Genomic DNA, 72,089 nt, shown 5'->3' with positions numbered 1-72,089 from the left:
AAGCGAGAATAAACAAGATATATCATGTGAGAGGCATGAGCATATATGTCATCAACCCAAGAAAGCGAGTAATGGAACATGGGTGATGCAACCAGCAAGTAATCATAGTGATCAAGTCAAGCAAGCTAGTAGTGCGAAGATGCAACGTACTAGAAGGAATCATGGCAAGCATGTCATGTGTGCAAATAGTGGGCATATATACTGCACATGACATTTCACAAGCATAAAGGCAAGATATGAGCAAAATAGCATCAATAGCATGGGGCACATGATAAACATGGCAATACCAACAAGGATCTCCACCAAACATGCAAATACACATAGGAGTATCATAATGGTGCATCATGGTTAAATGCAAGCAAGGGTCACAATTGCATGGCAAAGGCATAGAAGTAAGCATAGCATGCAAAGTGAACACGGTAAAATGAGCATAAGGTGACAAATGGTAAATAGCCCATAGCCGTGTGAGAGCCAAGTAGAAGAGATGCGCATAGTCGTTGCGCGAAGGGAATGGTGGGAAGGACAATCCACGGGATCCCAAGTCATCTTTGCTCTCAAGAGCTTGTTTCGTCAACTCATGGGATTGTGAGGTTGACGAGTGTTCATAAGTACCTACACAAAACAAAGACAAAGGGAAAATTGTGTGTGCGTGGTAGATGTAGACATCATCCATCATGATGCATACGTGCTTGTGTCGGTTAGCACAAAATAGCCAATGCTCAAATAAATGAGATGCGTGATATAGAAACATGTCATCCATCATGATAGGTTTGGTGTTATGTATAGCATAATGGAGACTCAAAGGATGTAATGCATCATGGGAAATATGTAGAGAATTGTTATTCATGTAATGCATATGGTGCACGCAATTATGGGAATCATGCAAAGTATGGAATGCATCAAAATCTCCTAATATGTATGAGGAAACTATGGGGGTCTCCTCATGAGCATTAGTGGAAACATCCCATGGAGAGTATTTACAACATCCAAAACAATGCATATTTGGAACAATGTGATCATGGCATGGTATAGTAGATGAATTGCGCAAATCATGTAAAGGAAGCATAGCAATATCATCACATGAAAAACAAAAGCCAATGACCATCATCTCGTCATCTATGCCATAAGTGCAAATGGGATTTATCTTAATGGGGCATGCATAGTTACTATGTTGAGATTGAAATGAAGCAATATGGGAGATCTCACTCATAGCATATGACAAGTTCAATGGATTGTCAAACATGAAGTGACCAATAGTATTTTCACAAGATATCCTATGGAGCATGGCATCACAACTAGGCAAATCAACATGCTCATCATCATATTCATCATAAATTGGTAAGTCATGACATGAAGAAGTCGCACTAGCATGAAGCATGGTAATAGGTGGATCAACATTATGCAAGCAATCATTGGGAAAATAGTCCACTGGGACAAGAGAAGCACTATCACCTATGTTACCTTTGGAGCGTAGCTCATGTGTTGTAGGTGACGTTGCAACTTGATGGTACCATGTGGGGGGTTCATCATCGTCCACAATGGCCATCTTCATCTCCAATGGATGTATGGACTTGTCGATGATAGGCATGTCGTCATGTACGAGACCTAGCACCAAAGAAGAAAACACACTCGGAGTAGAGGTTAAGTCATTAGAAATCATAGTGGCCTCACATGCCCTATCAACTACCTCACTCACTAAGTGTTGTGGCTCACTCACTCCCGGTATGATGCTCTCACTCATATGGTTGGTGGAGTCACTCAAATGGCTGTCAACCTCACATAGGATGTGTGGCACGCTCTCAAGTGTGGGGCTAGTGGTGGTCACACTCATCCTCTCATAGGAAATGCTCTCCTCACATGGAAATTGGGTCATCTCATGATATGTGGGTGTCGGAGAGATGTTGGTGCAAATGTCTCCATGCTCAACTCCTATCGCCGCCTTGGTTGAAGGGATAGTCCCATGCTCAACCTTCTTGTCGCCGTCTTGTTGTTGGAGGCCCATATGATGTGGCACCTCGTAGCTCGTCTCCATGACCGAAGGGAATTTCCCATGCTTGGCCATCTTCCTTGAGGGGCTTCCGAAGGTGGAAGTGTCGCCCTCGCACGTAGGTGGTCGCCTTGTTATTGAAGATGTTGATGTAGGCGAATTCATGGGAAGTAGGCGAAGATGTCGTACGTCCGAAGGCGAAGATGCCTTCATAGCACTTGGCGAAGATGCCGAAGTGGTTGTTGTAGTCGTAGCTCCATCTTGGTGGTGCTCGTCTCGTGGTCTTCTCTTATGCTCATGAAGCTTGGACTTGGCGTGAAGTAGTGCTTGTTGGGACTTGTGCATTTGCGCTTGTTGAGCATCTTCATGTTGATGGTGTCGTTGTCGTGCTTGAGCTCGTAGTAGATGTCGTTCGTCGTCGTCGTGCACATGTTGCTTGGAGGTGTCTTGCCCTTCATGACGATGTTGGCGATGGTCGCCATGGAGATGTCGACGTGGACGACTTGTGCTTGCATCTTGTTTGCGCTCCGAAGATGATCGACTTGCTCGCCGCCGCCTTGAGGATGATGAAGGGGAAGAAGACTTGTAGTTGGCCACCATGTTGCGTAGTTGATCCTTTAGCTCGCCCAACTTGGTGTCGATGTAGTCCCTTTTCCTTGCTTCGGAGTGGTGTATGTCGATGGCAAGGTTGTCGAGGCGCTCTCGCAAGGTAGATTGTGTTCCTTGCATTTATCGTTGTAGATCGAAGATGGACGCTTTGGTGATGTAGTTGTTCGCGCCGTCGTTGTTGTCGAAGACCGGAGATGAAATGCCTTGCCTATCCATCACAAGACTCGAGCAAATATGAGTGGGAGAAAGAGAAGAACTTATACCAAATGTACCTTGACCGATGTTGAAAATGGATCAATGATCACTCAATGTGTAACAAGGAAATAGCACAATTGGTACCAATTCTTGTCGGTTTCTCACACCTACACAAGTAAGGCTTATAGTGGAGCTCGGTGAGGATACTGGCACAAAAATTTGATGCAAAATGTTAGCAAGAGTCAATAATGTTGAAAAAGATTCACAAATTTGCAAGTGAAACAAGTAGACCAATAGCAAAGAATGGCACACGGAAACACACACACGGATAGATAAATGGGGTCGTGCAACCAAGGAATGAGCACAAAATGTGGAGTCCACGGAAAACGCTCGTGTTGCACAACTCAAGAGAGACGCTAGCATGATTTCTCAATAGGCGGATACGACACTTGTGCACAACCTATAAGATGCAAAGATATATCAACTTTCTATCCCAAGTATGCTATGTATGTATGGTTCCCGGTGTTTGATCCAAGATGATCGGATATGACAATCTTATATGCAATGTGGTATGATGCTATGGCACTTGCTTACAAGCTTCTTTGCTCTCTCTCATTTGCTTAAAAGCTTTATTGTTTTTTTATATGTATGTATGGCCACTTTGCAAAATGCACAAACCAAGATAGCAATAGTGTGTATGCGGGAACAAACTTGTGACACAAGAGATGATATGATACCAATATGGTATGGTATGTATGCAATGTATGGTGTAGATCACTAATGTGCACAAGTACCGTTGCCGGCAATACTCAAATGGCTAGTCTCGATGGGCAAGTGACGCAAAATAGGCTAGGGGTTATCAATGCAATGTGCAAGGGAATATACAATGGAAGGATACCACGATACCAAGATGATATGGAGGTTACCGTCCGAGGCAATGATGAGTGGCGGTGTTCTTGATGTAGATACCAAGATGATGGAGACTCGTCCCTAAGTAGCCGAAACACCTTAGGAAACGGAAAAACCACAACTCAAAATCTCAAGGACAAAAGTCAAACGGTGGTAGCGGGGTGTGGAGGTGGTTGCGGAAGCTCAATGGGATTGCGAAAAATGCAATAATGTGTTTTGAGACGCAATGCGGAAGTGGAGGGTAAGGTGGTATACTATACACGGTGTCGGAATTGGAAGCACGGTCCCTAAGTAGCCGAAACACCTTAGGAGAGGCAACTCACAACACAAACAAAATTGGGTTAGGTTGTTGTCGGAAGTGTATGGTGGGTAAGCCTATGCGGTAGTGGTGGTGGTGGTTGATGAAGAAGCAACCGTCCCTAAGTAGCCGAAACACCTTAGGAGACTCAAATCACAACTCAAACAACCTCAAATGCAATGGGGATCAAAATTGGTTAGGTTGCGGAAGTCGGTGGTGGTTATGCGGATGTTGTGGTGGAAGCCCTAGGCAAAGATGCCAAAATGCCAAAAATTTGATGGAGTCAAATGGTGATGGGACCTATCTAGAGGGATAGAGGATGTCAATAGCTACTCAACGAGCTAAAGGACGCGAAAATCGGACTCCGGATGTGAAAGTTATAGACGAAACGGTGAAACACGGGAGGCTGATATCCCAGGGGTCGGACATCCGGGGTCGGGGCCGGATATCCGGGACCTGATGTCCAGAAACTTGCGCGATTTTGCCCTCCAGGAACCGGATGTCCGGCTTGGGGCCCGGATGTCCGGCCCGATGGCCTAGATGTCCGGCCTGAGGCCCGGATGTCCGGGCCGACGATTCCAGATCGGGATTTGGACTTCGAAACTCGATTTGGGGCGGAAATGGATGATTTCGGGGGCAAAATTTGATGGATTTTGTGGATGGAAAGGGGGAAAAGATGGGGGAAAGCTAGATCCACTTGAAACCAAGCAAATCCACAGATCAAAAACAACAAACATCATCAAACTAACAAATCACAAAAAAAATTTGGGGGCTATTTTTTGGTGGGGATTTTCGAATTTGGGACAAAATCAACAAAAATAGGCTAGAAAACACAACGGGGAGGCTCCAAATTCGTGATAAACCTAAGCTTTGATCCAATATGATGTAGGGTGGAACCCTAGGTGGCCGATCTTTCACGAAAGGAGCAGATCCCTACGTAGAACGCGATGAACACGAGGGGAAAACGAGGGGAAACACAAAAGGGAACACGAGAGAATCACTCAACCAACAAGAATCGATCACACATGCGCTAGATCGATGAACACAAAGGTGAGATACAAGATCCAAATCCAACAAAGGACGATACGAAGGGTAACCGGTTCTTCTGCGTGAGGAGGTCTTGATGGGGGTCTTCTCCGTGAGGAGGTCTTGAATCCAAGGTGGATCGTCTCCATAGAGGGGCCACGGTCTCTCTCGTGGAATAGATCCAATATGGATGAGCAAAGCTCTATCTCTAAATGAGCTAATCCTTTGCTAACCCTAGAAAGATGGAGGAGAAGGAGTATATATAGTCTAGGGGGTCGAAGGGGTACACGGGCTTCGGCCCTTTACTGTGCGCAGACAGACGGAGCCGGATGTTAGTGCGACGGGCCGGATGTCCGGGGCTTCAGGAGGGGCCGGATATCCGGGCTGGGGGCCGGATGTCCGGGCTGGCGGTGCAAACTTCTGTAGTCTCTGGATAGGCGGGGTCGGATGTCCGGGCTGGGGGGCCGGATGTCCGGCGGCTCAGGAAGAGCCGGATGTCCGGGCCTCTGGCCGGATGTCCGGGCCGATGTGGTTCAGCTTCGGGTGCCTTTTGTGATGGGCGCCAGATGTCCGGGCTGGTGCCGGATGTCCGGGCTTGCGGGAGGGGCCGGATGTCCGGGCCGGGGCCGGATGTCCGGGTCCTGTAGCCTTTCTCCGGTTCCTCTCGTCGTGCTCCTTCATCCTTGTACTTGGGGACTTGTCCATCATTCCGAGCATCTCCGAGAGGGTCTCCTTGGTACCTAGGCATGTGTAGTGTCCTTGCATTAGGTAGCAACCATGTCTCACATGAATGGAAATGAGAAGCATTTAGGAGCGGGTTCACCTTAGGTCCAATGGCGTAGGCTCGAGTGTACGTGGGGATGATCGTAGGATGCTCCGCATCAGTTTCCCTGCAACACACGTAAGGAAGATCTTGATCAGGTTAACTGAGAGTTGCCATACTATCAGTAGAATATGTATTGAGTACATCCAAATTCGATTGGTGTCACATGCATAACAATACAAAATTGTACCCATAGCAAATGAAAATCAAATTGTAGAACTGAACCAAACAGTTAAATGGACAGTAGACCAAATGACCAAAATAGTTAACTGAGCACGACCTTGCAGAATAGAAACATGTACTAGAAGATAAGACAGTTAACAAAACAAAGAATGCTTGAGAACAGTACTATGAAATGTAGCAATTGTTGGACCAAAGGTATAACTGAACATTACATTTCAGAGGACCAAACTGTTAACTGAACATCAGATTGCATATTAACATTACAGAGGACAAATCACTAGAAGGCACTAGCGGTGGCCTCGAGAAAACAACACGAACTGTATTTTAAAGTAGACAACCGCTTGGCGGTGTCGACAGTGGCCACGAAGACGAGGTGCTCCTCTAAGATCTGGGAGTCGACACGCATGGCAGCCATAGGGACCTCGTGCACGCGTGCGGCCGCATGCTACTGAGCTCCATGTTATACTACGTGCAAAATGGCTATGGGCGGCACTTAATTGGAGGAGGGGGGCAGTGATTTTGGTGGAAGGTGTCGCGTCGTCGGTCGGGGCATGTGGGACGGGAAAGGAGGAGGATGGTGTGAGTGGAGTGTGGATTACCTTACCATATCGACGAGGTCGCGCAGCAAGAAGAAGGGTCGCCAGCGAGGAGGCTGAGCTGCCAGTAAGCAGCAGTGAAGGTTTGAACTTGGAAATCAAGGAGGAACAGTGGAAATGTGGCTTTTGGTGGGAGGGAGGGGCGGGGAGATAGATATCTCGGCGGTGGCAAAAAAATCGCTCGGTGCCGCGAGAAACTAGCGCGCAAGTGTGATTCAAGCGGTGGCAGTGGACTGTAGACGACGAAGCTTCCTGCACAAGCCAGACAAGACGGTGCGCCAAGATATATTATATCGCATCCCACACGATTCTTTCTAGTAAACTGTTTGTGGTATACCTGATTTTTACATTACGTTTTGAAAGACAAAATGGTGTTACGGAGGTAAAGGATGGTGTTTGAATTGCTAGAACATTTACGTACAGTGAATATGCAACTAGTACATGAGTTTCATGTTTAAATTCAGAATTATTTTGGGTTCGTTTGGCATTTTTATGCATTAATTGAGTTTCTGGGCATTTAATGTGCATAATTCAAATTTGAACTACACGCACATGCTCCAACGCACCAAAGTTTGTTGAAAAATCACACGCGTGTCTTTGGGTGAATTTATAGGTCCCATGCAAGAAGTGGGAATGAAATTCAAACATGTGGGCGTCATGGCTCGGCCGGAAAGATTGAGAAACTTGGTTTTTTAAATTCCTGTAAATCCAATACACGCCTAGAAATCATGAAACTTGGCATGGTGTCATGACATGGCACCAACATGCTGCAGTAATTTTTTTGGCCGAATTGGGACAAGCTTTGGTGTAAGCTTCTTGCAAACCGGAGCTTCCCTCAAGAAGGCTCGTGATTCCGAGTGGGAACTTGTCACCTCTGTGTGCGAAACGACTTACGTACACTGCCTTCTCCCGGCTTAATTTTTTTACACAGGCAGTTTAGACCGAATAGAAGTATCGTGCTAAATTTTAGAATTATTCCGGGTTCGTTTGGCATTTTTATACATTTATTGAGTTTCTGCACATTTAATGTGCATAATTCAAATTTGAACAACAGGCACATGCTCCAGAGCACCAATGTTGGTTGAAAAATCACATGTGTGTCCTTGGGTGAATTTCTAGGTCCCATTGAAGAGATGGGAATGAAATTCAAACATCGGTCGTGCCTCCGCCGGAAAGATTGAGAAACTTGGTTTTTTAATTCCTGTAAATCCAAAACAGGCCTGAAAATCATGAAACTTGGCATGTTGTCATGACATGGCACCAACATGCTGTGGTAATTTTTTTGGCCGAATTGGGACAAGCTTTGGTGTAAGCTTCTTGCAAACCAGAGCTTCCCTCAAGAAGGCTCGTGGTTCCGAGAGGGAACTTGTCACCTCCGTGTGCGAAACGACATACGTACACTGCCTTCTCCCGGTTTAATTTTTTACACAGGCAGATTAGACCAAATAGAAGTATCATGCAAATTTTGGGAGTTATTCTGGGTTCGTTTGGCCTTTTTTATACATTAATTGAGTTTCTGGGCATTTAATGTGCATAATTCAAATTTGAACTACAAGCACATGCTCCAGTGCACCAAAGTTGGTTGAATAATCACATGTGTGTCCTTGGGTGAATTTCTAGGTCGCATGCACGAAATGGGAATGAAATTCAAACATCCGGGCGTCGTGGCTCACCCGGAAAGATTGAGAAACTTGGTTTTTTAACTACTGTAAATCCAAAAACATGCCTGCAATCATGAAACTTGGCATGTTGTCATGACATGGCACGAACATGCTGTTGTAATTTTTTTGACGGAATTGGCACAATCATGAAACGACATACGTACACTGCCTTCTCCCGGCTTAATTTCTTTACACATGTAGATTAGACCAAATAGAAGTGTCGTGCTAATTTTTGGAGTTATTTCGGGTTCGTTTGGCCTTTTTTGTACATTAATTGTGTTTCTAGGAAATTAATGTGCATAATTCAAATTTGAACTACAAGCACATGCTCCAGTGCACCAAAGTTGGTTGAAAATCACATGTGTGTCCTTGGGTGAATTTCTACATCCCATGCAAGAAATGGGAATGAAATTCAAACATGTGGGCGTCGTGGCTCGACCGGAAAGATTGAGAAACTTGGTTTTTACATTCCTGTAAATACAAAACACGCTTGAAAATCATGAAACTTGGCATGGTGCCATGACATGGTACCAACATGCCGCGGTAATTTTTTTGGCCGAATTGGGACAAGCTTTGGTGTAAGCTTCTTGCAAACCGGAGCTGCCCTCAAGAAAGCTCGTGGTTCCGAGAGGAAATTGTCACCTCTGTGTGCGAAACGATATACGTACACTGCCTTCTCCCGGCTTAATTTTCTTACACAGGCAGATTAGAGCAAATAGAAGTATCGTGCTAAATTTTGGAATTATTCCGGGTTCGTTTGGCCTTTTTGTACATTAATTGAGTTTCTGCGCATTTAATGTGCATAATTCAAATTTGAACTACAAGCACATGCTCCAGTGCACCAAAGTTGGTTGAAAAATCACATGTGTGTCCTTGGGTGAGTTTCTATGTCCCATGCAAGAAATGGGAATGAAATTCAAACATGTGGGCGTCGTGGCTCAGCCGGAAAGATTGAGAAACTTGGTTTTTTAATTCCTGTAAATGCAAAACACGCTTGAAAATCATGAAACTTGGCATGGTCCATGACATGGCACCAACATGCTGCGGTAATTTTTTTGGGCGAATTGGGACAAGCTTTGGTGTAAGCTTCTTGCAAACCGGAGCTTCCCTCAAGAAGGCTCGTGGTTCCGAGAAGGAACTTGTCACCTCCGTGTGCGAAACGACATACGTACACTGCCTTCTCCCGGCTTAATTTTTTACACAGGCAGATTAGACCAAATAGAAGTACCGTACTAATTTTTGGAGTTATCCCGGGTTCGTTTGGCCTTTTTTATACATTAATTGAGTTTCTGGGCATTTAATGTGCATAATTCAAATTAGAACAACAAGCACATGCTCCAGTGCACCAAATTGGTTGAAAAATCACATGTGTGTCCTTGGGTGAATTTCTAGGTCCCATGCAAGAAATGAGAATGAAATTCAAACATCCGGGCGTCGTGGCTTGGCCAGAAAGATTGAGAAACTTGGTTTTTTAACTCCTGTAAATCCAAAAGACGCCTGAAAATCATGAAACTTGGCATGTTGTCATGACATGGCACCAACATGATGTGGTAAATTTTTTGGCCGAATTGGGACAAGCTTTGGTGTAAGCTTCTTGCAAACCAGAGCTTCCCTCAAGAAGGCTCATGGTTCCCGGAGGGAACTTGTCACCTCCGTGTGCGAAACGACATACGTACACTGCCTTCTCCCGGCTTAATTTTTTTACACATGCAGATTAGACCAAATAGAAGTATGGTGCTAATTTATGGAGTTATTCCGGGTTTGTTTGGCCTTTTTTGTACATTAATTGAGTTCCTGGGCATTTAATGTGGATAAATCAAATTTGAACTACCAGCACATGCTCCAGTGCACCAAAGTTGGTTTAAAAATCACATGTGTGTCCTTGGGTGAATTTCTACGTCCCATGCAAGAAATGGGAATGAAATTCAAACATGTGGGCGTTGTGGCTCGGCCGGAAAGATTGAGAAACTTGGTTTTTTAATTCCTTTAAATGCAAAACACGCTTGAAAATCATGAAATTGGCATGGTCCATGACATGGCGCCAACATGCTGGGTAATTTTTTTGGCCAAATTGGGACAAGCTTTGGTGTAAGCTTCTTGCAAACCGGAGCTTCCCTCAAGAAGGCTCGTGGTTCCGAGAGGGAACTTGTCACCTCCGTGTGCGAAACGACATACGTACACTGCCTTCTCCCGGCTTAATATTTTTACACTGGCAGATTAGACCAAATAGAAGTTTCGTGCTAAATTTTGGAATTATTTCGGGTTCGTTTGGCTTTTTTATACATTAATTGAGTTTTTGTGCATTTAATGTGCAATTAAAATTCGAACTACAAGCACATGCACCAGTGCACCAAAGTTGGTTGAAAAATCACATGTGTGTCCTCGGGTGAATTTCTAGGTCCCATGCAAGAAATGGGAATGAAATTCAAACATGTGGGCGTCGTGGCTCGGCCGAAAAGATTGAGGAACTTGTTTTTTGAACTCCTGTAAATGCAAAACACGCCTGAAAATCATGAAATTGGCATGGTGCCATGACATGGCACCAACATGCTGCGGTAATTTTTTTGGCCGAATTGGGACAAGCTTTGGTGTAAGCTTCTTGCAAACCGGAGATTCCCTCAAGAAGGCTCGTGGTTCCGACAGGGAACGTGTCAGCTCCGTGTGCGAAACAACATACGTACACTGCCTTCTCCCGGCTTAGTTTTTTTACACATGCAGATTAGACCAAATAGAAGTATCGTGTTAATTTTTGGAGTTATTCCGGGTTCATTTGGCCTTTTTTATACATTAATTGTGTTTCTGGGCATTTAATGTGCATAATTCAAATTTGAACTACAAGCACATGCTCCAGTGCACCAAAGTTGGTTGAAAAATCACATGTGTGTCCTTGGGTGAGTTTCTATGTCCCATGCAAGAAATGGGAATGAAATTCAAACATGTGGGCGTCGTGGCTCAGCCGGAAAGATTGAGAAACTTGGTTTTTTAATTCCTGTAAATGCAAAACACGCTTGAAAATCATGAAACTTGGCATGGTCCATGACATGGCACCAACATGCTGCGGTAATTTTTTTGGCGAATTGGGACAAGCTTTGGTGTAAGCTTCTTGCAAACCGGAGCTTCCCTCAAGAAGGCTCATGGTTCCTGGAGGGAACTTGTCTCCTCCGTGTGCGAAACGACATACGTACACTGCCTTCTCCCGGCTTAATTTTTTTACACTGGCAGATTTGACCAAATAGAAGTATCGTGCTAAATTTTGGAATTATTCCGGGTTCGTTTGGCCTTTTTTATACATTAATTGAGTTTCTGTGCATTTAATGTGCAATTCAAATTTGAACTACAAGCACATGCACCAGTGCACCAAAGTTGGTTGAAAAATCACATGTGTGTCCTTGGGTGAATTTTTAGGTCTCATGCAAGAAATGGGAATGAAATTCAAACATTTGGGCGTCGTGGCTACGCCGGAAAGATTGAGAAACTTTGTTTTTTAACTCCTATAAATCCAAAACAGGCCCGAAAATCATGAAACTTGGCATGTTGTCATGACATGGCACCAACATGCTGTGGTAAAGTTTTTGGCCGAATTGGGACAAGCTTTGGTGTGAGCTTCTTGCAAACTAGAGCTTCCCTCAAGAAGGCTCGTGGTTCCGAGAGGGAACTTGTCAGCTCCGTGTGCGAAACAACATACGTACACTGTCTTCTCCCGGCTTCATTTTTGACACAGGAAGATTAGACCAAATATAAGTAGCGTGCTAATTTTTGGAGTTATTCCGGGTTCGTTTGGCCTTTTTTATACATTAATTGAGTTTATGGGCATTTAATGTGGATAATTAAAATTTGAACTACAAGCACATGCTCCAGTGCACCAAAGTTGGTTGAAAAATCACATGTGTGTCCTTGGGTGAATTTCTAGGTCCCATGCAAGAAATGGGAATGAAATTCAAACATCCGGGCGTCGTAGCTTGGCCAGAAAGATTGAGAAATTTGGTTTTTTAACTCCTGTAAATCCAAAACACGCCTGAAAATCATGAAACTTGGCATGTTGTCATGACATGGCACCAACATGATGTGGTAAATTTTTTGGCCGAATTGGGACAAGCTTAGGTGTAAGCTTCTTGCAAACCAGAGCCTCCCTCAAGAAGGCTCATGGTTCCGGCAGGGAACTTGTCACCTCCGTGTGCGAAATGACATACGTACACTGCCTTCTCCTAGCTTAATTTTTTTACACATGCAGATTAGACCAAATAGAAGTATCGTGCCAATTTTTGGAGTTATTCCGGGTTTGTTTGGCCTTTTTGTAAATTAATTGAGTTTCTAGGCATTTAATGTGCATAAATCAAATTTGAACTAGAAGCACATGCTCAAGTGCGCCAAAGTTAGTTGAAAAATCACATGTGTGTCCTTGGGTGAATTTCTACGTCCCATGCAAGAAATGGGAATGAAATTCAAGCATGTGGGCGTCGTGGCTCGGCCGGAAAGATTGAGAAACTTGGTTCTTTAATACCTGTAAATGCAAAACACGCTTCAAAATCATGAAACTTGGCATGGTCCATGACATGGCACCAACATGCTGCGGTAATTTTTTTGGCCGAATTGGGACAAGCTTTGGTGTAAGCATCTTGCATACCGGAGCTTCCCTCAAGAAGGCTCGTGGTTCCGAGAGGGAACTTGACACTTCCGTGTCCGAAACGACATACGTACACTGCCTTCTCCCGGCTTAATATTTTTACACTGGAAGATTAGACCAAATAGAAGTATCGTGCTAAATTTTGGAATTATTCCGGGTTCGTTTGGCTTTTTTTATACATTAATTGAGTTTCTGTGCATTTAATGTGCAATTAAAATTTGAACTACAAGCACATGCACCAGTGCACCAAAGTTGGTTGAAAAATCACATGTGTGTCCTCGGGTGAATTTCTAGGTCCCATGCAAGAAATGGGAATGAAATTCAAACATGTGGGCGTCGTGGCTCGGCCGAAAAGATTGAGAAACTTGTTTTTTTAACTCCTGTAAATCCAAAACACGCCTGAAAATCATGAAATTGGCATGGTGCCATGACATGGCACCAACATGCTGCGGTAATTTTTTTGGCCGAATTGGGACAAGCTTTGGTGTAAGCTTCTTGCAAACCGGAGGTTCCCTCAAGAAGGCTCGTGGTTCCGACAGGGAACTTGTCAGCTCCGTGTGCGAAACAACATACGTACAGTGCCTTCTCCCGGCTTAATTTTTTTTGCACATGCAGATTAGACCAAATAGAAGTATCGTGTTAATTTTTGGAGTTATTCCGGGTTCATTTGGCCTTTTTTATACATTAATTGAGTTTCTGGGCATTTAATGTGCATAATTCAAATTTGAACTACAAGCACATGCACCACTGCACCAACGTTGGTTCAAAAATCACATGTGTGTCCTTAGGTGAATTTCTATGTCCCATGCAAGAAATGGGAATGAAATTCAAACATGTGGGCGTCGTGGCTCGGCCAGAAAGATTGAGAAACTTGGTTTTTTAATTCCTGTAAATGCAAAACACGCTTGAAAATCATGAAACTTGGCATGGTCCATGACATGGCACCAACATGCTGCGGTAATTTTTTTGGGCGAATTGGGACAAGCTTTGGTGTAAGCTTCTTGAAAACCGGAGCTTCCCTCAAGAAGGCTCGTGGTTCCGAGAGGGAACTTGTCACCTCCGTGTGCGAAACGACATACGTACACTGCCTTCTCCCGGCTTAATTTTTTTACACTGGCAGATTTGACCAAATAGAAGTATCGTGCTAAATTTTGGAATTATTCCGGGTTCGTTTGGCCTTTTTTATACATTAATTGAGTTTCTGTGCATTTAATGTGCAATTCAAATTTGAACTACAAGCACATGCACCAGTGCACCAAAGTTGGTTGAAAAATCACATGTGTGTCCTTGGGTGAATTTTTAGGTCTCATGCAAGAAATGGGAATGAAATTCAAACATTTGGGCGTCGTGGCTACGCCGGAAAGATTGAGAAACTTGGTTTTTTAACTCCTATAAATCCAAAACAGGCCTGAAAATTATGAAACTTGGCATGTTGTCATGACATGGCACCAACATGCTGTGGTAAAGTTTTTGGCCGAATTGGGACAAGCTTTGGTGTGAGCTTCTTGCAAACTAGAGCTTCCCTCAAGAAGGCTCGTGGTTCCGAGAGGGAACTTGTCAGCTCCGTGTGCGAAACAACATACGTACACTGTCTTCTCCCGGCTTAATTTTTGACACAGGAAGATTAGACCAAATAGAAGTAGCGTGCTAATTTTTGGAGTTATTCCGGGAACGTTTGGCCTTTTTTATACATTAATTGAGTTTATGGGCATTTAATGTGCATAATTAAAATTTGAACTACAAGCACATGCTCCAGTGCACCAAAGTTGTTTGAAAAATCACATGTGTGTCCTTGGCTGAATTTCTAGGTCCCATGCAAGAAATGGGAATGAAATTCAAACATCCGGGCGTCGTGGCTTGGCCAGAAAGATTGAGAAATTTGGTTTTTTAACTCCTGTAAATCCAAAACACGCCTGAAAATCATGAAACTTGGCATGTTGTCATGACATGGCACCAACATGATGTGGTAAATTTTTTGGCCGAATTGGGACAAGCTTTGGTGTAAATTTCTTGCAAACCAGAGCCTCCCTCAAGAAGGCTCATGGTTCCGGCAGGGAACTTGTCACCTCCGTGTGCGAAATGACATACGTACACTGCCTTCTCCCAGCTTAATTTTTTTACACATGCAGATTAGACCAAATAGAAGTATCGTGCCAATTTTTGGAGTTATTCCGGGTTTGTTTGGCCTTTTTGTACATTAATTGAGTTTCTAGGCATTTAATGTGCATAAATCAAATTTGAACTAGAATCACATGCTCAAGTGCGCCAAAGTTAGTTGAAAAATCACATGTGTGTCCTTGGGTGAATTTCTACGTCCCATGCAAGAAATGGGAATGAAATTCAAACATGTGGGCGTCGTGGCTCGGCCGGAAAGATTGAGAAACTTGGTTTTTTAATACCTGTAAATGCAAAACACGCTTGAAAATCATGAAACTTGGCATGGTCCATGACATGGCACCAACATGCTGCGGTAATTTTTTTGGCCGAATTGGGACAAGCTTTGGTGTAAGCATCTTGCATACCGGAGCTTCCCTCAAGAAGGCTCGTGGTTCCGAGAGGGAACTTGACACCTCCGTGTCCGAAACGACATACGTACACTGCCTTCTCCCGGCTTAATATTTTTACACTGGAAGATTAGACCAAATAGAAGTATCGTGCTAAATTTTGGAATTATTCCGGGTTCATTTGGCTTTTTTTATACATTAATTGAGTTTCTGTGCATTTAATGTGCAATTAAAATTTGAACTACAAGCACATGCACCAGTGCACCAAAGTTGGTTGAAAAATCACATGTGTGTCCTCGGGTGAATTTCTAGGTCCCATGCAAGAAATGGGAATGAAATTCAAACATGTGGGCGTCGTGGCTCGGCCGAAAAGATTGAGAAACTTGTTTTTTTAACTCCTGTAAATCCAAAACACGCTTGAAAATCATGAAACTTGGCATGGTCCATGACGTGGCACCAACATGCTGCGGTAATTTGGCCGAATTGGGACAAGCTTTGGTGTAAGCTTCTTGCAAACCGGAGGTTCCCTCAAGAAGGCTCGTGGTTCCGAGAGGGAACTTGTCACCTCCGTGTGCGAAACAACATACGTACAGTGCCTTCTCCCGGCTTAATTTTTTTACACTGGCAGATTTGACCAAATAGAAGTATCGTGCTAAATTTTGGAATTATTCCGGGTTCGTTTGGCCTTTTTTACACATTAATTGAGTTTCTGTGCATTTAATGTGCAATTCAAATTTGAACTACAAGCACATGCACCAGTGCACCAAAGTTGGTTGAAAAATCACATGTGTGTCCTTGGGTGAATTTTTACGTCCCATGCAAGAAATGGGAATGAAATTCAAACATTTGGGCGTCGTGGCTACGCCGGAAAGATTGAGAAACTTGGTTTTTTAACTCCTATAAATCCAAAACAGGCCTGAAAATCATGAAACTTGGCATGTTGTCATGACATGGCACCAACATGCTGTGGTAAAGTTTTTGGCCGAATTGGGACAAGCTTTGGTGTGAGCTTCTTGCAAACTAGAGCTTCCCTCAAGAAGGCTCGTGGTTCCGAGAGGGAACTTGTCAGCTCCGTGTGCGAAACAACATACTTACACTGTCTTCTCCCGGCTTAATTTTTGACACAGGAAGATTAGACCAAATAGAAGTAGCGTGCTAATTTTTGGAGTTATTTCGGGTTCGTTTGGCCTTTTTTATACATTAATTGAGTTTATGGGCATTTAATGTGCATAATTAAAATTTGAACTACAAGCACATGCTCCAGTGCACCAAAGTTGGTTGAAAAATCACATGTGTGTCCTTGGGTGAATTTCTAGGTCCCATGCAAGAAATGGGAATGAAATTCAAACATCCGGGCGTCGTGGCTTGGCCAGAAAGATTGAGAAATTTGGTTTTTTAACTCCTGTAAATCCAAAACACGCCTGAAAATTATGAAACATGGCATGTTGTCATGACATGGCACCAACATGATGTGGTAAATTTTTTGGCTGAATTGGGACAAGCTTTGGTGTAAGCTTCTTGCAAACCAGAGCCTCCCTCAAGAAGGCTCATGGTTCCGGCAGGGAACTTGTCACCTCCGTGTGCGAAATTACATACGTACACTGCCTTCTCCCAGCTTAATTTTTTTACACATGCAGATTAGACCAAATAGAAGTATCGTGCCACTTTTTGGAGTTATTCCGGGTTTGTTTGGCCTTTTGTACATTAATTGAGTTTCTAGGCATTTAATGTGCATAAATCAAATTTGAACTAGAAGCACATGCTCAAGTGCGCCAAAGTTAGTTGAAAAATCACATGTGTGTCCTTGGGTGAATTTCTACGTCGCATGCGAGAAATGGGAATGAAATTCAAACATGTGGGTGTCGTGGCTCGGCCGGAAAGATTGAGAAACTTGGTTTTTTAATACCTGTAAATGCAAAACACGCTTGAAAATCATGAAACTTGGCATGGTCCATGACATGGCACCAACATGCTGCGGTAATTTTTTTGGCCGAATTGGGACAAGCTTTGGTGTAAGCTTCTTGCATACCGGAGCTTCCCTCAAGAAGGCTCGTGGTTCCGAGAGGGAACTTGACACCTCCGTGTCCGAAACGACATATGTACACTGCCTTCTCCCGGCTTAATATTTTTACACTGGAAGATTAGACCAAATAGAAGTATCGTGCTAAATTTTGGAATTATTCCGGGTTTGTTTGGCTTTTTTATACATTAATTGAGTTTCTGTGCATTTAATGTGCAATTAAAATTTGAACTACAAGCACATGCACCAGTGCACCAAAGTTGGTTGAAAAATCACATGTGTGTCCTCGGGTGAATTTCTAGGTCCCATGCAAGAAATGGGAATGAAATTCAAACATGTGGGCGTCGTGGCTCGGCCGAAAAAATTGAGAAACTTGTTTTTTTAACTCCTGTAAATCCAAAACACGCCTGAAAATCATGAAATTGGCATGGTGCCATGACATGGCACCGACATGCTGCGGTAATTTTTTTGGCCGAATTGGGACAAGCTTTTGTGTAAGCTTCTTGCAAACCGGAGATTCCCTCAAGAAGGCTCGTGGTTCCGACAGGGAACTTGTCAGCTCCGTGTGCGAAACAACATACGTACAGTGCCTTCTCCCGGCTTAATTTTTTTTGCACATGCAGATTAGACCAAATAGAAGTATCGTGTTAATTTTTGGAGTTATTCCGGGTTCATTTGGCCTTTTTTATACATTAATTGAGTTTCTAGGCATTTAATGTGCATAATTCAAATTTGAACTACAAGCACATGCACCAGTGCACCAAAGTTGGTTGAAAAATCACATGTGTGTCCTTGGGTGAGTTTCTATGTCCCATGCAAGAAATGGGAATGAAATTCAAACATGTGGGCGTCGTGGCTCGGCCGGAAAGATTGAGAAACTTGGTTTTTTAATTCCTGTAAATGCAAAACACGCTTGAAAATCATGAAACTTGGCATGGTCCATGATATGGCACCAACATGCTGCGGTAATTTTTTTGGGCGAATTGGGACAAGCTTTGGTGTAAGCTTCTTGCAAACCGGAGCTTCCCTCAAGAAGGCTCGTGGTTCCGAGAGGGAACTTGTCACCTCCGTGTGCGAAACGACATACGTACACTGCCTTCTCCCGGCTTAATTTTTTTACACTGGCAGATTTGACCAAATAGAAGTATCGTGCTAAATTTTGGAATTATTCCGGGTTCGTTTGGCCTTTTTTATACATTAATTGAGTTTCTGTGCATTTAATGTGCAATTCAAATTTGAACTACAAGCACATGCACCAGTGCACCAAAGTTGGTTGAAAAATCACATGTGTGTCCTTGGGTGAATTTTTAGGTCCCATGCAAGAAATGGGAATGAAATTCAAACATTTGGGCGTCATGGATACGCCGGAAAGATTGAGAAACTTGGTTTTTTAACTCCTATAAATCCAAAACAGGCCTGAAAATCATGAAACTTGGCATGTTGTCATGACATGGCACCAACATGCTGTGGTAAAGTTTTTGGCCGAATTGGGACAAGCTTTGGTGTGAGCTTCTTGCAAACTAGAGCTTCCCTCAAGAAGGCTCGTGGTTCCGAGAGGGAACTTGTCAGCTCCGTGTGCGAAACGACATACGTACACTGTCTTCTCCCGGCTTAATTTTTGACACAGGAAGATTAGACCAAATAGAAGTAGCGTGCTAATTTTTGGAGTTATTCCGGGTTCGTTTGGCCTTTTTTATACATTAATTGAGTTTACGGGCATTTAATGTGCATAATTAAAATTTGAACTACAAGCACATGCTCCAGTGCACCAAAGTTGGTTGAAAAATCACATGTGTGTCCTTGGGTGAATTTCTAGTTCCCATGGAAGAAATGGGAATGAAATTCAAACATCCGGGCGTCGTGGCTTGGCCAGAAAGATTGAGAAATTTGGTTTTTTAACTCCTGTAAATCCAAAACATGCCTGAAAATCATGAAACATGGCATGTTGTCATGACATGGCACCAACATGATGTGGTAAATTTTTTGGCCGAATTGGGACAAGCTTTGGTGTAAGCTTCTTGCAAACCAGAGCCTCCCTCAAGAAGGCTCATGGTTCCGGCAGGGAACTTGTCACCTCCGTGTGCGAAATGACAAACGTACACTGCCTTCTCCCAGCTTAATTTTTTTACACATGCAGATTAGACCAAATAGAAGTATCGTGCCAATTTTTGGAGTTATTCCGGGTTCGTTTGGCCTTTTTGTACATTAATTGAGTTTCTAGGCATTTAATGTGCATAAATCAAATTTGAACTAGAAGCACATGCTCAAGTGCGCCAAAGTTAGTTGAAAAATCACATGTGTGTCCTTGGGTGAATTTCTACGTCCCATGCAAGAAATGGGAATGAAATTCAAACATGTGGGCATCGTGGCTCGGCCGGAAAGATTGAGAAACTTGGTTTTTTAATACCTGTAAATGCAAAACACGCTTGAAAATCATGAAACTTGGCATGGTCCATGACATGGCACCAACATGCTGCGGTAATTTTTTTGGCCGAATTTGGACAAGCTTTGGTGTAAGCTTCTTGCATACCGGAGCTTCCCTCAAGAAGGCTCGTGGTTCCGAGAGGGAACTTGACACCTCCGTGTCCGAAACGACATACGTACACTGCCTTCTCCCGGCTTAATTTTTTTACACTGGAAGATTAGACCAAATAGAAGTATCGTGCCAAATTTTGGAATTATTCCGGGTTCGTTTGGCCTTTTTATACATTAATTGAGTTTCTGTGCATTTAATGTGCAATTCAAATTTGAACTACAAGCACATGCACCAGTGCACCAAAGTTGGTTGAAAAATCACATGTGTGTCCTAGGTCCCATGCAAGAAATAGGAATGAAATTCAAACATCCGGAAAGATTGAGAAACTTGGTTTTTTAACTCGTGTAAATCCAACACACGCCTGCAAATCATGAAAGTTGGCATGTTGTCATGACATGGCACCAACATGCGGTGGCAACTGTTTTGGCCGAATTGGGACAAGCTTTTGTATAAGCTTCTTGCAAACCAGAGCTTCCCTCAAGAAGGTTCGTCGTTCCGAGAGGGAACTTGTCACCTCCGTGTGCGAAACGACATATGTACACTGCCTTCTCATGCCTTAATTTTTTACATAGGCAGATTAGACCAAATAGAAGTATCGTGCTAATTTTGGAGTTATTCCGGGTTCGTTTGGCCTTTTTTATACATTAATTGAGATTCTGGGCATTTAATGTGCATCATTCAAATTTGAACTACAAGCACATGCTCCAGTGCACCAAATTTGGTTGAAAAATCACATGTGTGTCCTTGGGTGAAATTCTAGGTCCCATGCAAGAAATGGCAATGAAATTCAAACATGTGGGCGTCATGGCTCGGTCGGAAAGATTGTGAAACTTGGTTTTTTAATTCCTATAAATGCAAAACACGCTTGAAAATCATGAAACTTGGCATGGTGCCATGACATGCAACCAACATGCTGCGATAATTTTTTCGGCCGAATTGGGAGAAGCTTTGGTGTAAGCTTCTTGAAAACCGGAGCTTCCCTCAAGAAGGCTCGTGGCTCCGAGAGGGAACTTGTCACCTCCGTGTGCGAAACGACATACGTACACTGCCTTCTCCTGGCTTAATTTTTTTACATTGGCAGACTAGACCAAATAGAAGTATCGTGCTAATTTTTGGACTTATTCCAGGTTCGTTTTGCCTTTTTTATACATTAATTGAGTTTCTGGGCATTCAATGTGCATAATTCAAATTGGATCTACAAGCACATGCTCCAGTGCACCAAAGTTGGTTGAAAAATCACATGTGTGTCCTTGGGTGAATTTCTAGGTCCCATGCAAGAAATGGGAATGAAATTCAAACATGTGGGCGTCGTGGCTCGGACTGAAAGATTGAGAAACTTGGTTTTTTAATTCCCGTAAATGCAAAACACGCTTGAAAATCATGAAACTTGGCATGGTGCCATGATATGGCACCAACATGTTGCGGTAATATTTTGGCCGAATTTGGAAAAGCTTTGGTGTAAGCTTCTTGCAAACCGGAGCTTCACTCAAGAAGGCTCGTGGTTCCGAGAGGGAACGTGTCACCTCCGTGTGCGAAACGACATACGTACACTGACTTCTCCCGGCTTAATTTTTTTACACAGGCAGATTAGACCAAATAGAAGTATCGTGCTAGTTTTTGGAGTTATTCCGCGTTTGTTTGGCCTTTTTTATACATTAATTGAGATTCTGGGCATTTAATGTACATAATTCAAATTTGAACTACAAGCACATGCTCCAGTGCAACAAATTTGGTTGAAAAATCACATGTGTGTCCTTGGGTGAATTTCTAGGTCCCATGCAAGAAATGGCAATGAAATTCAAACATGTGGGCGTCATGGCTCGGCCGGAAAGATTGAGAAACTTGGTTTTTTAATTCCTGTAAATGCAAAACACGCTTGAAAATCATGAAACTTGGCATGGTGCCATGACATGGCACCAACATGCTGCGGTAATTTTTTTGGCCGAATTTGGACAAGCTTTGGTGTAAGCTTCTTGTAAACCGGAGCTTCCCTCAACAAGGCTCGTGGTTCCGAGAGGGAACGTGTCACCTCCGTGTGCGAAACGACATACGTACACTGCCTTCTCCCGGCTTAATTTTTTTACACAGGCATATTAGACCAAATAGAAGTATCGTGCTAAATTTTGAAATTATTCCGGGTTCGTTTGACCTTTTTATACATTAATTGAGTTTCTGGGCATTTAATGTGGATAATTCAACTTGAACTACAAGCACATGCTCCAGTGCACCAAAGTTGGTTGAAAAATCACAGGTGTGTCCTTGGGTGAGTTTCAAGGTTCCATGCAGGAGATGGGAAAGAAATTCAAACATGTGGGCGTCGTGGCTCGGCCGGAAAGATTGAGAAACTTGGTTTTTTAATTCCTGTAAATGCAAAACACGCTTGAAAATCATGAAACTTGGCATGGTGCCATGACATGGCACCAACATGCTGCGATAATTTTTTTGGCCGAATTGGGACAAGCTTTGGTGTAAGCTTCTTGCAAACCGGAGCTTCCCTCAAAAAGGCTCGTGGTTCCGAGAGGGAACTTGTCACCTCCGTGTGCGAAACGACATACGTACACTGCCTTCTCCAGGCTTAATTTTTTTACACAGGCAGATTAGACCAAATAGAAGAATCGTGCTAAATTTTGGAATTATTCCGGGTTCGTTTGGCCTTTTTATACATTAATTGAGTTTCTATGCATTTAATGCGCATAATTCAAACTTGAACTACAAGCACATGCTCCAGTGCACCAAAGTTGGTTGAAAAATCAAATGTGTGTCCTTGGGTGAATTTCTAGGTTCCCTGCAAGAAATGGGAATGAAATTCAAACATGTGCGCACCGTGGCTCGGCCGAAAAGATTGAGAAACTTGGTTTTTAATTCCTGTAAATCCAAAACACGCTTGAAAATCATGAAACTTGGCATGGTGCCATGACATGGCACCAACATGCTGCGGTAATTTTTTTGGCCGAATTGGGACAAGCTTTGGTGTAAGCTTCTTGCAAACCGGAGCTTCCCTCAAGAAGGCTCGTGGTTCCGAGAGGGAACTTGTCACCTCCGTGTGCGAAACGACATACGTACACTGCCTTCTCCTGGCTTAATTTTTTTACACAGGCAGATTAGACCAAATAGAAGTATCGTGCTAAATTTTGGAATTATTCCGGGTTTCGTTTGGCCTTTTTTATACATTAATTGAGTTTCTGTGCATTTAATGTGCAATTCAAATTTGAACTACAAGCACATGCACCAGTGCACCAAAGTTGGTTGAAAAATCACATGTGTGTCCTAGGTCCCATGCAAGAAATAGGAATGAAATTCAAACATCCGGAAAGATTGAGAAACTTGGTTTTTTAACTCGTGTAAATCCAACACACGCCGGCAAATCATGAAACTTGGCATGATGTCATGACATGGCACCAACATGCTGTGGTAACTGTTTTGGCCGAATTGGGACAAGCTTTTGTATAAGCTTCTTGCAAACCAGAGCTTCCCTCAAGAAGGCTCGTGGTTCCGAGAGGGAACTTGTCACCTCCGAGTGCGAAACGACATACGTACACTGCCTTCTCATGGCTTAATTTTTTACACAGGCAGATTAGACCAAATAGAAGTATCGTGCTAATTTTGGAGTTATTCCGGGTTCGTTTGGCCTTTTTATACATTAATTGAGATTCTGGGAATTTAATGTGCATAATTCAAATTTGAACTACAAGCACATGCTCCAGTGCACCAAATTTGGTTGAAAAATCACATGTGTGTCCTTGGGTGAATTTTTAGGTCCCATGCAAGAAATGGGAATGAAATTCAAACATTTGGGCGTCGTGGCTACGCCGGAAAGATTGAGAAACTTGGTTTTTTAACTCCTATAAATCCAAAACAGGCCTGAAAATCATGAAACTTGGCATGTTGTCCTGACATGGCACCAACATGCTGTGGTAAAGTTTTTGGCCGAATTGGGACAAGCTTTGGTGTGAGCTTCTTGCAAACTAGAGCTTCCCTCAAGAAGGCTCGTGGTTCCGAGAGGGAACTTGTCACCTCCGTGTGCGAAACGACATACGTACACTGCCTTCTCCCGGCTTAATTTTTTTACACTGGCAGATTTGACCAAATAGAAGTATCGTGCTAAATTTTGGAATTATTCCGGGTTCGTTTGGCCTTTTTTATATATTAATTGAGTTTCTGTGCATTTAATGTGCAATTCAAATTTGAACTACAAGCACATGCACCAGTGCACCAAAGTTGGTTGAAAAATCACATGTGTGTCCTTGGGTGAATTTTTAGGTCCCATGCAAGAAATGGGAATGAAATTCAAACATTTGGGCGTCGTGGCTACGCCGGAAAGATTGAGAAACTTGGTTTTTTAACTCCTATAAATCCAAAACAGGCCTGAAAATCATGAAACTTGGCATGTTGTCATGACATGGCACCAACATGCTGTGGTAACTGTTTTGGCCGAATTGGGACAAGCTTTTGTATAAGCTTCTTGCAAACCAGAGCTTCCCTCAAGAAGGCTCGTGGTTCCGAGAGGGAACTTGTCACCTCCGAGTGCGAAACGACATACGTACACTGCCTTCTCATGGCTTAATTTTTTACACAGGCAGATTAGACCAAATAGAAGTATCGTGCTAATTTTGGAGTTATTCCGGGTTCGTTTGGCCTTTTTATACATTAATTGAGATTCTGGGAATTTAATGTGCATAATTCAAATTTGAACTACAAGCACATGCTCCAGTGCACCAAATTTGGTTGAAAAATCACATGTGTGTCCTTGGGTGAATTTTTAGGTCCCATGCAAGAAATGGGAATGAAATTCAAACATTTGGGCGTCGTGGCTACGCCGGAAAGATTGAGAAACTTGGTTTTTTAACTCCTATAAATCCAAAACAGGCCTGAAAATCATGAAACTTGGCATGTTGTCCTGACATGGCACCAACATGCTGTGGTAAAGTTTTTGGCCGAATTGGGACAAGCTTTGGTGTGAGCTTCTTGCAAACTAGAGCTTCCCTCAAGAAGGCTCGTGGTTCCGAGAGGGAACTTGTCACCTCCGTGTGCGAAACGACATACGTACACTGCCTTCTCCCGGCTTAATTTTTTTACACTGGCAGATTTGACCAAATAGAAGTATCGTGCTAAATTTTGGAATTATTCCGGGTTCGTTTGGCCTTTTTTATATATTAATTGAGTTTCTGTGCATTTAATGTGCAATTCAAATTTGAACTACAAGCACATGCACCAGTGCACCAAAGTTGGTTGAAAAATCACATGTGTGTCCTTGGGTGAATTTTTAGGTCCCATGCAAGAAATGGGAATGAAATTCAAACATTTGGGCGTCGTGGCTACGCCGGAAAGATTGAGAAACTTGGTTTTTTAACTCCTATAAATCCAAAACAGGCCTGAAAATCATGAAACTTGGCATGTTGTCATGACATGGCACCAACATGATGTGGTAAATTTTTTGGCCGAATTGGGACAAGCTTTGGTGTAAGCTTCTTGCAAACCAGAGCCTCCCTCAAGAAGGCTCATGGTTCCGGCAGGGAACTTGTCACCTCCGTGTGCGAAATGACATACGTACACTGTCTTCTCCCAGCTTAATTTTTTGACAGAGGAAGATTAGACCAAATAGAAGTAGCGTGCCAATTTTTGGAGTTATTCTGGGTTTGTTTGGCCTTTTTTGTACATTAATTGAGTTTATAGGCATTTAATGTGCATAAATCAAATTTGAACTAGAAGCACATGCTCAAGTGCGCCAAAGTTAGTTGAAAAATCACATGTGTGTCCTTGGGTGAATATCTACGTCCCATGCAAGAAATGGGAATGAAATTCAAACATGTGGGCATCGTGGCTCGGCCGGAAAGATTGAGAAACTTGGTTTTTTAATTCCTGTAAATGCAAAACACGCTTGAAAATCATGAAACTTGGCATGGTCCATGACATGGCACCAACATGCTGCGGTAATTTTTTTGGCCGAATTGGGACAAGCTTTGGTGTAAGCTTCTTGCATACCGGAGCTTCCCTCAAGAAGGCTCATGGTTCCGAGAGGGAACTTGTCACCTCCGTGTGCGAAACGACATACGTACACTGCCTTCTCCCGGCTTAATTTTTTTACACTGGAAGATTAGACCAAATAGAAGTATCGTGCTAAATTTTGGAATTATTCCGGGTTCGTTTGGCCTTTTTTATACATTAATTGAGTTTCTGTGCATTTAATGTGCAATTCAAATTTGAACTACAAGCACATGCACCAGTGCACCAAAGTTGGTTGAAAAATCACATGTGTGTCCTAGGTCCCATGCTAGAAATAGGAATGAAATTCAAACATCCGGAAAGATTGAGAAACTTGGTTTTTTAACTCGTGTAAATCCAACACACGCCTGCAAATCATGAAACTTGGCATTTTGTCATGACATGGCACCAACATGCGGTGGCAACTGTTTTGGCCGAATTGGGACAAGCTTTTGTATAAGCTTCTTGCAAACCAGAGCTTCCCTCAAGAAGGCTCGTCGTTCCGAGAGGGAACTTGTCACCTCCGTGTGCGAAACGACATATGTACACTGCCTTCTCATGCCTTAATTTTTTACACAAGCAGATTAGACCAAATAGAAGTATCGTGCTAATTTTGGAGTTATTCCGGGTTCGTTTGGCCTTTTTTATACATTAATTGAGATTCTGGGCATTTAATGTGCATCATTCAAATTTGAACTACAAGCACATGCTCCAGTGCACCAAATTCGGTTGAAAAATTACATGTGTGTCCTTGGGTGAAATTCTAGGTCCCATGCAAGAAATGGCAATGAAATTCAAACATGTGGGCGTCATGGCTCGGTCGGAAAGATTGTGAAACTTGGTTTTTTAATTCCTATAAATGCAAAACACGCTTGAAAATCATGAAACTTGGCATGGTGCCATGACATGCAACCAACATGCTGCGACAATTTTTTTGGCCGAATTGGGAGAAGCTTTGGCGCAAGCTTCATGAAAACCGGAGCTTCCCTCAAGAAGGCTCGTGGCTCCGAGAGGGAACTTGTCACCTCCGTGTGCGAAACGACATACGTACACTGCCTTCTCCTCGCTTAATTTTTTTACATTGGCAGACTAGACCAAATAGAAGTATCGTGCTAATTTTTGGAGTTATTCCAGGTTCGTTTTGCCTTTTTTATACATTAATTGAGTTTCTGGGCATTCAATTTGCATAATTCAAATTGGATCTACAAGCACATGCTCCAGTGCACCAAAGTTGGTTGAAAAATCGCATGTGTGTCCTTGGGTGAATTTCTAGGTCCCATGCTAGAAAAGGGAATGAAATTCAAACATGTGGGCGTCGTGGCTCGGACTGAAAGATTGAGAAACTTGGTTTTTTAATTCCCGTAAATGCAAAACACGCTTGAAAATCATGAAACTTGGCATGGTGCCATGATATGGCACCAACATGTTGCGGTAATATTTTGGCCGAATTTGGAAAAGCTTCGGTGTAAGCTTCTTGCAAACCGGAGCTTCACTCAAGAAGGCTCGTGGTTCCGAGAGGGAACGTGTCACCTCCGTGTGCGAAACGACATACGTACACTGACTTCTCCCGGCTTAATTTTTTTACACAGGCAGATTAGACCAAATAGAAGTATCGTGCTAATTTTTGGAGTTATTCCTCATTTGTTTGGCCTTTTTTATACATTAATTGAGATTCTGGGCATTTAATGTACATAATTCAAATTTGAACTACAAGGACATGCTCCAGTGCAACAAATTTGGTTGAAAAATCACATGTGTGTCCTTGGGTGAATTTCTAGGTCCCATGCAAGAAATGGCAATGAAATTCAAACATGTGGGCGTCATGGCTCGGCCGGAAATATTGAGAAACTTGGTTTTTTAATTCCTGTAAATGCAAAATACGCTTGAAAATCATGAAATTTGGCATGGTGCCAAGACATGGCACCAACATGCTGCGGTAATTTTTTTGGCCGAATTTGGACAAGATTTGGTGTAAGCTTCTTGTAAACCAGAGCTTCCCTCAACAAGGCTCGTGGTTCCGAGAGGGAACGTGTCACCTCCGTGTGCGAAACGACATACGTACACTGCCTTCTCCCGGCTTATTTTTTACACAGGCATATTAGACCAAATAGAAGTATCGTGCTAAATTTTGAAATTATTCCGGGTTCGTTTGACCTTTTTATACATTAATTGAGTTTCTGGGCATTTAATGTGCATAATTCAACTTGAACTACAAGCACATGCTCCAGTGCACCAAAGTTGGTTGAAAAATCACAGGTGTTTCCTTGGGTGAGTTTCAAGTTCCCATGCAGGAGATGGGAATGAAATGCAAACATGTGGGCGTCGTGGCTCGGCCGGAAAGATTGAGAAACTTGGTTTTTTAATTCCTGTAAATGCAAAACACGCTTGAAAATGATGAAACTTGGCATGGTGCCATGACATGGCACCAACATGCTGCGGTAATTTTTTTGGCCGAATTGGGACAAGCTTTGGTGTAAGCTTCTTGCAAACCAGAGCTTCCCTCAAAAAGGCTCGTGGTTCCGAGAGGGAACTTGTCACCTCCGTGTGCGAAACGACATACGTACACTGCCTTCTCCCGGCTTAATTTTTTTACACAGGTAGATTAGACCAAATAGAAGAATCGTGCTAAATTTTGGAATTATTCCGGGTTCGTTTGGCCTTTTTATACATTAATTGAGATTCTATGCATTTAATGCGCATAATTCAATCTTGAACTACAAGCACATGCTCCAGTGCACCAAAGTTGGTTGAAAAATCAAATGTGTGTCCTTGGGTGAATTTCTAGGTTCCATGCAAGAAATGGGAATTAAATTCAAACATGTGCGCGCCGTGGCTCGGCCGAAAAGATTGAGAAACTTGGTTTTTTATTTCCTGTAAATGCAAAACACGCTTGAAAATCATGAAACTTGGCATGGTGCCATGACATGGCACCAACAGGCTGCGGTAATTTTTTTGGCCGAATTGGGACAAGCTTTGGTGTAAGCTTCTTGCAAACCGGAGCTTCCCTCAAGAAGGCTCGTGGTTCCGAGAGGGAACTTGTCACCTCCGTGTGCGAAACGACATACGTACACTGCCTTCTCCTGGCTTAATTTTTTACACAGGCAGATTATACCAAATAGAAGTATCGTGCTAAATTTTGGAATTATTCCGGGTTTGTTTGGCCTTTTTTATACATTAATTGAGTTTCTGTGCATTTAATGTGCAATTCAAATTTGAACTACAAGCACATGCACCAGTGCACCAAAGTTGGTTGAAAAATCACATGTGTGTCCTAGGTCCCATGCAAGAAATAGGAATGAAATTCAAACATCCGGAAAGATTGAGAAACTTGGTTTTTTAACTCGTGTAAATCCAACACACGCCGGCAAATCATGAAACTTGGCATGCTGTCATGACATGGCACCAACATGCTGTGGTAATTGTTTTGGCCGAATTGGGACAAGCTTTTGTATAAGCTTCTTGCAAACCAGAGCTTACCTCAAGAAGGCTCGTGGTTCCGAGAGGGAACTTGTCACCTCCGTGTGCGAAACGACATACGTACACTGCCTTCTCATGGCTTAATTTTTTACACAGGCAGATTAGACCAAATAGAAGTATCGTGCTAATTTTGGAGTTATTCCAGGTTCGTTTGGCCTTTTTATACATTAATTGAGATTCTGGGCATTTAATGTGCATAATTCAAATTTGAACTACAAGCACATGCTCCAGTGCACCAAATTTGGTTGAAAAATCACATGTGTGTCCTTGGGTGAATTTCTAGGTCCCATGCAAGAAATGGCAATGAAATTCAAACATGTGGGCGTCATGGCTCGGTAGGAAAGATTGAGTAACTTGGTTTTTTAATTCCTATAAAGGCAAAACACGCTTGAAAATCATGAAACTTGGCATGGTGCCATGACATGGCACCAACCTGCTGCGGTAATTTTTTTGGCCGAATTGGGAGAAGCTTTGGTGTAAGCTTCTTGAAAACCGGAGCTTCCCTCAAGAAGGCTCGTGGCTCCGAGAAGGAACTTGTCACCTCCGTGTGCGAAACGACATACGTACACTGCCTTCTCCTGGCTTAATTTTTTTACATTGGCAGACTAGACAAAATAGAAGTAGCGTGCTAATTTTTGGAGTTATTCCAGGTTCGTTTTGCCTTTTTTATACATTAATTGAGTTTCTGGGCATTCAATTGCATAATTCAAATTGGAACTACAAGCACATGCTCCAGTGCACCAAATTTGGTTGAAAAATCACATGTGTGTCCTTGGGTGAATTTCTAGGTCCCATGCAAGAAATGGGAATGAAATTCAAACATGTGGGCGTCGTGGCTCGGACTGAAAGATTGAGAAACTTGGTTTTTTTATTCCCGTAAATGCAAAACACGCTTGAAAATCATGAAACTTGGCATGGTGCCATGACATGGCACCAAAATGTTGCGGTAATTTTTTGGCCGAATTGGGAAAAGCTTTGGTGTAAGTTTCTTGCAAACCGGAGCTTCACTCAAGAAGGCTCGTGGTTCCGAGAGGGAACTTGTCACCTCCGTGTGCGAAACGACATACGTACACTGCCTTCTCCCGGCTTAATTTTTTTACACAGGCAGATTAGACCAAATATAAGTATCGTGCTAATTTTTGGAGTTATTCCGCGTTCGTTTGGCCTTTTTTATACATTAATTGAGATTCTGGGCATTTAATGTACACAATTCAAATTTGAACTACAAGCACATGCTCCAGTGCAACAAATTTGGTTGAAAATCACATGTGTGTCCTTGGGTGAATTTCTAGGTCCCATGCAAGAAATGGCAATGAAATTCAAACATGTGGGCGTCATGGCTCGGCCAGAAAGATTGAGAAACTTGGTTTTTTAATTCCTGTAAATGCAAAACACGCTTGAAAATCATGAAACTTGGCATGGTGCCATGACATGGCACCAACATGCTGCGGTAATTTTTTTGGCCGAATTGGGACAAGCTTTGGTGTAAGCTTCTTGCAAACCGGAGCTTCACTCAAGAAGGCTCGTGGTTCCGAGAGGGAACTTGTCACCTCCGTGTGCGAAACGACATACGTACACTGCCTTCTCATGGCTTAATTTTTTACACAGGCAGATTAGACCAAATAGAAGTATCGTGCTAATTTTGGAGTTATTCCAGGTTCGTTTGGCCTTTTTATACATTAATTGAGATTCTGGGCATTTAATGTGCATAATTCAAATTTGAACTACAAGCACATGCTCCAGTGCACCAAATTTGGTTGAAAAATCACATGTGTGTCCTTGGGTGAATTTCTAGGTCCCATGCAAGAAATGGCAATGAAATTCAAACATGTGGGCGTCATGGCTCGGTAGGAAAGATTGAGTAACTTGGTTTTTTAATTCCTATAAAGGCAAAACACGCTTGAAAATCATGAAACTTGGCATGGTGCCATGACATGGCACCAACCTGCTGCGGTAATTTTTTTGGCCGAATTGGGAGAAGCTTTGGTGTAAGCTTCTTGAAAACCGGAGCTTCCCTCAAGAAGGCTCGTGGCTCCGAGAAGGAACTTGTCACCTCCGTGTGCGAAACGACATACGTACACTGCCTTCTCCTGGCTTAATTTTTTTACATTGGCAGACTAGACAAAATAGAAGTAGCGTGCTAATTTTTGGAGTTATTCCAGGTTCGTTTTGCCTTTTTTATACATTAATTGAGTTTCTGGGCATTCAATTGCATAATTCAAATTGGAACTACAAGCACATGCTCCAGTGCACCAAATTTGGTTGAAAAATCACATGTGTGTCCTTGGGTGAATTTCTAGGTCCCATGCAAGAAATGGGAATGAAATTCAAACATGTGGGCGTCGTGGCTCGGACTGAAAGATTGAGAAACTTGGTTTTTTTATTCCCGTAAATGCAAAACACGCTTGAAAATCATGAAACTTGGCATGGTGCCATGACATGGCACCAAAATGTTGCGGTAATTTTTTGGCCGAATTGGGAAAAGCTTTGGTGTAAGTTTCTTGCAAACCGGAGCTTCACTCAAGAAGGCTCGTGGTTCCGAGAGGGAACTTGTCACCTCCGTGTGCGAAACGACATACGTACACTGCCTTCTCCCGGCTTAATTTTTTTACACAGGCAGATTAGACCAAATATAAGTATCGTGCTAATTTTTGGAGTTATTCCGCGTTCGTTTGGCCTTTTTTATACATTAATTGAGATTCTGGGCATTTAATGTACACAATTCAAATTTGAACTACAAGCACATGCTCCAGTGCAACAAATTTGGTTGAAAATCACATGTGTGTCCTTGGGTGAATTTCTAGGTCCCATGCAAGAAATGACAATGAAATTCAAACATGTGGGCGTCATGGCTCGGCCGGAAAGATTGAGAAACTTGGTTTTTTAATTCCTGTAAATGCAAAACACGCTTGAAAATCATGAAACTTGGCATGGTGCCATGACATGGCACCTACATGCTGCGGTATTTTTTTTGGCCGGATTTGGACAAGCTTCGGTGTAAGCTTCTTGTAAACCGGAGCTTCCCTCAACAAGGCTCGTGGTTCTGAGAGGGAACGTGTCACCTCCGTGTGCGAAACGACATACGTACACTGCCTTCTCCCGGCTTAATTTTTTTACACAGGCATATTAGACCAAATAGAAGTATCGTGCTAAATTTTGAAATTATTCCGGGTTCGTTTGACCTTTTTATACATTAATTGAGTTTCTGGGCATTTAATGTGCATAATTCAACTTGAACTACAAGCACATGCTCTAGTGCACCAAAGTTGGTTGAAAAATCACAGGTGTGTCCTTGGGTGAGTTTCAAGGTCCCATGCAGGAGATGGGAATGAAATTCAAACATGTGGGCGTCGTGGCTCGGCCGGAAAGATAGAGAAACTTGGTTTTTTAATTCCTATAAATCCAAAACACGCTTGAAAATCATGAAACTTGGCATGGTGCCATGACATGGCACCAACATGCTGCGGTAATTTTTTTGGCCGAATTGGGACAAGCTTTGGTGTAAGCTTCTTGCAAACCGGAGCTTCCGTCAAGAAGGCTCGTGGTTCCGAGAGGGAACTTGTCACTTCCGTGTGCGAATCGACATACGTACACTGCCTTCTCCCGGCTTAATTTTTTTACACAGGCAGATTAGACCAAATAGAAGAATCGTGCTAAATTTGGAATTATTCCGGGTTCGTTTGGCCTTTTTATACATTAATTGAGTTGCTGTGCGTTTAATGCGCATAATTCAAACTTGAACTACAAGCACATGCTCCAGTGCACCAAAGTTGGTTAAAAATCAAATGTGTGTCCTTGGGTGAATTTCTAGGTCCCATGCAAGAAATTGGAATTAAATTCAAACATGTGTGCGCCGTGGCTCGGCCGAAAAGATTGAGAAACTTGGTTTTTTAATTCCTGTAAATGCAAAACACGATTGAAAATCATGAAACTAGGCACGGTGTTTTACATGGCACCAACATGCTGCGGTAATTTTTTTGGCCGAATTGGGACAAGCTTTGGTGTAAGCTTCTTGCAAACCGGAGCTTCCCTCAAGAAGGCTCCCGGTTCCGAGACGGAACTTGTCACCTCTGTGTGCGAAACGACATACGTACACTGCCTTCTCCCGGCTTAATTTTTTTACACAGGCAGATTAGACCAAATAGTAGTATTGTGCAAAATTTTGGAATTATTCCGGGTTTGTTTGGCCTTTTTATACATTAATTGAGGTTTTGTGCATTTAATGTGCATAATTCAAACTTGAACTGCAAGCACATGCACCAGTGCACCAAAGTGGGTTGAAAAATCACATGTGTGTCCTTGGGTGAGTTTCTAGGTCCGATGCAGGAGATGGGAATGAAATTCAAACATCTGGGCGTCGTGGCTCGCCCGGAAAGATTGAGAAACTTGTTTTTTTACTCCTGTAAATCCAAAACACGCCTGAAAATCATGAAACTTGGCATGTTGTCATGACATGGCACCAACATGCTGTGGTAAATTTTTTGGCCGAATTGGGACAAGCTTTGGTGTAAGCTTTTTGCAAACCAAAGCTTCCCTCAGGAAGGCTCGTGGTTCCGAGAGGGAACTTGTCACCTATGTGTGCGGAACGACATACGTACACTGCCTTCTCCCGGCTTAATTTTTTACACAGGCAGATTAGACCAAATAGAAGTATCGTGCTAATTTTTGGAGTTATTCCGGGTTCGTTTGGCCTTTTTATACATTAATTGAGTTTCTGGGCATTTAATTTGCATAATTCCAATATGAACTACAAGCACATGCTCTAGTGCACCAAATTTGGATGAAAAATCACATGTGTGTCCTTGGGTGAATTTCGAGGTCCCATGCAAGAAATGGGAATGAAATTCAAACATGTGGGCGTCGTTGCTCGGCCGAAAAGATTGAGAAAGTTGGTTTTTTAATTCCTATAAATGCAAAACATGCTTGAATATCATGAAACTTGGCATGGTGCCATGACATGGCACCAACATGCCGCGGTATTTTTTTGGCCGAATTGGGACAAGCTTTGGTGTAAGCTTAATGCAAACCGGAGCTTCCCTCAAGAAGGCTCGTGGTTCCGAGAGGGAACGTGTCACCTCCGTGTGCGAATCGACATACGTACACTGCCTTCTCCCGGCTAAATTTTTTTACACAGGCAGATTGGACCAAATAGAAATATCGTGCTAAATTTTGGAATTATTCCACGTTTGTTTGCCCTTTTAATACATTAATTGAGTTTCTGTTTATTTAATGTGCATAAATCAAACTTGAACTACAAGCACATGCTCCAGTGCACCAAAGTTGGTTCAAAAATCACATGTGTGTCCTTGGGTGAGTTTCTAGGTCCCATGCAGGAGATGGGAGTGAAATTCAAACATCTGGGTGTCGTGGCTCGGCCGGAAAGATTGAGAAACTTGTTTTTTGACTCCTGTAAATCCAAAACACGCCTGAAAATCATGAAACTTGGCATGTTGTCATGACATGGCACCAACATGCTGTGGTAAATTTTTTGGCCAAATTGGGACATGTTTTGGTGTAAGCTTCTTGCAAACCAGAGCTTCCCTCAAGAAGGCTCATGGTTCCGAGAGGGAACTTGTCACCTACGTGTGCGAAACAATATACGTACAGTGCCTTCTCCCAGCTTAATTTTTTTACACAGGCAGATTAGACCAAATAGAAGTATTGTGCTAATTTTTGGAGTTATTCTGGGTTCGTTTGGCCTTTTTATACATTAATTGAGTTTCTGTGCATTTAATGCTGATAATTCAAAATTGAACTACAAGCACATGCTCCAGTGCACCAAAGTTGGTTGAAAAATCACATGTGTGTCCTTGGGTGAATTTCTAGGTCCCATGCAAGAAATGAGAATTAAATTCAAACATGTGCGCACCGTGGCTCGGCCGAATAGATTGAGAAAATGGTTTTTTAATTCCTGTAAATGCAAAACACGCTTGAAAATCATGAAACTTGGCATGGTGCCATGACATGGCACCAACATGCCGCGGTAATTTTTTTGGCCGAATTGGGACAAGCTTTGGTGTAAGCTTCTTGCAAACCGGAGCTTCCCTCAAGAAGGCTCGTGGTTCCAAGACGGAACTTGTCACCTCTGTGTGTGAAACGACATACGTACACTGCCTTCTCCCGGCTTAAATTTTTTACACAGGAAGATTAGACCAAATAGTAGTATCGTGCTAAATTTTGGAATTATTCCGGTTCGTTTGGCCTTTTTATACATTAATTGAGGTTTTGTGCATTTAATGTGCATAATTCATACTTGAACTACAAGCACATGCACCAGTGCACCAAAGTTGGTTGAAAAATCACATGTGTGTCCTTGGGTGAGTTTCTAGGTCCGATGCAGGAGATGGCAATGAAATTCAAACATCTGGGCGTCGTGGCTCGGCCGGAAAGATTGAGAAACTTGTTTTTTTACTCCTGTAAATCCAAAACACGCCTGAAAATCATGAAACTTGGCATGTTGTCATGACATGGCACCAACATGCTGTGGTAATTTTTTTGGCTGAATTGGGACAAGCTTTGGTGTAAGCTTTTTGCAAACCAAAGCTTCCCTCAAGAAGGCTCGTGGTTCCGAGAGGGAACTTGTCACCTACGTGTGCGAAACGACATACGTACACTGCCTTCTCCCGGCTTAATTTTTTTACACAGGCAGATTAGTCCACATAGAAGTATCGTGCTATATTTTGGAGCTATTCCGGGTTCGTTTGGCCTTTTTTATACATTAATTGAGTTTCTGGGCATTTAATTTGCATAATTCAAATTTGAACTACAAGCACATGCTCCAGTGCACGAAATTTGGTTGAAAAATCACATGTGTGTCCTTGGGTGAATTTCGAGGTCCCATGCAAGAAATGGGAATGAAATTCAAACATGTGGGCGTCGTGGCTCGGCCGGAAAGATTGAGAAACTTGGTTTTTTAATTCCTATAAATGCAAAACATGCTTGAATATCATGAAACTTGGCATGGTGCCATGACATGGCACCAACATGCTGCGGTATTTTTTTGGCCGAATTGGGACAAGCTTTGGTGTAAGCTTAATGCAAACCGGAGCTTCCCTCAAGAAGGCTCGTGGTTCCGAGAGGGAACGTGTCACCTCCGTGTGCGAATCGACATACGTACACTGCCTTCTCCCGGCTAAATTTTTTTACACAGGCAGATTGGACCAAATAGAAGTATCGTGCTAAATTTTGGAATTATTCCGCCTTTGTTTGGCCTTTTTATACATTAATTGAGTTTCTGTGCATTTAATTTGCATAAATCAAACTTGAACTACAAGCACATGCTCCAGTGCACCAAAGTTGGTTGAAAAATCACATGTGTGTCCTTGGGTGAGTTTCTAGGTCCCATGCAGGAGATGGGAGTGAAATTCAAACATCTAGGTGTCGTGGCTCGGCCGGAAAGATTGAGAAACTTGTTTTTTGACTCCTGTAAATCCAAAACACGCCTGAAAATCATGAAACTTGGCATTTTGTCATGACATGGCACCAACATGCTGTGGTAATTTTTTTGGCCAAATTGGGACAAGCTTTGGTGTAAGCTTCTTGCAAACCAGAGCATCCCTCAAGAAGGCTCATGGTTCCGAGAGGGAACTTGTCACCTACGTGTGCGAAACAATATACGTACAGTGCCTTCTCCCGGCTTAATTTTTTTACACACGCAGATTAGACCAAATAGAAGTATTGTGCTAATTTTTGGAGTTATTCTGGGTTCGTTTGGCGTTTTTATACATTAATTGAGTTTCTGTGCATTTAATGCGCATAATTCAAACTTGAACTACAAGCACATGCACCAGTGCACCAAAGTTGGTTGAAAATTCACATGTGTGTCCTTGGGTGAGTTTCTAGGTCCGATGCAGGAGATGGGAATGAAATTCAAACATCTGGGCGTCGTGGCTCGGCCGGAAAGATTGAGAAACTTGTTTTTTTACTCCTGTAAATCCAAAACACGCCTGACAATCATGAAACTTGGCATGTTGTCATGACATGGCACCAACATGCTGTGGTACTTTTTTTGGCTGAATTGGGACAAGCTTTGGTGTAAGCTTTTTGCAAACCAAAGCTTCCCTCAAGAAGGCTCGTGGTTCCGAGAGGGAACTTGTCACCTACGTGCGCGAAACGACATACGTACACTGCCTTCTCCCGGCTTAATTTTTTTACACAGGCAGATTAGTCCAAATAGAAGTATCGTGCTATATTTTGGAGCTATTCCGGGTTCGTTTGGCCTTTTTTATACATTAATTGAGTTTCTGGGCATTTAATTTGCATAATTCAAATTTGAACTACAAGCACATGCTCCAGTGCACGAAATTTGGTTGAAAAATCACATGTGTATCCTTGGGTGAATTTCGAGGTCCCATGCAAGAAATGGGAATGAAATTCAAACATGTGGGCGTCGTGGCTCGGCCGGAAAGATTGAGAAACTTGGTTTTTTAATTCCTATAAATGCAAAACATGCTTGAATATCATGAAACTTGGCATGGTGCCATGACATGGCACCAACATGCCGCGGTATTTTTTTGGCCGAATTGGGACAAGCTTCGGTGTAAGCTTAATGCAAACCGGAGCTTCCCTCAAGAAGGCTCGTGGTTCCGAGAGGGAACGTGTCACCTCCGTGTGCGAATCGACATATGTACACTGCCTTCTCCTGGCTAAATTTTTTTACACAGGCAGATTGGACCAAATAGAAGTATCGTGCTAAATTTTGGAATTATTCCGCCTTTGTTTGGCCTTTTTATACATTAATTGAGTTTCTGTGCATTTAATGTGCATAAATCAAACTTGAACTACAAGCACATGCTCCAGTGCACCAAAGTTGGTTGAAAAATCACATGTGTGTCCTTGGGTGAGTTTCTAGGTCCCATGCAGGAGATGGGAGTGAAATTCAAACATCTAGGTGTCGTGGCTCGGCCGGAAAGATTGAGAAACTTGTTTTTTGACTCCTGTAAATCCAAAACACGCCTGAAAATCATGAAACTTGGCATGTTGTCATGACATGGCACCAACATGCTGTGGTAATTTTTTTGGCTAAATTGGGACAAGCTTTGGTGTAAGCTTCTTGCAAACCAGAGCATCCCTCAAGAAGGCTCATGGTTCCGAGAGGGAACTTGTCACCTACGTGTGCGAAACAATATACGTACAGTGCCTTCTCCAGGCTTAATTTTTTTACACAGGCAGATTAGACCAAATAGAAGTATTGTGCTAATTTTTGGAGTTATTCTGGGTTCGTTTGGCCTTTTTATACATTAATTGAGTTTCTGTGCATTTAATGCGCATAATTCAAACTTGAACTACAAGCACATGCTCCAGTGCACCAAAGTTGGTTGAAAAATCACATGTGTGTCCTTGGGTGAATTTATATGTCCCATGCAAGAAATGGGAATGAAATTCAAACATGTGGGCGTCGTGGCTCGTCCGGAAAGATTGAGAAACTTGGTTTTTTAATTCCTGTAAATGCAAAACACGCTTGAAAATCATGAAACTTGGCATGGTGCCATGACATGGCACCAACATGCTGCGGTAATTTTTTTGGGCGAATTGGGACAAGCTTTGGTGTAAGTTTCTTGCAAACCGGAGCTTCGCTCAAGAAGGCTCGTGGTTCCGAGAGGGAACTTGTCACCTCCGTGTGCGAAACGACATACGAACACTGCCTTCTCCCAGCTTAATTTTTTTACACAGGCAGATTAGACCAAATAGAAGTATCATGCTAAATTTTGGAATTATTCCGGTTCGTTTGGCCTTTTTATACATTAATTGAGGTTTTGTGCATTTAATGTGCATAATTCAAACTTGAACTACAAGCACATGCACATGTGCACCAAAGTTGGTTGAAAAATCACATGTGTGTCCTTGGGTGAGTTTCTAGGTCCGATGCAGGAGATGGGAATGAAATTCAAACATCTGGGCATCGTGGCTCGGCCGGAAAGATTGAGAAACTTGTTTTTTTACTACTGTAAATCCAAAACACGCCTGAAAATCATGAAACTTGGCATGTTGTCATGACATGGCACCAACATGCTGTGGTAATTTTTTTGGCCGAATTGGGACAAGCTTTGGTGTAAGCTTTTTGCAAACCAAAGCTTCCCTAAAGAAGGCTCGTGGTTCCGAGATGGAACTTGTCACCTACATGTGCGAAACGACATACGTACACTGCCTTCTCCCGGCTTAATTTTTTTACACAGGCAGATTAGTCCAAATAGAAGTATCGTGCTAATTTTTGGAGTTATTCCGGGTTCGTTTGACCTTTTTTATACATTAATTGAGTTTCTGGGCATTTAATTTGCATAATTCAAATTTATACTACAAGCACATGCTCCAGTGCACCAAATTTGGTTGAAAAATCACATGTGTGTCCTTGGGTGAATTTCGAGGTCCCATGCAAGAAATGGGAATGAAATTCAAACATGTGGGCGTCGTGGCTCGGCCGGAAAGATTGAGAAACTTGGTTTTTTAATTCCTATAAATGCAAAACATGCTTGAATATCATGAAACTTGGCATGGTGCCATGACATGGCACCAACATGCCGCGGTATTTTTTTGGCCGAATTGGGACAAGCTTTGGTGTAAGCTTAATGCAAACCGGAGCTTCCCTCAAGAAGGCTCGTGGTTCCGAGAGGGAACGTGTCACCTCCGTGTGCGAATCGACATACGTACACTGCCTTCTCCCAGCTAAATTTTTTTACACATGCAGATTGGACCAAATAGAAGTATCGTGCTAAATTTTGAAATTATTCCGCGTTTGTTTGGCCTTTTTATACATTAATTGAGTTTCTATGCATTTAATGTGCATAAATCAAACTTGAACTACAAGCACATGCTCCAGTGCAGCAAAGTTGGTTGAAAAATCACATGTGTGTCCTTGGGTTAGTTTCTAGGTCCCATGCAGGAGATGGGAGTGAAATTCGAACATCTGGGCGTCGTGGCTCGGCCGGAAAGATTGAGAAACTTGTTTTTTGACTCCTGTAAATCCAAAACACGCTTGAAAATCATGAAACTTGGCATGTTGTCATGACATGGCACCAACATGCTGTGGTAAATTTTTTGGCCGAATAGGGACAAGCTTTGGTGTAAGCTTCTTGCAAACCAGAGCTTCCCTCAAGAAGGCTCATGGTTCCGAGAGGGAACTTGTCACCTACGTGTGCGAAACAATATACGTACAGTGCCTTCTCCCGGCTTAATTTTTTTACACAGGCAGATTAGACCAAATAGAAGTGTTGTGCTAATTTTTGGAGTTATTCCGGGTTCGTTTGGCCTTTTTATACATTAATTGAGTTTCTATGCATTTAATGCGCATAATTCAAACTTGAACTACCAGCACATGCTCCAGTGCACCAAAGTTGGTTGAAAAATCACATGTGTGTCCTTGGGTGAATTTCTAGGTCCCATGCAAGAAATGGGAATTAAATTCAAACATGTGCGCGTCGTGGCTCGGCCGAAAAGATTGAGAAACTTGGTTTTTTAATTCCTGTAAATGCAAAACACGCTTGAAAATCATGAAACTTGGCATGGTGCCATGACATGGCACCAACATGCCGCGGTAATTTTTTTGGCCGAATTGGGACAAGCTTTGGTGTAAGCTTCTTGCAAACCGGAGCTTCCCTCAAGAAGGCTCGTGGTTCCGAGACGGAACTTGTCACCACTGGGTGCGAAACGACATACGTACACTGCCTTCTCCCGGCTTAATTTTTTTACACAGGCAGATTAGACCAAATAGTAGTATCGTGCTAAATTTTGGAATTAGTCCGGGTTCGTTTGGCCTTTTTATACATTAATTGAGTTTCTGGGCATTCAATGTGCATAATTCAAATTTGAACTACAAGCACATCCTCCAGTGCACCAAAGTTGGTTGAAAAATCACATGTGTGTCCTTGGGTGAGTTTCTAGGTCCCATGCAGGAGATGAGAATAAAATTCAAACATCTGGGGATCGTGGCTCGGCTGGAAGGATTGAGAAACTTGTTTTTTGATTCGTGTAAATCCAAAACACGCATGAAAATCATGAAACTAGGCATGTTGTCATGACATGGTACTAACATGCTGTGGTAGTTTTTTTGGCCGAATTGGGACAAGCTTTGGTGTAAGCTTCTTGCAAACGAAAGCTTCCCTCAAGAAGGCTCGTGGTTCCGAGAGGGAACTTGTCACCTACGTGTGCGAAACGACATACGTGCAGTACCTACTCCCGGCTTAATTTTTTTACACAGGCAGATTAGACCAAATAGAAGTATCGTGCTAATTTTTGGAGTTATTCCGGGTTCGTTTGGCCTTTTTATACATTAATTGAGTTTTTGGGCATTTAATGTGCATAATTCAAATTTGAACTACAAGCACATGCTCCAGTGCACCAAATTTGGTTGAAAAATCACATGTGTGTCCTTGGGTGAATTTCCAGGTCCCATGCAAGAAATGGGAATGAAATTCAAACATGTGGGCGTCGTGGCTCGGCCGGAAAGATTGAGAAACTTGGTTTTTTAATTCCTGTAAATGCAAAACACGCTTGAAAATCATGAAACTTGGCATGGTGCACATGGCACCAACATCCTGCGGTAATTTTTTTGGCCGAATTGGGACAAGCTTTGGTGTAAGCTTCTTGTAAACCGGAGCTTCCCTCAACAAGGCTCGTGGTTCCGAGAGGGAACGTGTCACCTCCGTGTTCGAAATGACATACGTACACTGCCTTCTCCCGGCTTAATTTTTTACACAGGAAGATTAGACCAAATAGAAGTATCGTGCTGAATATTGAAATTATTCCGGGCTCGTTTGGCCTTTTTATCCATTAATTGAGTTTCTGGGCATTTAATGTGCATAATTAAACTTGAACTACAAGCACATGCTCCAGTGCACCAAAGTTGGTTGAAAAATCACATGTGTGTCCTTGGGTGAGTTTCTAGGTCCCATATAGGAGATGGGAATGAAATTGAAAATTCCGGGCGTCGTGGCCCCGCCGAAAAGATTGAGAAACTTGTTTTTTATCTCCCGTAAATCCAAAACACGCCTGAAAATCAGGAAACTTGGCATGTTTTCATGACATGGCCCCAACATACTGCGGTAATTTTTTTGGCCAAATTGGGACAAGCTTTGGTGTAAGCTTGTTGCAAACTGGAGATTCCCTCAAGAAGGCTCATGGTTCCGGGAGGGAACTTGTGACCTCCGTGTGCGAAACAACATACGTACACTGCCTTCTCCCGGCTTAATTTTTTTAGACATACAAATTAGACCAAATAGAAGTATCGTGCTAATTTTTGCAGTTATTCCGGGTTCGTTTGGCCTTTTTTGTACATTAATTGAGTTTCTGGGCATTTAATGTGCATAAATCAAATTTTAACTACAAGCACATGCTCCAGTGCACCAAAGTTGGTTGAAAATCACATGTGTGTCCTTGGGTGAATTTCTACGTCCCATGCAAGAAATGGGAATGAAATTCAAACATGTGGGCGTCGTGGCTCGGCCGGAAAGATTGAGAAACTTGATTTTTTAATTCCTGTAAATGCAAAACACGCTTGAAAATCATGAAACATGGCATGGTCCATGACATGGCACCAACATGCTGTGGTAGTTTTTTTGGCCGAATTGGGACAAGCTTTGGTGTAAGCTTCTTGCAAACCAAACCTTCTCTCAAGAAGGCTCGTGGTTCCGAGAGGGAACTTGTCACCTACGTGTGCGAAACGACATACGTACACTACCTTCTCCCGGCTTAATTTTTTTACACAGGTTGATTAGACCAAATAGAAGTATCGTGCTAATTTTTGGAGTTATTCCGGGTTCGTTTGGCCTTTTTTATACATTAATTGAGTTTCTGGGCATTTAATGTGCATAATTCAAATTTGAACTACAAGCACATGCTCCAGTGCACCAAATTTGGTTGAAAAATCACATGTGTGTCCTCGGGTGAATTTCTAGGTCCCATGCAAGAAATGGGAATGAAATTCAAACATGTGGGCGTCGTGGCTCGGCCGGAAAGATTGAGAAACTTGTTTTTTAATTCCTGTAAATGCAAAACACGCTTGAAAATCATGAAACTTGGCATGGTGCCATGACATGGCACCAACATGCTGCGGTAATTTTTTTGGCAGAATTGGGACAAGCTTTGGTGTAAGCTTCTTGTAAACCGGAGCTTACCTCAACAAGGCTCGTGGTTCCGAGAGGGAACGTGTCACCTCCGTGTGCGAAATGAGATACGTACACTGCCTTCTCCCGGCTTAATTTTTTTACACAGGCAGATTAGACCAAATAGAAGTATCGTGCTAAATTTGGAATTATTACGGGCACGTTTGGCCTTTTTATCCATTAATTGAGTTTCTGGGCATTTAATGTGCATAATTCAACTTGAACTACAAGCACATGCTCCAGTGCACCAAAGTTCGTTGAAAAATCACATGTGTGTCCATGGGTGAGTTTCTAGGTCCCATGCAGGAGATGGGAATGAAATTCAAAATTCCTGGCGTCGTGGCTCGGCCGAAAAGATTGAGAAACTTGTTTTCTTAACTCCTGTAAATCCAAAACACGCCTGAAAATCAGGAAACTTGGCATGTTTTCATGACATGGCACCAACATGCTGCGGTAAGTTTTTTGGCCGAATTGGGACAAGCTTTGGTGTAAGCTTCTTGCAAACTGGAGATTCCCTCAAGAAGGCTCATGGTTCCAGGAGGCAACTTGTCACCTCCGTGTGCGAAACAACATACGTACACTGCCTTCTCCCGGCTTAATTTTTTTACACATGCAGATTAGACCAAATAGAAGTATCGTGCTAATTTTTGGAGTTATTCCGGGTTCATTTGGCTTTTTTATACATTAATTGAGTTTCTGGGCATTCAATGTGCATAATTCAAATTTGAACTACAAGCACATGCTCCAGTGCACCAAAGTTGGTTGAAAAATCGCATGTGTGTCCTTGGGTGAATTTCTATGTCCCATGCAAGAAATCGGAATGAAATCCAAACATGTGGGCGTCGTGGCTCGTCCAGAAAGATTGAGAAACTTAGTTTTTTAATTCCTGTAAATGCAAAACACGCTTGAAAATCATGAAACTTGGCATGGTGCCATGACATGGCACCAACATGCTGCGGTAATTTTTTTGGGCGAATTGGGACAAGCTTTGGTGTAAGTTTCTTGCAAACCGGAGCTTCCCTCAAGAAGGCTCGTGGTTCCGAGAGGGAACTTGTCACCTCCGTGTGCGAAACGACATACGAACACTGCCTTCTCCCGGCTTAATTTTTTTACACAGGCTGATTAGACCAAATAGAAGTATCATGCTAAATTTTGGAATTATTCCGGGTTCGTTTGGCCTTTTTATACATTAATTGAGTTTCTGTGCATTTAATGTGCATAATTCAAACTTGAACTACAAGCACATGCACCAGTGCACCAAAGTTGGTTGAAAAATCACATGTGTGTCCTTGGGTGAGTTTCTAGGTCCCATGCAGGAGATGGGAATGAAATTCAAACATCTGGGCGTCGTGGCTCGGCCGGAAAGATTGAGAAACTTGGTTTTTTAATTCCTATAAATGCAAAACACGCTTGAAAATCATGAAACTTGGCATGTTGTCATGACATGGCACCAACATGCTGTGGTAATTTTTTGGCCGAATTGGGACAAGCTTTGGTGTAAGCTTATTGCAAACCAGAGCTTTCCTCAAGAAGGCTCGTGGTTCCGAGAGGGAACTATTCACCTACGTGTGCGAAACGACATACGTACACTGCCTTCTCCCGGCTTAATTTTTTTTACACAGGTGGATTAGACCAAATAGAAGTATCGTGCTAATTTTGGAGTTATTCCGGGTTCGTTTGGCCTTTTTTATAGATTAATTGAGTTTCTGGGCATTTAATGTGCATAATTCAAATTTGAACTACGAGCACATGCACCAGTGCACCAAATTTGGTTGAAAAATCACATGTGTGTCCTTGGGTGAATTTCTAGGTCCCATGCAAGAAATGGGAATGAAATTCAAACATCCAGGCGTTTTGGCTCGACCTGAAAGATTGAGAAACTTGGTTTTTTAACTCCTGGTAATCCAAAACACGCCTGAAAATCATGAAACTTGGCATGTTGTCATGACATGGCACCAACATGTTGTGGTAATTTTTTTAGCCGAATTGGGACAAGCTATGGTGTAACCTTCATGCAAACCAGAGCTTCCCTCAAGAAGGCTCGTGGTTCCGAGAGGGAACTTGTCACCTCCGTGTGCGAAACGACATACGTACACTGCCTTCTCCCGGCTTAATTATTTTACACAGGCAGATTAGACCAAATAGAAGTATCGTGCTAATTTTTGGAGTTATTCCGGGTTCGTTTGGCCTTTTTTGTACATTAATTGAGTTTCTGGGCATTTAATGTGCATAATTCAAATTTGAACTACAAGGACATGCTCCAGTGCACCAAAGTTGGTTGAAAAATCACATGTGTGTCCTTGGATAATTTCTTGGTCCCATGCAGGAGATGGGAATGAAATTCAAACATGTGGGCATCGTGGCTCGGCCTGAAAGATTGAGAAACTTGGTTTTTTAATTCCTGTATATGCAAAACACGCTTGAAAGTCATGAAACTTGGCATGGTGCCATGACATGGCACCAACATGCTGCGTTATTTTTTTGGCCGAATTGGGAGAGGCTTTGATGTAAGCTTCTTGCAAACCGGAGCTTCCCTCTAGAAGGCTCATGGTTCCGAGAGGGAACTTGTCACCTCCGTGTGCGAAACGACATCCGTACACTGCCTTCTCCCGGCTTAATTTTTTTACATAGGAAGATTAGACCAAATAGAAGTATCGCGCTAAATTTTGGAATTATTCCGGGTTCGTTTGGCCTTGTTTATACATAAATTGAGTTTCTGCGCATTTAATGTGCGTAATTCAAATTTAAACTACAAGCACATGCTCCAGTGCAACAAAGTTGGTTAAAAATCACATGTGTGTCCTTGGGTGAATTTCTATGTCCCATGCAAGAAATGTGAATGAAATTCAAACATCTGTTCGTCGTGGCTCGGCCGGAAAGATTGAGAAACTTGGTTTTTTAATTCATGTAAATCCAAAACACGCCTGAAAATCATGAAACTTGGCATGGTGTCATGACATGGCACCAACATGTTGTGGGAATTTTTTGGCCGAATTGGGACAAGCTTTGGTATAAGCTTCTTGCAAACCGGAGCTTCCCTCAAGAAGGCTCGTGGCTCCGAGAGGGAACGTGTCACCTCCGTGTGCGAAACGAGATATGTACACTGCCTTCTCCCGCCTTAATTTTTTTATACGCAGGCAGATTAGACCAACAAGAAGTATTGTGCTAAATTTTGAAATTATTCCAGGTTCGGTTGGCATTTTTTATACATTAATTGAGTTTCTAGGCATCTAATGTGCATAATTCAGACTTGAACTACAAGCACATGCTCCAATGCAACAAAGTTGGTTGAAAAATCACATGTGTGTCCTTGCGTGAGTTTCTAGGTCTCATGCAAGAGATGGGAATGAAATTCAAACATCTGGGCATCGTGGCTCGGCCGGAACGATTGACAAACTTAGTTTTTAACTCCTCTAAATCCCAAACATGCCTGAAAATCATGAAACTTGGCATGTTGTCATGACATGGCACCAACATGCTGTGGTAAATTTTTTGGCCGAATTTTGACAAGCCTTGGTGTAAGCTTCTTGCAAACCATAGCTTCCCTCAAGAAGGCTCGTGGTTCCGAGACGGAACTTGTCACCTCCGTGTGCGAAACGACATACGTACACTGCCTTCTCCCGGCTTAATTTTTTTACACAGGCAGATTAGACCAAATAGAAGTATCGTGCTAATTTTTGGAGTTGTTCCGGGTTCGTTTTGCCTTTTTTTATACATTAATTGTGTTTCTGGGCATTTAATGTGCATAATTAAAATTTGAACTACAAGCACATGCTCCAGTGCACGAAAGTTGGTTGAAAAATCACATGTTTGTCCTTGGGTGAGTTTCTAGGTCCCATGCAGGAGATGGGAATGAAATTCAAACATCTGGGCGTCGTGGCTCGACCTAAAAGATTGAGAAACTTGGTTTTTTAACTCCTGTAAATCCAAAACACGCCTGAAAATCATGAAACTTGGCATGTTGACATGACATGGCACCAACATGTTGTGGTAATTTTTTTTGCCGAATTGGGACAAGCTGTTGTGTAAGCTTCTTGCAAACAAGAGCTTCCCTCTAGAAGGCCCTTGGTTCTGAGAGGGAACTTGTCACCTCCATGTGCGAAACGACATACGTACACTGCCTTCTCCCGGCTTAATTTTTTTACACAGGCAGATTAGACCAAATAGAAGTATCACGCTAATTTTTGGAGTTATTCCGGGTTCCTTTGGCCTTTTTTATACATTAATTGAGTTTCTGGGCATTTAATGTGCATAATTCAAATTTGAACTACAAGCACATCCTCCAATGCACCAAAGGTGGTTGAAAAAGCACATGTGTGTCCTTGGGTGAATTTCTAGGTCCCATGCAACAAATGGGAATGAAATTCAAGCATGTGAGCGTGGTGGCTTGGCCGAAAGATTAAGAAACTTGGTTTTTTAATTCCTCTAAATCCCAAACATGCCTGAAAATCATGGAACTTGGCATGGTGCCATGACATGGCACCAACATGATGCGGTAAATTTTTTGGCCGAATTGGGACAAGCTTTGGTGTAAGCTTCTTGCAAACCGGAGCTTCCCTCAAGAAGGCTCGTGGTTCTGTGAGGGAGCTTGTCACCTCCGTGTGCGAAACGACATACGTACACTGCCTTCTCCCGGCTTAATTTTTACACAGGGAGATTAGACCAAATATAAGTATCGTGCTAAATTTTGGAATTATTCGGGGTTCGTTTGGCCTTTTATACATTAATTGAGTTTCTGCGCATTTAATGTGCATAATTCAAATTTGACCTACAAGCACATGCTCCAGTGCACCAAAGTTGGTTGAAAAATCACATGTGCGTCCTTGGGTGAACTTCTAGGTCCCATGCAAGAGATGGGAATGAAATTCAAACATCTGGGCGTCGTCGCTCGGCCGGAAAGAATGAGAAACTTGGTTTTTCAATTCATGTAATTCCAAAACACTCCTGAAAATCATGAAACTTGGCATGGTGTCATGACATGGCACCAACATGTTGTGGTAATTTCTTTGGCCGAATTGGGACAAGCTTTTGTATAAACTTCTTGCAAACCGGAGCTTCCCTCAAGAAGGCTCGTGGTTCTGAGAGAGAACGTGTCAGCTCCGTGTGCGAAACGAGATATGTACACTGCCTTCTCCCGCCTTAATTTTTTTATTACACAGGCAGATTAGACCAAATAGAAGAATCGTAATAAATTTTGGAATTATTCCTTGTTCGTTTGGCCTTTTTTTTACATTAATTGAGTTTCTGGTCATTTAATGTGCATAATTCAAATTTGAACTACAAGCACATGCTCCAATGCACCAAAGTTGGTTGAAAAATCACATGTGTGTCCTTGGGTGAATTTCTAGGTCCCATGCAAGAAATGGGAATGAAATTCAAACATGCGGGCATCGTGGCTCGGCCAGAAAGATTGAGAAACTTGGTTTTTTAATTCATGTAAATGCAAAACATGCTTGAAAATCATGAAACTTGGCATGGTGCCCTGACATGGCACCAACATGCTGTGGTAAACTTTTGGGCCGAATTGGGACAAGCTTTGGTCTGAGCTTCTTGCAAACCGAAGCTTCCCTCAAGAAGGCTTGTGGTTCCGAGAGGGAACTTGTCACCTCCGTGTGCGAAACGACATACGTACACTACCTTCTCCGGCTTAATTTTTTTACAGAGGCAGATTAGACCAAATAGAAGTATCGTGCTAAATTTTGGAATTATTCCTGGTTTGTTTGTGCTTTTTTATACATTAATTGAGTTTCTGCACATTTAATGTGCATAATTCAAATTTGAACTACAAGCACATGCTCCGGTGCACCAAAGTTGGTTGAAAAATCACATGTGTGTCCTTGGGTGAATTTCTAGGTCCCATGCAAGAAATGGGAATGAAATTCAAACATCTCGGCGTCGTGGCTCGGCCGGAAAGATTAAGAAACTTAGTTTTTTAACTCCTGTAAATCCCAAACATGCCTGAAAATCATGAAACTTGGCATGTTGTCATGACATGGCACCAACATGCTGTGCTAAATTTTTTGGCCGAATTTTGACAAACCTTAGTGTAAGCTTCTTGCAAACCAGAGCTTCCCTCTAGAAGGCTCGTGGTTCCGAGAGGGAACTTGTCACCTCCGTGTGCGAAACGACATACGTACACTGCTTTCTCCTGGCTTAATTTTTTTACACAGGCAAATTAGACCAAATAGAAGTATCGTGCTAATTTTTGGAGTTGTTCCGGGTTCGTTTTGCCTTTTTTATACATTAATTGAGTTTCTGGGCATTTAATGTGCACAATTAAATTTTGAACTACAAGCACATGCTCCAGTGCACCAAAGTTGGTTGAAAAATCACATGTTTGTCCTTGGGTGAGTTTCTAGGTCCCATGCAAGAAATGTGAATGAAATTCAAACATCTGTCCGTCGTGGCTCGGCCGGAAAGATTGAGAAACTTGGTTTTTTAACTGCTGTAAATCCAAAACACGCCTGAAAATCATGAAACTTGGCATGTTGTCATGACATGGCACCAACATGCTGTGGTATATTTTTTGGCCGAATTGGGACAAGCTGTTGTGTAAGCTTCTTCCAAACCAGAGCTTCCCTCAAGAAGGCCCGTGGTTCCGAGAGGGAACTTGTCGCCTACGTGTGCGAAACGACATACATACACTGCCTTCTCCCGGCTTAATTTTTTTACACAGGCAGATTAGACCAAATAGAAGTATCATGCTAATTTTTGGATTTATTCCGGGTTCCTTTGGCCTTTTTATACAATAATTGAGTTTCTGGGCATTTAATGTGCATAATTCAAATTTGAACTACAAGCACATCCTCCAATGCACCAAAGTTGGTTGAAAAATCACATGTGTGTCCTTGGGTGAATTTCTAGGTCCCATGCAACAAATGGGAATGAAATTCAAGCATGTGTGCGTGGTGGCTTGGCCGAAAGATTGAGAAACTTGGTTTTTTAATTCCTAGAAATCCCAAACATGCCTGAAAATCATGGAACTTGGCATGGTGCCATGACATGGCACAAACATGATGCGGTAAATTTTTTGGCCGAATTGGGACAAGCTTTGGTGTAAGCTTCTTGCAAACCAGAGCTTCCCTCAAGAAGGCTCGTGGTTCCCAGAGGGAGATTGTCACCTCCGTGTGCGAAACGACATACGTACACTGCCTTCTCCCGGCTTAATTTTTTTACACAGGGAGATTAGACTAAATATAAGTATCGTGCTAAATTCTGGAATTATTCGGGGTTCGTTTTTGCCTTTTTATACATTAATTGAGTTTCTGCGCATTTACTGTGCATAATTCAAATTTGAACTACAAGCACATGCTCCAGTGCACCAAAGTTGGTTGAAAAATCACATGTGTGTCCTTGGGTGAACTTCTAGGTCCCATGCAAGAGATGGGAATGAAATTCAAACATCTGGGCGTCGTGGCTCGGCCGGAAAGATTGAGAAACTTGGTTTTTTAATTCATGTAATTCCAAAACACGCCTGAAAATCATGAAACTTGGCATGGTGTCATGACATGGCACCAACATGTTGTGGTAATTTCTTTGGCCAAATTGGGACAAGCTTTTGTATAAGCTTCTTCCAAACCGGAGCTTCCCTCAAGAAGGCTCGTGGTTCCGAGAGAGAACGTGTCACCTCCGTGTGCAAAACGAGATATGTACACTGCCTTCTCCCGCCTTAATTATTTATTACACAGGCAGATTAGACCAAATAGAAGTATCGTAATAAATTTTGGAATTATTCCTTGTTCGTTTGGCCTTTTTTTATACATTAATTGAGTTTCTGGGCATTTAATGTGCATAATTCAAATTTGAACTACAAGCACATGCTCCAATACATCAAAGTTGGTTGAAAAATCACATGTGTGTCCTTGGGTGAATTTCTTGGTCCCATGCAAGAAATGGGAATGAAATTCAAACATGTGGGCATCGTGGCTTGGCCAGAAAGATTGAGAAACTTGGTTTTTTAATTCATGTAAATGCAAAACATGCTTGAAAATCATGAAACTTGGCATGGTGCCATGACATGGCACCAACATGCTGCGGTAAATTTTTGGGCCGAATTGGGACAAGCTTTGGTGTAAGCTTCTTGCAAACCGAAGCTTCCCTCAAGAAGGCTCGTGGTTCCGAGAGGGAACTTGTCACCTCCGTGTGCGAAACGACATACGTACACTACCTTCTCCGGCTTAATTTTTTTACAGAGGCAGATTAGACCAAATAGAAGTATCGTGCTAAATTTTGGAATTATTCCTGGTTTGTTTGGGCTTTTTTATACATTAATTGAGTTTCTGCGCATTTAATGTGCATAATTCAAATTTGAACTACAAGCACATGCTACAGTGCACCAAAGTTGGTTGAAAAATCACATGTGTGTCCTTGGGTGAATTTCTAGGTCCCATGCAAGAAATGGGAATGAAATTGAAACATCTCGGCGTCGTGGCTCGGCCGGGAAGATTGAGAAACTTGGTTTTTTAATGCATATAAATCCAAAACATGCCTGAAAATCATGAAACTTGGCATGGTGTCATGACATGGCACCAACCTGCTGTGTTAATTTTTTGGCCGAATTGGGATAAGCTTGTTGCAAACCGGAGTTTCCCTCAAGAAGGCTCGTGGTTCTGAGAGGGAACGTGTCACCTCCGTGTGCGAAACGACATACGTACACTGCCTTCTCCCACCTTAATTTTTTTACACAGGAAGATTAGACCAAATAGAAGTATCGTGCTAAATTTTGGAATTATTCCGGGTTGGTTTGGCCTTTTTTATACATTAATTGAGTTTCCGGGCATTTAATGTGCATAATTCAAACTTTAACTACAAGCACATGCTCCAGTGCACCAAAGTTGGTTGAAAAATCACATGTGTGTCGTTGGGTGAATTTCTAGGTCCCATGCAAGAGATGGGAATGGAATTCAAACATCTGGGTATCGTGGTTCGGCCGGAAAGATTGAGAAACTTGGTTTTTTAATACCTATAAATCCAAAACATTCCTGAAAATCATGAAACTTGGCATGGTGTCATGACATGGCACCAACATGATGCGGTAATTTTTTTGGCCTAATTGGGACAACCTTTGGTGTAAGCTTCTTGCAAACCGAAGCTTCCCTCAAGAAGGCTCATGGTTCCAAGAGGGAAATTGTCACCTCCGTGTGCAAAACGACATACGTACACTGCCTTCTCCCAGCTTATTTTTTTACACAGGCAGATTAGACCAAATAGAAGTATCGTGCTAAATTTTGGAATTATTCTGGGTTAGTTTGGCCTTTTTATACATTAATTGAGTTTCTGCGCATTTAATGTGCATAATTCAAATTTGAACGACAAGCCCATGCTCCAGTGCACCAAAGTTGGTTGAAAAATCACATGTGTGTCCTTGGGTGAATTTCTAGGTCCCATGCAAGAAATGGGAATGAAATACAAACATCTGGGCGTCGTAGCTCGGCAGGAAAGATTGAGAAACTTGGTTTTTTAATTCATGTAAATCCAAAACACGCCTGAAATCATGGAACTTTGCATGGTGTCATGACATGGCACCAATATGTTGTGGTAATTTTTTGGCCGAATTGGGAGAAGCTTTGGTGTAAGCTTCTTACAAACCGGAGCTTCCCTCAAGAAGGCTCGTGGTTCCGAGAGGGAACGTGTCACCTCCGTGTGCAAAACGACATACGTACACTACCTTCTCCCACCTTAATTTTTTTACACAGGCAGATTAGACCAAATAGAAGTATCGTGCTAAATTTTGGAATTATTCCGGGTTGGTTTGGCCTTTTTATACATTAATTGAGTTTCTGGGCATTTAATGTGCACAATTCAAACTTTAACTACAAGCATATGCTCCAGTGCACCAAAGTTTGTTGAAAAATCACATGTGTGTCCTTGGGTGAATTTCTAGGTCCCATGCAAGAGGTGGGAATGAAATTCAAACATTTGGGCATCGTGGCTCGGCCGGAAAGATTGAGAAACTTGGTTTTTTAATACTTGTAAATCCAAAACACGCTTGAAAATCATTAAACTTGGCATGGTGTCTTGACATGGCACCAACATGCTGTGGTAATGTTTCTATCCGATTTGCAAAGGTGCATACATTAACAATCAACAAAGTCATTTTGGAACAAGTGTTGTCACGTTACAAATCGGAAACACAAGTATTATTGAAATGGTGGGCGTTCTACTTACCAATTACGTGCTGCCACGCGTCCCCTTTTTTTATTGGCTAGGAGGTGCCGTGCGGGGTAGCTATTTGAGTACGGGAGGCGTGCGATCAGACCCCTGCGCGTGCTCAACAGGAGGAGAGACCTTTGACCGCTACCCGCCGCGCACCTCCCTCCCAACGTCTCCATTAATGGCTCCCGAGCCCTTGTTCTACGGTGTGGCTATATGTCTCACTGGACTGAGATTTAAGAGAGAAAAATGAAAATCTGAAAAGAAAGTTTTGCACGGATCTTGATGTAAGATCCGATGGACCTATATAGCATCGACTGGATTTATAGCACGCATGATGAATATAAGGACGATGACAGTGGATAATAATTGTCTTACATATTTAGGAACATAATTAACAAAAGCCACATGCGGCAACGCCCAAAATACACAAGGGCAAAATAAGAAGGAAGACAATGATCTGGCTCGCTGATCTCTACTTTCTTGATGCGTTGCTGCAGGCCGCGGGAACAAGTCTCTGCGGCGAGCGGCGATGAGCTCTTTCTTGTCCTCAAGATGCTGCTTGAGAGCATCCACGGATTCCTCCACCAGCCTTCTACGCTCGATGCGCAGCATGGTATTCTCGTCCATAAGTTTCTCGGCGATGACGCCGGTCCTCTTCAACAAGGCTGTTGTCTCCCCCCGCTGCTCTGCACTTCTGACGATCTTAACCCTCAGCAGGTCGCGCTCGGCACGGAGCTTCGCATTGCTCTCATTTAGTTGTCGGTTGACGCCAGTAGCCTGTTCAAAAGAGGCTTTCATGTTGTCCTGCAACCTCGCCCAGCCGGAGATCTGATCCATCTGGCTATGGACGATCACATGCATGCACCTGTAAGAGTCCTCGCCTACCCGCGAGACATTTTCCCAGGCTGCCGCGGCGCGGGAGGACATCTCTGCTGCATTCACAGCGCGGCGGGACATCTCTTCTGCTTCCGCGGCGCGGCCGGACCAGTCTGCCGCATTGACGGCGCGGCCGGACTTGCGTGCTGCTTCGGCGGCGCGGCGGGACCTTTGTGCTGCTATGGCCGCGCGGCGGGACATGCCGACTGCGTTCGCGGCGAGGCAGGACATCTCTCGTGCTTCTGCTTCCATGCTCGCATCTCCCTGGTGGCAATCTTTCGACCCAGAACTCACGCTGGCCATGACAGACGCAAGGGAACGATGATGAATGACTTGTTTGTTTTTGTGGATGAGGAGTTGAGGAGGAATGTGCAGTCATCTTGGAGTAGTAGTATTTATAACTGAGTAGTAATACGCTCCTAAGTGGGAAACCGTTTAGGTTTTGATCGGTGTGAACAGGTTTGCAATTTGGAATGTGACGGGACGCATGCTCAAAATTTACTGACAGTTATAAGTGCGGCACTATTCTCGGAAGGCTTAATGTGGGCACATACACCTTCTCGACCGCGTACGTGGCGTTTGCACCATAGGGTGCACCGCAATAGGCAGTGTCAACACACGTCTTGTTCCAACAACCGTGCGCGCTTGTTATTACCATCGCACACGCTTCTTTTAATTAGAATGTGTGTGCCCGTCTAGCGCACACACATTGATCTATCTAACTGTTTCAGTTTGTTGTGGCTAATCGCAAACAGTTCATCCATGTGAAGTGTATGCCATCAATGCAGACACTTTGATCTTGCTGACCCGTTTCTTTTCTGTTGCCTAATCGCAAACAGTTAATCCTTCTGAAGCGTATGCCCTCAATCGCACACACCTTTATCTAGCTGCCCGTTTCTATTGTTCCTCCTCATCACAAACAGTTCATCCGAGTGAACCGTATGCTGTTTATCGCACACGCCTTCATCTGGCTGCCCGTTTCTTTTGTTCCACCTCATTGCAAACAGTTCATTGAACTGAACCGTATGCCCTGCATCGCACATGCAACTAAAATCTGAATCGTGTTTGATGCATCCTCCATCGCAAACGTTTTGCACCTTTTTTGATGTTTTTTACACCATCGTTTGCGATTATGGCATCGTACACAGTTTCGTCGAAGGGTCTCTGATCGTAGTGTCGCGTTAGCAGCATCCTGCAGTAGTGGTAGCATATCAATTACTATTTCTTTGACTGGAAGCCGAGATAAGCGAAGCGACTGACAGCAAAGGAAGGAAGCAAGCCCAGATTAGCGACTGACAGGAATGGAAGGAAGCGGTCGAGGCAATGAAGCACCCAAAGTTTTTGTGTAGTTCCACCAAAATCGAGCATCCCTGTTGGCACATATATTGAGAGAGTGAGATTACTGTAATAGTGGGACTAGTTGATGAAACATACACTAACAAATAGAAGCACCCTCGTTATCTTAATGTGTAAAGTTAGCAACATAGTAGTCTTGCTTAAAGAGAGGTATTAGTTGATTTAATCAGTGCCAATTAGCTCAACACTCAAAGCATTGCCATCTATCATAGGTTGCAAAACTTTAACGTGCAAAGATAATGGAGTTTCTCATGACAGTAGCACGATACAAATAGAGATGACAACAAACTAATATGGATGAAGGCCTTAGGCCGGTACCAACCTGAGCGAAAAAGATTATTCATGTAGTCCCAGAAGAGATGATAAAGCACACACTGGAATCACTCAATAGTATATATTTTTGTGCACTTCAAATGTATGGTTGAAATCACTCTTGTTTACCAGTGCTGAGATTATATCGAAAGATTATCAAGACTCCCAGCAGAGTTAAAGCACTGGCTGGGATACAGTTCATTGTATTGTCTTGTGTAGTTCCACTAAAATGTATGATTGGCACAACAAGATCCCTGTTTGCACAAGTAGGAACAAGGTGAAACCTTCATTAGCTTAGTGAGAAAGGATAGAAAGACATTAGTATATTACTCTAATAGTAGCATCAAATTCATGATGGACAATACGCAAAACATTGCCTCATTGAACCAATGGCAATAAATTGACATGCAAAACAATAGCACTATTATGTCATGACACTACCAAGATTCCCTCCCTGCTCCACCACATGATTCACCTCCACAGACAAACATACACACATACATGATTCAACATAGGGTGCTACTAAAGATCTGTTTAACTCCGACAGGAAAATTAGGCAACAATAAATTAGTGGTACTTAAGTACTCCTAATTAATTAAGTGACCTTGGAGGAGAGACAACAGAAGTGGAAGGGCTCCCTGGAGGATCATCTCACATGTAAGGTAGACGTTGCCGGAGCCCTTGAATGGCCTCGACTGAGGCCTCGGGCTTCAGCAAGATCACCTTGGCACTGTTTATTCTTCTTCTTCTTCCTCTTCATGCTCCGTTTCTCTTTCTCCTCACCAGTTGGTGAAACCAAGTACATGATTGGCCTTCTATTTCGGAATTGGTTTTGTCAGTGAGGGAGTACAAGTGTACTAGTAAACAATAGCATTATTTTCTCATGGCAGTCACAAAATAGAGATGAACACATGCATTAAATATCACCTAAAGGAAGGTTATGGTGCCAATATGGATGATGAGGATTGGAACACAGATCTCCCTTTGTGCAGTTCCACCAAAATGAACCAACTGTTCCATTCTGACAATCCAGTTAAACAACACAAAAGTCACTTGTTTTAAGTAGTGTTTTGTGCAATGCACCAAAAGGTCACAACAACAACCAGGTGAAACAGATATCCCTGTTTGCACAAAAAGCTACAGAGGAAACCGTCAGAGTCTCAAACAATTACATGCAAAAACATTTGACTAAACTTTTCATGGCTTATAATAGTGGCATGGTTTCATTTTACCAGGGGCATTAGATTAAGAACAACTAAATATTTGGTATAAGGGCATGGGACAGTGGATGCACCAGCAGTCCAGCACCATGTACCTATCCCGGGGCATAAAGTGGTGATTCAGAGTTTCTTGCCCCGAGAAACAAACATCCAAGAAACATATCTGGGTTGGTCCCATTTTTGTTTACTCTAGCCACATAATCCTATATGTGGATAGCAAATCTAGTCCTGGTCATACCACTATGTATAGCGTTTCGCCTATATTTCCCTTTTCGACCAAGAGACCGGTTGGATGACCAGTCTATACTACTTTCACCCCCTTTCCTTCCTGTTTGTACCAAGTCCGATGTACATACTAAATTCCCCCGCCCCCACTTTATTTCTTGTTTGAACCAAGTACAAGATTCGAATCCATGAAGTAGCTTTACCTCTAACAATAGAAGAAAAAATAGGTGACGCTGGATCATCCGATCGAGAGGTGCTGAGAGGTAGAAAATGATGCACATGCAGGGACCTAGCGAGCTGGGGAAGTAGAGCTAGGGCGGTTTCAAAGGAAGATATACCTGAAGGTCGTCGGGATGTGGATAGGTGGGCGGCGGGAGGCCGGATCCGCCCACACTAGGGCAACGACGAAGGGATCGGAGGGCCTCCCACGCCGGCGCTCGGCCAAAGATAACGGTGCGGCCGGCAGTGGGTCTCCTCCCTCTCTATCGACAATGGCCTAAACGCTGCCCCTCCAACCCTTCACCGGCAGAGGGGGATACGTCCCGATCTGTAACCAGCGGTGAGGATAGAAAGACAGTGTTTTTTGAAGGGAGAAAGATAGTGTTACCACCGCTATCTTGTTTAGATCTGGAGAGGATGAGAGTGTGTGAATAGAGCAACCCTAGCAAGCAAGCACGGAGGCTCCGTCCTAGATATACGTAGTGGGGTAGTTTTCCTTTTTCACTCCATCAAAACAATCATTTAAAATTGTGTACGTGCCAGGTCGCTGTTTTTTTTGAGTTGTTGATTGTTTTTTGAGATAGCTACCCGCTTATTCCATGTGGTGTTACGGTGTGCCAGGTCACACTTTGTATCGTTCAAGTCTGGTACAAGACCCTCCATTAAATGAACAACCACCCCCTCGTAAAATTTGTGAACAAGCCCACGACAAAAATTATCGGAAACTTGGGCTGCCGCAACATGCATTATTATTTATATTTTCTATGTGGGAGTATCCTCAAAACAAAATGTGAGAGTACAATTTTTATTGGGCCCCTTTGTAAATGGTGCTAAATTTTGACCAAAGATTTAACTGACAAAATGATAGTGCATGTTAACAAAAATTATATCGTTTCATTTGTATTTGAACATAGTTTTCAATGATCTAATTTTTTGTGACATGCATGAACATTTGGTTAGTTAAATTTATAGTCAAAATTTGGCAAGGTGCATTAAATCAACACATGAAAGTATCAAAAGGAAAGTCATGACATGCATGCATGCGTTGTAATTAATGCATCGGTAAACGCAAATTATTGAAATATATCGAGTGCAGTTCTTTGATGTGTCGCGTCAACTCGTACAACAACGAGAAGTTTCATTACTACAACACCCCCTCCCTCGCGGACTTAGATCTGGTGCCTTAACTGCACCTGCCTTTGGCTGCATGACAGGTGGGCCACCCACCTGTTGGGCCCACCTGTCATACACACAAAGGCAGGAGCAGTAAGTCAATGAAGCTGCGTCCCTCGCTCGCCCATGAGCGTGGTGGCTGATAGGACTAGGAGAAGCTTTCGCTAGACGATCTCCCTCCCGCATGTGATGGACATGCAGCAGTTCATTCGGTGTCACATGGCCAGAATCATACTGTAGTACTCCTTGATACGTCTCCATTGTATCTACTTTTCCAAACAGTTTTGCCTTTGTTTTAGACTCTAACTTGCATGATTTGAATGGAACTAATCTGAACTGACACTGTTTTCAGTAGAATTGCCATGGTGTTATTTTTGTGCAGAAATAAAAGTTCTTTGAATGACCTGAAACTTCACGAAGAATATTTTTGGAATTAATAAAGAGTACTGGCGAAAGAATCAAGGCCAGGGGCCCACACCCTATCCACGAGGGTGGGGGGCGCGCCTACCCCCTAGGTGCGCCCCCTACCTCGTGGGCCCCCTGGTGCTCCACTGACCGCAACTTCAATTCTATATATTCACGTTCGGGGAGAAAAAACAGAGAGAAGGATTCATCACGTTTTACGATACGGAGCCACCGCCAAGCCCTAAACTCTCTCGGGAGGGCTGATCTAGAGTCCGTTCGGATCTTCGGAGAGGGCAATCCGTCGCCGTCGTCATCATCAACCTTCCTCCATCACCAATTTCATGATTCTCACCGCCGTGCGTGAGTAATTCCATCGTAGGCTTGCTAGACGGTGATGGGTTGGATAAGATTTGTCATGTAATCGAGTTAGTTTTGTTAGGGTTTGATCCCTAGTATCCATTTTGTTCTGAGATTGATCTTGCTATGACTTTGCTATGCTTAATGCTTGTCACTAGGGCCCGAGTGCCATGATTTCAGATCTTAACCTATTATGTTTTCATGAATATATGTGAGTTCTTGATCCTATTTTGCAAGTCAATAGTCACCTACTATGTGTTATGATCCGGCAACCCCGAAGTGACAATAATCGGGACCACTCCCGGCGATGACCGTAGTTTGAGGAGTTCATGTATTCACTATGTGTTAATGCCTTGGTCCAGTACTCTATTAAAAGGAGGCCTTAATATCCCTTAGTTTCCAATAGGACCCCACTGACACGGGAGGGTAGGACAAAAGATGTCATGCAAGTTCTTTTCCATAAGCACGTATGACTATATTCGGAATACATGCCTACATTACATTGATGAACTAGAGCTAGTTCTGTGTCACCCTATGTTATAACTGTTGCATGAATAATCGCATCCGACATAATTATCCATCACTGATCCAATGCCTACGATATTTTCACATATTGCTCTTTGCTTAGTTACTTTACCGTTGCGACTGTTACAATTACTACAAAACTGCTACTGTTACCTTTGCCACCGCTACTATTACTTCCATACTACTTTGCTACTAAATACTTTTCTGCGGATATTAAGTTATCTAGGTGTGGTTGAATTGACAACTCAACTGCTAATACTTGAGAATATTCTTTGGCTCCCCTTGTGTCGAATCAATAAATTTGGGTTCAATACTCTACCCTCAAAAACTGTTGCGATCCCCTATACTTGTGGGTTATCAAGACTATTTTCTGGCGCCGTTGCCGGGGAGCATAGCTCTATTCTTTGAGTCACTTGGGATTTATATCTGCTGTTCACTATGAGGAACTTGAAAGACGAGAAAACCAAAATATATCCCTCAACTACGAGGGGAGGTAAGGAACCGCCATCTAGCTCTGCACTTGATTCTCCTTCTGTTTTGAGTAAACTTGCGACACCTAAACCTGCTTCTGCTATTAATTCTGATATGTCGCATGTTATTGATGATGCCACTTCTGCTACTTATGATGAAACTACTTCTATGCTTGATAATATTGTGCCTCTAGGTGAATTTCTTGATGAACAACTTGCAAGGGCTAGAGAGAATGAAATTATTGAAACTGATAATATTGATGAAAGTGATGATGAAGATTCTCCCCCTAGATATGAATTTCCTGTTGTGCTTGAGGGTTATGTTATGGATGAAGAAACTGCTAGAGATTTTCTTGCTTGCAATGATAGAAATGATCTTAAGAAATTATTAGCTAAGCTGAAAGAAAAATCTTTGAATGCTAGAATGAAATATGACCCTGCTTTTGCTACTTCACCTAGCTGTATTACTGATAAGGATTATGATTTCTCTATTGATCCTGAGATAATTACTTTGGTTGAATCAGATCCTTTTTATGGCTATGAATCCGAAACTGTTGTGGCACATCTTACTAAATTAAATGATATAGCCACCCTATTCACTAATGATGAGAAAACTCGCTACTACTATATCCTTAAGTTATTTCCGTTCTCATTAAAGGGTGATGCTAAAACATGGTTTAATTCTCTTGATCCTGGTTGTGTGCGTAGTCCCCAGGATATGATTTATTACTTCTCTGCTAAATATTTCCCTGCTCATAAGAAACAAGTTGCCTTAAGGGAAATATATAATTTTGTGCAAATTGAAGAAGAGAGTCTCCCACAAGCTTGGGGGAGGCTTCTCCAATTACTTGATGCTTTGCCTGATCATCCTCTCAAGAAAATGAAATACTTGATATCTTTTATAATGGACTAACTGATGCTTCCAGAGACCACCTGGATAGTTGTGCTGGTTGTGTTTTCAGGGAAAGAACTGTTGATCAAGCTGAATTGCTATTGAATAATATGTTGACTAATGAAAATAATTGGACACTTTCTGAACCAACTCCTAAGCCAACTCCGAAGAAAAGGGATATTCTATTTCTCAGTCCTGAAGGTATGCAAGAGGCAAAGAAATCTATGAAAGAAAAAGGTATTAAAGCTGATGATGTTAAGAATTTACCTCCTATTGAAGAAATGCATGGTCTTAATTTGCCGCCTGTTGAAGAAATACATGGTCTTGATAATCCGACACAGGTAGTAAAGGTAAGTTCTCTCTATAGATTTGATGAAGGTGATATTCCTTGTTATAAGTCTTAGATGAGTTTGATAATTTTATTGTTAAACAAGAAAACTTCAATGCTTATGTTGGTAGACAATTGAAACGCAATGCTTATATAATTGAACACTTGAGTGATTATATGTCTAGAGTTAAAGGTGAACTTAAACTCATTAGTAAACATGCTTCTATGGTTACCACTCAAGTAGAACAAGTGCTTAAAGCTCAAAATGATTTGCTCAATGAATTAAATAAGAAGAAAAATGATAATTTCTATTAGAGTTGTGACTAGAGGGGGTAAAATGACTCAGGAACCTTTGTATCCTGAGGGCCACCCTAAGAGAATTGAGCAAGATTCTCAGAGAACTAATGTTGATGCACCTAGTCCTTCTAAGAAGAAGAAAAAGAAAAATGATAGGACTTTGCATGCTTCTAGTGAACCTGTTGTTGACACACCTGAGAATCCCAATGATATTTCTATTTCTGATGCTGAGACACAATCTGGTGATGAACGTGAACCTAGTGATAATATTAATGATGATGTTCATGTTGATGCTCAACCTAGATATAACAATGATGTAGAAGTTGAACCTGTTGTTGATCTTGATAACCCACAATCAAAGAATCAACGTTATGATAAGAGAGATTTCGTTGCTAGGAAGCACGGTAAAGAAAGAGAACCATGGGTTCAGAAACCCATGCCTTTTCCTACCAAATTATCCAAGAAAAAGGATGATGAGGATTTTGAGCGCTTTGCTGAAATGATTAGACCTATCTTTTTGCGTATGCGTTTGACTGATATGCTTAAAATGAACCCTTATGCTAAGTACATGAAGGATATTGTTACAAATAAAAGAAAGATACCGGAAGCTGAAATTTCCACCATGCTTGCTAATTATACTTTTAAAGGTGGAATGCCTAAGAAACTTGGAGATCCAGGAGTACCAACTATACCGTGCTCCATTAAAAGAAACTATGTTAGAACTGCTTTATGTGATCTTGGAGCCGGTGTTAGTGTTATGCCTCTCTCTTTATATCGTAGACTTGAGTTGAATAAGTTGACACCTACTGAAATATCTTTGCAAATGGCCAATAAATCAACTGCTATACCTGCCGGTATTTGTGAGGATGTGCGTGTTGTGGTTGCAAACGTTACTATTTTAACGAACTTTGTTATTCATGATATTCCCGAGGACGATAGTATGTCGATTATCCTTGGTAGACCCTTTATGAATACTGCAGGGGCTGTTATTAATTGCAACAAAGGCAATGTCACTTTTCATGTTAATGGTAATGAGCATACGGTACACTTTCCGAGGAAACAACCTCAAGTCCACAGTATAAATTCTATTGGAAAAATTCCAACAATTACTATTGGAGGTTTTGAATTTCCTCTTCCTACTATCAAGAAGAAATATGATATTCTTATTGTTGGGGACGTGCATATCCCCGTTGAGGTAACCTAGTGTTATTCAAAATTTCTCCGGTTCCATGTTATCCGGAATGAGTTTGTTAACAAGACTTGATCAACCTTGTTAGTGGATTCCTTTTGATGAGCATGAGATGGATGAAGTTAGAAAGCACAACTTTATGTACCCTCCTTTTACTTTCTGTTATTTAGATTAAATAAAGTAAAAATAGTATTTCTATCTATTTTCTGAATTATCCATGCAAATAAAAAATACCCCGAAAATAAAAGTTCTCCAAATGCCCTGAAATTGAAATATGTTTTTTTCTAGAATATTTGAGAATACATGGCACTGAGAACACATCAGGGGGGCCAGCACCTAGCCACGAGGGTCCACGACGCGCCCACCCCCCTGGGCGCGCCCCCTGCCTCATGGCCCCCCTCCATTTATTCCAGCACCCACACACTTCGTCTTCCTCCAGAAAAATCCACACACAGCTCAAACTCGTGTTCTAGCTTGTTTTGCTGTGATTTTCGATCTCCTTGCTCAAAGCTCCACTCACAAAACTGCTTTGGGGGATTTTTCTTCGGTATGTGACTCCTCCAATGGTCCAATTAGTTTTTGTTCTAGTGATTTATTCATTGCAAATTTTGGCTGCTTAGGTGACCCTTTTCTTGAGCTTGCATGTCAAATTTATTTGGTCCCAAGTAGTTCTAATGCATGATATAGTCTCTAGGCAGTTGTGGGAGTATTTGCTATCAATTTTGATGAGTTCGGTTCACTTTTATTTTGAGTTACTAAAAATTTCAGAAATTTTTCAGAGGAAGAAATATGTTTAGAAAAATGTACCAAGGTGGTTCTTCAAGGAAGCAAGGACCCAGGCCCGCAATACGTGAGCCGGACCATGAACCACCAAGGGAAGCTCAAGTGCGGCCTTGTGAATGGCCGTCAGAAAATTTCATGGTCCGAGCAGGAATTAAGGATGAATTTGACGCATATGTGCGTAATGCTGAACTCGAGGACTTCATGTTTGATAAATGCCCTCAATACTACCACCTTACTGACTCCTTTGTGAGAAGATTTAAATTTACATCATCACGCAATTCTCACACTGTCCTATTTGATCTCTATAATAAATCTTATACCATGGACTTAGAAGATTTTAATATTGCTTGTAAACTCCCGCAGTGGGGTAGTGCTAGTGAACCTCGCAAATCTGAGTTTAAAGATTTTCTTGCTAGTATCACTATGGGGGAATCTAGAGAGATAACACAAGCCACCATAGGGAGCATTCATTTTCCTGCTATACATTATTTTGCTCTCTTTATAGGAAGATGCATAAATGGTAAGGATGAGGCATGGCACATGTGTGTTCCCGATCTTAGTGTTCTCAAGAGTGCTGTGTTAGGAGATAAACAATATAACTTGGGAGCTATTGTTGCATGTAGGTTGCATAATAACAGTATTAATGGAGATTTGTTTGGTGGAATTTATGCAACTCGTGTGGCTAATTATCTTGAGATACCCATACATGAAAGCGATATCGAATTTCCTCCGGCTTATTTAGATTATAATGCTATGGTTCGCCATCAGTTTGTTGAGAGGTATGAATAGTTCCTCCAGTACCGACTAATCTTTGACAGACGTTGCACTATCCATGTTGCTCTCCCTGCTCCTGGTTTCTTTGACTTTCAGGAAAAAAGGAGATATATTATAACTAGGGAGGAGGCAACCGAGTATAGAGGAGGACGGAGGGAGCTCGCCTCCAAGCTATAGCTCATGAGGCAATAGTTGCTGCATCTCAGTACGACCCCAGCTACAACTTTGATCCATGGGCATAGACCAACTTAGGCCAAAAGCCTAAGCTTGGGGGAGTACGTATTTCTCACCGACATTACATTCATGTTCACACACTCATTCTAGTTGTCGGTGCTCATACTTTTTCATTGTACTATCCATGCTAGTTCATTTTCTTTTCTAGTCTTCTTCTTGTGTGTTTGAATAACCTTAAGAAAAACCAAAAAAATTTAGTTGTAGCTTTTAGTTAGTTTACTTTCCATGCCTGTAGTAGTAATAATTAAAAGAAAACCCAAAAAGATTTCTCGTTCTTCTTTTGCTTTTTGGTAGCTTTCCCGTGTAAAGAGTTTTATTTCTTTTCTTTGGGGGTCGAGAGGAGAAGACCATAATGAAAATGTTGTAGTGGCTCTTATATGCATTATTGTTGATTTAACAAAGAGCCCATATTACCTTGTCTTCTCCCTTGAATTAAATGCTTGCAGATTCTAGCTTAGTCCAATGCACATGCACTATTGTTATTATTCACACCGTTCGGTCGTGTAAGTAAAAGTCAATAATGACGATATATGATGGACTGATTGAGATGAGAGAAACTGGTAAGAACTCGACCTCCCTTGTTTTTGTAAATATGATTAGTTCATCGTTCCTGATTCAGCCTTATGAATGAAGCATGTTTGCAATGACAATTAGAGATTATAGTTGCTTATGCCATGCTTAATTAGCTAGGAGTTTATAATGGTTTACCTTGCGTGCCAACATGCTATTAAAATGGGTGTGATGTGGTATGATAGGGTGGTATCCTCCTTTGAATGATTCGAGTGGCTTGACTTGGCACATGATCACGCATGTAGTTGAAACAAAATCAACATAGCCTCCACGATATTTATGTTCATGGTGAATTATATCCTACTCATGCTTACACTCAATCTTTATTAATTTTAATGCATGTTCATGATTGTTGTCGCTCTCTAGTTGGTCGCTTCCCAGTCTCTTTCTAGCCTTCACTTGTACTAAGCGGGAATACAGCTTGTGCATCCACTTCCATAAACCCCAAAATTATTCCATATGAGTCCACCGTACCTTCCTATATGCGGTATCTACCTGCCGTTCCAAGTAAATTTGTATGTGCCAAACTCTAAACCTTCAAATAAAATTCTGTTTTGTATGCTCGAATAGCTCATGTATCAACTAGGGATGTCTGTATCTTCCATGCTAGGCGAGTTATTCTCAAGAGGGGTGGACTCCGCTCCTCACTCACGAGAAAATGGCTGGTCACCGGGATGCCCAGTCCCATGCTCAAACGAAATCGAAATAATTGCAAACAAAACTCCCCCAGGATTGTTGTTAGTTGGAGGCACCCGTTGTTTCGGGAAAGCCATGGATTGATGCTTGTTGGTGGAGGGGGAGTATAAACTTTACCATTCTGCTTGGGAACCGCCTATAATGTGTGTAGCATGGAAGATATCGAGATCTCGCGGTTGTTATGTTGACAATGAAAGTATGCCACTCAAAATATTATTTATCTCTATTTCAAAAATCGAGCTCTATCACCTCTACAAATCCCTGCTTCCCTCTGCGAAGGGCCTATCTATTTACTTTTATGTTGAGTCATCATCCTCTTATTTAAAAGCACCAGTTGGAGAGCACCACTGTCATTTGCATCCATTACTATTAATTTATATTATGACTGGATCTCTTTTACCATGAATTACAACGTTTAGTCAGTCCTTGATCTTCAGAGGTGTTCTGCGTTTATGTTTTGCGGTCTCAGAAAGGGCTAGCGAGATACCATCTTGTTATATCATATTATGATTGTTTTGAGAAACTGTTGTCATCCGAGATTTATTATTATTGCTCACTAGTTAATTATGCTATTGATATGAGTAAATATGAGACCTAAATGTTATTGTGAATATGGTTAGTTCATAATCTTTGCTGAAAACTTGAATGCTGGCTTTACATATTTGCAACAATAAGAGCAAACAGAGTTTGTAAAAGTTTTTCTTTATCACTTTCAGTTTATCAACTGAATTGCTTGAGGGCAACCAAAGGTTTAAGCTTCGGGGAGTTGATACGTCTCCATCGTATCTACTTTTCCAAACACTTTTGCCCTTGTTTTGGACTCTAACTCGCATGATTTGAATGAAACTAACCAGGACTGACGCTGTTTTCAGCAGAATTGCCATGGTGTTATTTTTGTGCAGAAATAAAAGTTCTCGGAATGACCTGAAACTTCACGGAGAATATTTTTGGAATTAATAAAAAATACTGGCGAATGAATCAAGGCCAGGGGGCCCACACCCTGTCCACGAGGGTAGGGGCGCGCCTACCCCCCTAGGCGCGCCTCCTTGCCTCGTGGGCCCCCTGGTGCTCCACCGGCCTCAACTCCAATTCTATATATTGACGTTCGGGGAGAAAAAAATCAGAGAGAAGGATTCATCGCGTTTTACGATACGGAGCCGCCGCCAAGCCCTAAACTCTCTCGGGAGGGCTGATCTGGAGTCCATTCGGGGCTCCGGAGAGGGGAATCCGTCGCCGTCGTCATCATCAACCTTCACCCATCACCAATTTCATGATGCTCACCTCCGTGCGTGAGTAATTCCATCGTATGCTTGCTGGACGGTGATGGGTTGGATGAGATTTGTCATGTAATCGAGTTAGTTTTGTTAGGGTTTGATCCCTAGTATCCATTATGTTCTGAGATTGATGTTGCTATGACTTTGCTATGCTTAATGCTTGTCACTAGGGCCCGAGTGCCATGATTTCAGATCTGAACCTATTATGTTTTCATGAATATATGTGAGTTCTTGATCCTATTTTGTAGGTCAATAGTCACCTACTATGTGTTATGATCCGGCAACCCCGAAGTGACAATAACCGGGACCACTCCCGGTGATGACCATAGTTTGAGGAGTTCATGTATTCACTATGTGCTAATGCTTTGGTCCGGTACTCTATTAAAAGGAGGCCTTAATATCCCTTAGTTTCCAATAGGACCCCACTACCACGGGAGGGTAGGACAAAAGATGTCATGCAAGTTCTTTTCCATAAGCACGTATGACTATATTCGGAATACATGCCTACATTAGATTGATGAACATGAGCTAGTTCTGTATCACCCTATGTTATAACTGTTGCATGAATAATCGCATCCGACATAATTATCCATCACTGATCCAATGCCTACGAGCTTTTCACATATTTCTCTTTGCTTAGTTACTTTACCGTTGCCACTGTTACAATTACTACAAAACTGCTACCGTTACCTTTGCCACCGCCACCGTTACTTCCATACTACTTTGCTACTAAATACTTTGCTGCAGATATTAAGTTATTCAGGTGTGGTTGAATTGACAACTCAACTGCTAATACTTGAGAATATTCTTTGGCTCCCCTTGTGTCGAATCAATAAATTTGGGTTGAATACTCTACCCTCGAAAACTGTTGTGATCCCCTATACTTGTGGGTTATCACTCCTCCACTGCAGTAGTACTCCATCATTGTTCAACTTCCTGAAGAGGCGAAGAGCCAAGCGCAGCCCGGACGCTCGTGTGGCAGTTTCATGTGTAGAGTAGTCTAGGATAGCATGTATCGTGCCTGTAAGCTTAAAATCGTTGGGGTCGGCTCCATGCTATGAGGCCGTCTTGAAGCTTTTATTATTAAAACAATCTCCTGGCCCTACCTATCATCTCGGTGATTGTAGTTTGCACGCTCATCTGCTCAAGATAGGAATATATATTTTAATTTGTGGTGGGGTAAATGTTAGAGGTTGCAGCAAATATATTGTACACTGCAGGTCTTTCAGCCAAGTTTAGAGGCAACCATGTGGGGCCAGTGCTATGATGTGTCCCGTCAACTCGTACAACGTGGAGAAGCTTGATTTTACTACTACACGCCTTCTCCCTCACCCATGCGCGCGGTGGCTCGCAAACGAGGACATGCTTTTGCTTAGGCTGGTTGTAATGGAAAGTATCATATACTAGTATCATGCATATGATACTAGTGTATGATACTACACATCCGTAGTGCATAGTATCATATGTTAGTATCATAGATGACTTCATTTATTAGCATGCATGACACATAGTAGCAGAACATTTAATATGATACGGTATCATGATATGATACTCAACCCTCTCTTCATTTAATTCTATGCCACCTCATCAAATTTGCCTAGTTGGCATGCATGATACTCCCTCCGTTCCTAAATATTTCACTTTTTAGAGATTTCAAATGGACTACCACATACAGATGTATATATACATATTTTAGAGTGTAGATTCACTCATTTTGCTCCGTATGTAGTCACTTGTTGAAATCTCTAGAAAGACAAATATTTAGGAACGGAGGGAGTACTACCTATGATACTCCCATTACAACTAGCCTTATAGGGTACTACAACAAGCTATCCCTCCCACACGTGGTGGACGGACATGCAACAGTGGATTCGATAGTATAGAAGTAGTAGCAACATCATTGTTCATCTTCTCTAAGAGCGCAAAGAGCCAAGCGCAACCCGAACATGGCAGTTGCGAACGCTTGCGTGGCAGTCTTTGTGTAGGGGTGGGGCGTGGTGCGGTGCCTTGGAGCACACATATAGCCATGCTCTTGCATGAGACAAAATTGCTATTTGAGCCCACTATTGTACTACTACTTGCTAGTATAGCCATGTAATCTGGAAAGGAGTACTTGCCTTTCTAGAGATTTCAACAAGTGACTAGACTACACCCTAAATGAGTAGTACTCCCTCTATCCCAAAATTCTTGTCCTACATTTTTCTAGATACAGATGCATCTAATACTAAAACGTGACTTGATACGTCCGTATTTAGACAAATAAGAATTTTGGGACGGAGGGAGTAGAGCAAATTGAGTGAACCTACACCGTAAATAAATACGTAGTTCTCTCGTTTTCCTCTCCGCTTTGGTCGCGGTGCACAATATTGATTACTCCTATATGACTAGCCGCTCTATCTACATGCGGGACATCAAAGCATCCGGGCCCGCGTGCCATCCACCAAATCACAGCGAGGTGCTACAGTCGAGACTCACCGGTCACCCAGGTGTGGCCGTCATGACCCGTCATATCACAAAACCCACACCTTTACCAGCAGTGGTAAAGTGGCCTTGAAGTTGGACTGGACGAAGCAACCATCATTTCACTGGAATGCTCGTTGAAGCCCTTTCTCCCCTTTCTTGAAGAAAACGTCACTCCAGGCTACTCACTTCTGCCATTTTTCTTCTGTACCGACGAAGGAAAGGTGGGCGAATCAGTGATGCTACTATATTTTCATTCCAACAATCTTCTTTTTGCGAAGCACCGACCGATTCTCACAGCCTATTCTTTTCCTGTTTTCATTGCGATTTTGGTTTCCCTTTGATTGCTTTTTGTTTGTCAGTTCAATGATAGATCCTGGAGCACTAGGCAAAGGGTTGCCGCGGGACAACCCACTGGAGACAGCAATCTCCAGGAAGCGAGCACCGACGAATGAGTTGACCATGTTGGCGGGCCAACCCATGGAGACAAAGAACTCCAAGAAACAAGCACTGGCCAAAGAGTTGACGACGTTGGCGGACGAACTCCTCAAAGAAAGTTGGAAGAACAGCAAGGGCCCCACCGTACCTACCCTAGAAACTCTAATGGCCACCTATGCATGGTTCAAGGTCGAGTTTGAGGAGATAGTTGCCGTTGAGAAGCAGTATTCCCCTGGCAAGGTGATGGCCCCCATCGAGGACGAGGAGATGGCCCCCGGAGGGATGGGATCCCCCGGTGAGCTGCACAAGGTAAAAAATAATGGCTTACCATAGTTGTGGTTTTTAATTATTTGCAATGTTCTTGCTAATATGTTAGGGTTGTGCAGGTGCCCTCAAACGGTGGAATATTCAACTTTAGTTTAGGAAGATGGTCATGATGATCTCGTACCTCGGGTGGTGGTGCAGCCCTACCGTTGCGATGATATGCATGAGGACGACCTGGTGGTGGTGGTGCTGGTGGTTGCACGTAGTTCTGATTTTGATCAACCTCATCCTCGTAATGGTCCTCCACCTCTGCAATAACAGCAGGAGCTACAGAAGCATCAACAATAGGTACATCAGCACCAGAAGTTTACCAGGCTCAAGGGGAATGCGCTGTGCTCGTCCCACTTGATTTGGAAGGCGATGTTGTTGTTGCTGTTGTAGACGTGCGACAGGCGCAGCGGGCAGTGGTTGTGGAAGATGCGCGAGCAATTCATTGAACTTGCTATCGAGCTTTGTTTCGAACGCCTTCTCAATGCCATCTATCTTCTCCATGGCCTCTTCAAATCTGTTTAGCACATCTTCCACCTGTCCACTCATCATTTGCTGAAACTTATCATGAAGCTCCTTGTTTGTCAAGTTCTCCCAGTCAGTCTCGTCGGCTTGTGATCCTGCCATGGTTAGCAGCAATAGAAATACACAAGAATATGATCCTACAGACTACTAGGAAGTGGTGGTGGTGGTGTGGTGGACAGTCACAAATCCGTCAAGCAAATCTCAAATTCTTACTAGTTCTTACCCAGCAGCAGGCGGTGATCGGCAACTGTTGTAGTCAAAACTCTCAAATCTTGGATAGAGCGATTACCAGGGAGAGTCAAACGCACGACGTAGATGTATGTGGAGCTAGGAAGGCTTATAATATGGTAGCAAAAAGGGTCAGCAATAATCAATTCAGAGATGCAAAGTTGAATAAACGCTCAACGACGGTACTGTGCTGGTCCTAGGCTAGACCATGCTAGAGACGCGAGCCTAGAACACTAACAAAATCACGGCGCTGCACGTAAACAAGGGAGG

Source organism: Aegilops tauschii, chromosome 7 (assembly GCF_002575655.3).
Source record: "Aegilops tauschii subsp. strangulata cultivar AL8/78 chromosome 7, Aet v6.0, whole genome shotgun sequence".
NCBI lineage: Eukaryota > Viridiplantae > Streptophyta > Magnoliopsida > Poales > Poaceae > Aegilops > Aegilops tauschii.
Note: the sequence above shows the minus strand (reverse complement) of the source record.